This window comes from Camellia sinensis, chromosome 15 (genome assembly GCF_055761805.1).
Source record: "Camellia sinensis isolate YWXY chromosome 15, ASM5576180v1, whole genome shotgun sequence".
Classification (NCBI taxonomy): Eukaryota; Viridiplantae; Streptophyta; class Magnoliopsida; order Ericales; family Theaceae; genus Camellia; species Camellia sinensis.
Window position 1 is genome coordinate 118,754,268 of NC_138975.1, and position 72,089 is coordinate 118,826,356.

At 34.2% G+C, this 72,089-nt stretch overlaps 2 protein-coding genes across 2 annotated transcripts; one reads left to right on the top strand and one right to left on the bottom strand.

Annotated features, from left to right (window-relative positions):
- The first annotated feature begins 11,382 nt into the window (after positions 1 to 11,382).
- On the top strand, positions 11,383 to 26,913 carry LOC114269964 (putative receptor-like protein kinase At5g61350). Its single transcript, XM_082908522.1, has 19 exons — positions 11,383 to 11,795; positions 11,922 to 12,023; positions 12,707 to 12,789; positions 12,934 to 13,018; positions 13,116 to 13,202; positions 14,414 to 14,475; positions 14,619 to 14,800; positions 14,905 to 14,965; positions 15,399 to 15,576; positions 16,862 to 16,900; positions 17,010 to 17,071; positions 17,171 to 17,207; positions 19,469 to 19,518; positions 19,643 to 19,712; positions 20,586 to 20,667; positions 21,671 to 21,750; positions 21,835 to 21,903; positions 22,685 to 22,735; positions 24,164 to 26,913. The coding sequence occupies exons 1-19, from the start codon at positions 11,727 to 11,729 to the stop codon at positions 26,771 to 26,773; spliced, it is 4,059 nt and encodes a 1,352-aa protein (XP_082764648.1). The 5' UTR covers positions 11,383 to 11,726; the 3' UTR covers positions 26,774 to 26,913.
- Positions 26,914 to 28,963: 2,050 nt separating this feature from the next.
- On the bottom strand, positions 28,964 to 44,783 carry LOC114269929 (SNF1-related protein kinase catalytic subunit alpha KIN10). Its single transcript, XM_028211299.2, has 11 exons — positions 44,524 to 44,783; positions 37,100 to 37,290; positions 36,696 to 36,880; positions 36,356 to 36,538; positions 36,086 to 36,217; positions 35,715 to 35,900; positions 33,948 to 34,037; positions 33,780 to 33,863; positions 32,274 to 32,399; positions 30,859 to 31,092; positions 28,964 to 29,348 (listed from the first exon to the last, which is right to left on the bottom strand). Exons 2-11 carry the CDS (start codon positions 37,284 to 37,286, stop codon positions 29,232 to 29,234), a joined length of 1,524 nt encoding a protein of 507 aa, XP_028067100.2. The 5' UTR covers positions 37,287 to 37,290; positions 44,524 to 44,783; the 3' UTR covers positions 28,964 to 29,231.
- Positions 44,784 to 72,089: the final 27,306 nt, after the last annotated feature.

Here is a 72,089-nt window from a genome sequence, read left to right on the forward strand (position 1 = left end):
TTATTACCTCTGCCTTGTTCCAGCCCCTCTTTCCTTGACTTATTGGTGGCCAGGACCATAGAGACTACTGAAGATGCTCTACCAATTTCTCCTATCTCTATGCAGTTCTTTGTGCCTTCCACCACAGCTCTCTCTGCGCCCCTCATGTCTATGGATGAGGTAAATATCTTCGAAGCAAGACTAGCCAGTCTATTCGACATACCCTCTACCTCTCCAATAGCCAATGATGAAGCTGAGCCATTAGTCTTGGCTAACTCCTTGCTAGAAATTCTTGAAAGCTCCTCTTCCTCTAGTAGCAAGCCTTCTGAACCCCTAATGGACTTAGACACCTGCCTAGATTTATTAATCTCTTTTTCGAGGATCCCTTTTGAGGCATTACAAAGGCCTATAATAAGAAATGAGTTCCTTCAGTGCTGCAAAGTTGCTGAGCAGTCCGGCATGAATGTCCCGAATTATCTATCTCAGGCAGTAGCTACCATCTACTTCTACATCAACATTTGCCATGCTGCCAAGGCTGTAGATGAGAAATTAGTGAAAGATCAGAGCTTTATTTCCACAGTACATGCTGAAGTCTCAGGGCTAAAGGAACAACATTCCTCTGTCTCCCATTTTTGAACTCAACTACTGGAGAGGAAAGCTCAACTTGAGAAGGAGCTATCTGCAGTGAACCAGGCCTTAATCCGAACTGACACCAAACTGCAAATCACCAACCAAGGATTGGCCGATCGAAAGGAGGAAATGACTGCAGCTATTCAGTTGTTTTCATCATTTAACAATAGAAAATCTATTATAAAAGAACAATTAAGACATTGTAATGATTTTTGGGCCAATTTATGACAAAATGTACTCAACTCCTTATGAAAACAAATTCTGATTTATCATTTAAGTACTCTTGTGTTCTTTTACTTGACATTTATTCTATTCCTTGTGTTTCCCAAATAGTTGGAAAATAAGGCTTCAAATATCTGCCATTAATCTTTTGGGGATGTATGTATCCATTCAAATTTCTCAAATAGCATGCTCCGAAAGGTAAGACTCTATGAATTTGATATGGTCCTTCCCAGTTAGGTGACCATTTACCAAACTTATGGCTTTTAATTCCTATTGGGAGTATTGTCTTCCATACCAAATCACCTTCATCGAAGCCAATGTGTTTGACTTTCTTATTGTAATTTTTGGTTACTTTCTTCTTTTGAAAGAGAATGCTATTTAATGCCAGAATTCTGGCTTCATCTATTCATTCTAATTCCAAGCACATACTCTGATGGTATTGCTCAAGATCTAGTTGGTCTTGGCATCTTTCCCTCAAAGACTTAATATTAATTTCCACAGACAGCACAGCATCATGCCCATACACCAAAGCATAAGGATTAACTCTTGTGCTTGACCTTGGAAAAATTCTATAAGCCCACAATACATCCAACAATAAGTTATGTCAATCCCTAGGATTGTCTTCCACAATCTTTTGTATTCCTTTCTTCAAGGACTTATTGGATGATTCAGCTTGGCCGTTGGCTTGTGCATAATAAGGGGTGGAATTAACAAGGCTAATTCCAAACTCTGCCACAAAAGACTTCACCATTTTCCCATCGAACACAGTCCCATTATCAACAGTTATAGTTTGTGGGATGCCAAACCTATGGATTAAATCCTTGATGAATCCAATGACCTCAGTTTGGTCTACAGCCTTGTATGGCTTAGCTTCGACCCACTTGGTGAAGTAATCAGTAGCTACTAAAATGAAACAATGATGCTTTGAAGAGGGTGGGTGTATTTTCCCCATCATATCCATGGCTCATCCTCTGAATGGCCAAGGCTTTACTACTGCATGTAGGTCAGTTATGGGCACATGCCTTATTGTGCCATGCTTTTGACATGCCTAGCAACCCTTTGCATATTCTATGCAGTCTTTAAGGATAGTTGGCCAGTAGTAGGAATGTCTTCGAAGCAACCATCTCATTTTCACACCAGGCTGATGAGCACTGCAGATGCCTTCATGAACCTCAGCCATAGCTGTTAATGCTTCTTTTGGGCCTAAACATTCCAGCAATAAACCATCTCCCCCCCTTTTGTAGAGAGCATTGCTATATATGATGTATTACAGAGATTACAATTTAATTTTTCTGCTGGCCTTCGAGGATGGGCCAGCCAAGTACTGCATTATTGGATGCCTCCAATCTTGTTCCTGTAAGTCATTATGATTGACTTCTAGGACCACATTCCTTTTATTTAAGGGTGGTATAGATTTCTGGTATGTTGTTTGGCTTATGTCCCTTTGAATATTATCCCTCCTCTTGAAATTCGAAACTTTCTGAGTCACATCATTAGCTCTATTATTCAAGAATTTTGGGACATGAGTTACATTTGCTATTTGAAATTAAGAAAGCAGATGTAATGCAATAACATAGTATGGCAACATGCTTATACTTTGACATTTGAAAATCCCTTTTACTTGGTTAATCACCAATTGAGAATCTCCAAATATGTCAACTGCATGAACTTGTAATCCAATAAGAATTTCCAATCCCACTATTAAGGTTTCATATTCAGTTTGATTATTAGAATAAGTAATTTCACCCACTCTGAAACCATGTGTGGTTTCTATTCCTTGTGGTGACTTAATCACTATACCAATTCCAGTTAGGCTATTAGTTTTCGATCCATCAAACCACATTTGTCATGGCTTAACACTAGCCATACCAAGTTCCATTATCTCTTGGTTCTCTATTTGAGATGGATGGTCTGCCAAAAAATTGGCTAAAACTTGTCCTTTCACTGCCTTTTGGGGAACATATTGTAAATAAAATTTTGACAAGGCTAATACCCATTTGCCAATTCTTCCCCTCAACATAGGTCTAGATAACATATACTTAACCAAATCTGTGATTGCAATTACCAAGACAGTTGTAGGTAAAAGATAATATCTTAATTTCATTGCAGCAAAATACAATGCAAGGCACAACTTTTCTATAGCTGAATATTTACATTTACAAGAATTTAAAAACCTACTAAGGTAATAAACAGCTTGCTCATTGCCTTCTTCATTGTCATGGGCTAAGAAAGCTCCCAATGAATCTTCTGCTGTAGCTATGTACAACTTCAAGGGCTTATCACCCTTTGGTGGCATTAGCACTAGAGGGTTGGCCAAGTAGGCTTTGATTTCTTTGAAAGCAATTTGATGCTCTACTGTCCATACAAATTCCTCTTCATCTCTTAACCTTAACAAGGAAGAAAATTCTTTAGTTTTCCCTGCAGTGTTAGAAATGAATCTTCGAAGAAAATTAACCTGTCCAAGGAACTTTTATAATTCCTTCTTACTTGATGGGGGTCTAGCTTCAATGATGGCTTTGGCTTTATTCTGGTCAATCTGTATTCCTTTCTTGTGTACTACATAGCCTAAAAAATTTCCAGATGATACGCCAAAAGCACACTTAAGAGGATTGAGTTTCAACTTGAACTTTCTCATTCTTTCGAAAGCTGCTTCTAAGTGAAACAGATGCTCCTCCATGGATTGAGATTTAACTACAATATCATCAATATAACACTCTAAATATCCTCCAATGAGGTCGTGAAAAATAGTGTTCATAGCCCTCTGATATGTAGCCCTAGCATTTTTCAGACCGAATGGCATTTTAACCCATTCAAAGATGCCAATATTTTCAGGACATCTGAATGCTGTTTTGTGATCATCCTCCTCTGCAATGCAGATTTGGTTATAACCAGAGTGCCTATCCATCATTGATAAAATTTGATGCCCTGCTGAACTATTTACCAGCAAATCTACTATAGGCATAGGATACTCATCTTTTGGAGTTGCTAGATTTAAATTTCTAAAATCAATGCATACCCTCATTTTATCATTCTTTTTAACTACAAGCACAATATTAGATAGCCATTCAACATACCTGGCTTTCCTAACAAAGCCTGCCTTGAGTAGTCTAAGAATTTTCTCTTTAACTTTCTGAATCACTTCTGGACCCATTCTTCTTGATTTTTGCTTGTATGGCTGAAGTTAGGCTTCATAGGGAGCCTATGTTCCACTAATGACCTATCCAATCCTGGTAGTTCATTATAAGACCATGCAAAACAATCTTTATATCTCCTCAGAATAACCAACAACCGGTCTCTGTCAAGAGCATTCAACCAAGCACTTATATAAATGGGTTGTTGTACAGATCCTTCCCCTAAATTTATTTCTTCTAAAGGGTTTTGTATCTGAGAACTTACTGAAGCTCCTTCTTTGATTCCTTCTGGCTTTGAAGCAATCTCCTTGCTATGTTCTGTTCCTAGGTTCTTTGATTCAGCCTCTTTACCTTCTTCCTCATAGACAAAGTCTGTCCACAAGGCTTCTTCTTCCTGTATTTCCTGAACTTTTGTTTCAATGTCCAATGTACAGTATTTATCAAGGGCCAAAACTCTGGCTTGTTGCTGCTCCTGCTTGTAGCCAATTATCATGGCTTCTTTCTCTTACTCCTGCACTTTCTGGACTATTGACTTTACATCCAATATTGAAAACTTAATTAGAGCCAAAGACTTGGCTTCTGGTGCTTCATCTCTTTGCCTACAAGCAGGCATCATTGTCATCTTTAACGATAACCTCTTCATCAGCACTCTCTTGGACTAAGTGCTTCAGGTGTGTCACTTCCTTATCAACCGTCACTTCGGCTGAGCCATCAGATTTCCTTAGTATACTAAGTAGCGTCACTCCCTCAATATACAACTTGGCCTCTGTGAAGTTTGCGTAGGCTATGAAAGGTTGAGGATCTGCATCAATTTCCTCTGTCTCTCCATTGCCCAAGGCCATCATTATTTTCTGATGCAAAGAGGAAGGCACACATTTGTTAGTGTGGATCCAATCTCTACCAAGTAAAACATTGTACTTAGCATTACTGTCGATCACGAAGAACGCCGTCATGCAGTCCCTGGTTCCAACACTCAGGTTAATGGGTAGAATTCCCTGAGCCATCTGTTTGTCTCCAGCGAAACCAGCAATGGTTGTACTGGTTGGGATTAACCTGGGATTCCTTTTCCCTAATTTCTTCAAGGAAGATTTCAGTAGTAAGTTCACCACTGCCCCATTATCCACCAAAACTCGGTTCAATTGTATCCCATTGAAAAAGGCCTTGATATACAAAGACTTGACATGCTGTGTCATAGAATTTGAGGGATACTCAAAAGGATATGAGAGGTTAATACTTACCACCCCTTCACTCTCATATTCAGTTTCCATTGGGGTAACCATTCCGGAATTATCTTGCACCACACTCGCTTGTGAGTCTTCGCTAGAGATTGGAATTGGGTCAATTTCTTGCCCCTCTTGATTCTCATCTCCAGCTTGGAATTCATGCGGTAGTATGTGTACCATGTTCACTGACACTGAACCAAATTGGATGGCTGGCTGTGTCTGTTTCTTCTTTTGGCCACCTTACTCAGTTACTCCAGAAGCATCCTCCATGCTGCTCTCTGGCACTTCATCATTCGAATGGTCTGTCACGACTGGTTTTTCAACCAAAAATATTTGTTCAGCCATGAAGGCTTCGAACATTTCTTCCTCAACCATTTTTTTCTTTTGGCCCAAGCCAACCTCTTTTTCCGTCTCGTTGTCACTCTCCATCAATGCCTTCTCCAATCCCGCTAAACTGGACTTCTCTCTGGCTTTTAGTTCAGAGTGAACTTTAGCCAACTGTTCTCTGCTGCAACCCATTTTGCCTTGTAGAGTTGGTTTTGGAGTATGGTCTGACTTTGGATTCTTCTTTCCTTCTATCTGTACCAATGAAGAACTCTCTCCATTCTCTTTTAGGTCTTGCTGGTACTGAGTGTACCTACGTTGAATTTTTCTCCTTTGTGATCTAGAAATTACGGGGACCATATCTGGTTTCTTTGTTTTTGGGTGCTTAAGCAACACCCAATTGTTTGGAGCCACCAAAGGAGGCTTAACCATCCTGCCTTGGTTTCCAATTACATCTCTTTGGGTAAACACTTCCCTAGGTTTATTCTGAATCACAAACCAATCTGGGACCCCAGGTACCCACGAACCTACTGACCCTGCCGTTGAACTGCTTCTTTCCTCCTTTGAAGCCATCTTCGAAGCTAGCTGTGAAGGCCACTGCTTGGTCCTGACTTCATGCTTTAGGCCTAACTCAGGCCTTCGATAAAGGTGTCCACTTTCTGTCTTGCGTGAGGCTGGTCTAGAAGGCCAATCTCTGGCTTTGATCCCATAAACTGAACCTCTCTCCAATCTACTCTCAGAATGACTGCTCTCCATTCTGTAATAATTAGGCGTCCTGGATTCATGTAAAAGCCTCTTGCCTTTGGAATGCATCCTATCAGCTGTTGGTTCAACCCTCAATGGCTGCTGCCTGACACCAGATGAATATGGCCTTTTATTGTAAGCATTGGTTAGTTTAGGACGGCTCTGCACATCCTTGTAGTATTGCTTCCCATCAATTGGAAGTCCTTTTAACCACTTGTAGCTTAGTCTGCACCTAGGACACATCCTCTGCATTATAGCTGCTTCTAAGGAAACGTCATCCAGTGCTTCTTCCTCAGAGTCTTCCCTCTGGTGTGAGAAACCTTGTCCAACAGCTAGTAGATTTCCAGTGTCTTTCTTGATAGTTGTCTGGTTGGTCACATGCATCTACACATTGAATTCTTCCAATTCTTTTAAAGACAGGTTCTGAAAATTCGGCATAATGACATTGGTTGCCACCTCTCCAATTTCTGGAAATGGATTACTGTCGATCCCCATGGCCTTTTCAGCTTTGGCTGGAAATTTCAAACTTCCTTTCCAAATTTGTTCTTGGATCTTGTCTCGAAAAATAATACAGTTCTTAGTCGAGTGAGACCAAGAATTATGCCATTTACAATATACTTTTCCTTTAAGTTCATCAAGAGATGAAATTTTAACCCCTTTTGGTAACTTAAGGAAGTTGGCCGCAAGCAAATGATCAAAAATGTCATCTGCCTTAGTTAAATCAAAAGAGTATTTCCTGTGAAGGTCCTTCTTTTTAAACTGCTGGTCAATTGTTGTATCCTTATGAATTAATGCTTCACAGATCACAGGTTCTTTCCCCACAATCTCTGCTACATCAATCTCATAGTTAGGATCTTTGTAGTATGTCTTGTATGATGCATTATTTCGATCTTGTTCCTCTTCTAGTAATGCTTCATACCTAGATACTTTATAAGTCAGTTCCACTAAGTCCCTGAACTCTGTTGAGTCAAACTTCTTTCGAAGCCTAAACTCTAAGCCATTTTGAGCCAATCTTACGAATTTTGACTCTGGCAAGATGACTCTACATTTATTTCGAGCCCTTTTAAATCTAGCAATAAACTGAGTAGCCTTCTCTTCAAGCCTTTGACTCAACCTTGCCAAGTCTGCCATGGAAACCTCTGGCTCCGATTGGAAGAATTGGGCATGAAATGCCTCTTCCATTTGTTGCCAAGTTTGGATTGAGCTAGGTGTAAGGTTAATATACCATACAAATGCTCCCCCAGTTAGAGAGTTTGGGAACAGTCTCAGCTTCATATAGTCATTATTAGTAAATTCACCGCATTGAGCGGCAAACCTAGCAATATGCTCTATTGTTGATTGGTTTCCATTCCCATAAAAAAAGGCGAAATCTGGTATCCTGAAACCTCTTGGGTATTCATGTACCCTATCTACCCATTCTGGGTATGTTTTCTGTACATAGGAGTCTGGACCCCCCGAGCCATCGGTCCACACATCTCCCTAACGATATCAGCAATTTGGTCCCTAGGAACCATATTTTGTGCCTGCTGAACCACTATTGGAGGAACAAACACATGATTTGGTGGGTAAACTTGTGCCTGTGGTCCTCTTGGTCCATAAGGTGGTATATTTGGGACTGGTTGCCCCTGCTGTGCAGGTTGCTGTTGAGGGTGTGGGTAACCCTTTTGAGCCTGTCCTGCGAAAGGTGCTGGAACTGGTGTTGTGTCCCTTCCATTTGTAAGAAAACCTTCCAACCCCCCGGGTATAAATTCGAATAAGGGATTAGTGAAACCCCTTGTGCCAGGTATGGCTTCGAACATGGGATTTGGAACAATTCTTATGCCATTTTCTTATACTGGGCCAGATTCACCAAATTGCATGGCTTCACTGTTAAGTACTGAGGCATTTTAACTTGCTATAGGCCTCGGAATAGGCTCGTACCAAGATTGAGGTGATGGTCTTTCACAGTTCTGATTACTAGTTTGATCATTAGAATGTCCATTAACTTGCATAGACTGTTTATCTCTAGCCAATCTTGGCTAAGGGACATTCGAAACTTCCTCCATGTGTCTTATGTTTGTTACTTGGTGGTTATTCATTCGATCCAAAAAGGATGTTGCCCACCTTTCCATTGTGTTCATTAATTGCTATCCTATTGCATCTATTAAACCACCCCATGGATTTATTGGCTAAGTAGATGGGACAGTGGATGGTCCAATTCCTTGGTATCATCCAACATTACGAACATGTGGTACTTGTTCTGAAGTACTGGTCTGTTCGACCATAGGTTCTGATAAAATGAGAGTTTCCACAGGATGTGTTATCACATTATCCTCTGGATTAAGTATCTCTACCTCTCCTTCCACACCTTCTTCCAAGCGTTCATTTTCTCCTTATTTCCTACGTCTAGCCATTTCAATTAGTTCCACCGGGCGTGCCAAAAATATATGTTGACTTTTTAGCTTTCGAAGGATATTATTGTAATTACGAGCGTGCCAGCAAGGATCAATCAGTCCTTACAGAAAATTAATTGTCAACCAATTATCAGACGATTGCGTTTTAGTTCTTTCAGTCTCAATGAAGAGGACTTTTACTGATGGCTTGATTTAGGAGAATTAAGCAAAATAATAATTAAATGAAGAACAGTTGAAGTATTTCATTAACATGAAAAAACTTATAATGATTCAAACTCAGTCTCGTAGAGGTTTACAGCAACAATCTACTTGAAACTACTCCTATGAACGAAGTGCAGTGCAGGAATTTAAAATACAAAAAATGTAAGACTGAAATAAGTATAATAAGACTAGTTTTTTGAATCTGAGTCTGGGGGGTTTTTCTAGGGCCTTCTCAATTATTTATATTGCTCAAGGATGACCATCGAACTGCATCTCTAACCGTCGAACTGCTCCTCCATGATCGCTGATCATGTTGCCTCAAGATTAGCTCAATTACCCTATTACTTGCAGTTATGCTTCCCTCTTCAATTTGAATTTGAAATGTGAGTAACTGTTGAAGCCACATCACATTGCATCTCTTTGTTGATCCACTGCTACTCAGATCTCGTAATAACCAATACTAATTGCCATGTGTACAATCAGGATCGAAGACTTGAATAGGCTTCCCATATTATCCTTATTTTGTCACGCGTTGAATTGTAATTGACTTGTACAAAATATATAGCCAACATATATATAAAACAGTTGAAAATTGAAATTTATTTTCTACATCATGTGTTTTTATGTAGATTAGTAATACTACATCAGCGATATTATTATTATATTAAATTTTTATTCAATAAATCCATATTAACGATTGGTGGAGATTAAGACACGTGTACCCTTGCACTACCTAATAATTTTTGATTCGGTGATCCTCTCCGCAGATAAGAACACCCACTATCACTTTAGTCACTACTCTCGACTCGCATTCCTTGTAATTCACACACTATCCTCATTGCGTTACCTGCCGTCTAAGTCAAGACAAATTGATATCAGTCTCTCTGTTGATCTTCCACCTGTCAATTACACCCACGTGTATCCATCTGATCCCTCCAAAACAACACGTGCAAATCCAACGGCACACCAACCACCTACACAACAACAACGATGTTACTACTTATTTTTGACTAGTTACAGTAGAAATAAAAAAAAAAAAAAACATTAGTTTATTTAATTATATTTTTATTTATATATTATTGTTTTACTCAATCATACATATATTATTTAATGAGTTTCTAAAATTCTCTAAATATAATTAATTTGAAAATATTTTGTTAAAATAATTAACGTAATAGCTAGTTTATTAGAGAAAGTAAAATGGAAAATTTTATTATATACACTTTCACATTATATGCAACTTTAGTTAGGACTAATTTTTGTTTTTAGATATGACTAATTTTTTTTTAATTATGATATTATTTTGCGATTTTAATTGTGATTATTTATTTATTTTTTTGTGTTTAGTTATATTTTTTTTTAGTTTTGACTATTTCTTTTTTTTGGTGTTTGGTTATTATTTTTAAAACTCAAAACTAATTTTCTTCTTTTATTTTTTTCAATTATGAAATTATATCATTTTCTTTGTAGTTATAAAATACATATAATACACACTTTTTGAAAGATGTGTACCATAGACTTTCGCAAGTAAAACAAAATGAGACTAAAAATATTTTAAAAAATATTATTTTAGTAACTTTTTAACCTTTTATATGTAAAAAATTAAAAAAAAAAATGAATCAAAACAAGATAAAAACACAAAAAGTAAACTACTTTAGTAGCATCCCAAACAAACCCCTAATATAATAACCAACTGGTCTCTTTTGAGAAACTCATTAGAGATGCGAATGTCAAACATTCCAAACTTTGGATTACTAAAAGTTTGTCCGATTGTTAACTTTAGAGTATCTAAGGTCTTGTTAGGGAAGAGAGTTGCGTTAAAATAGTTTACTGAAAGACAAAATAAATTAAAATAGTCAATATATTAAAATGTCATATTCAATCCATAATCATTTTATTTTTTCTGTCACAATTATTAAATCAACTAAAAAAAGCTAATCAACCTCCCAAATACAATTATTTTAGCCAAATTAAAATAGTCATAACCAATTAAAATAATAAACTTCTCAAATAAAATCTAAGTTAGTTGAGATGCTAGGTAGGAAGCTGATTCTACAATTTTTTAAATAAAAAAAAATTAAATAAGTCTTCGTTTGGGAAGTGGGTTGGCTTTTTAACTTTTTGATTTTTTTTGCCATTTTAGCCTGGGCTAAAAAGCTTAGTTTGAGAAGGACTTTTTGACTTTTTTTTGTGAGAGAAGAGTGTAATGATTATGGGTTGGATGTGATGTTTTATTTTTTATGGCTAAGATAATCTATTTTATCTTTTGTGACTAAAATAGCCAAAAAAACCCACTTTAGTTCTTCTCAAACGGACTTTAAATAAACTTTGGACTACAGTAAGCTACGCGGAGACAATCGCTAGATATATGTAAGGACGGCAATGTTAGGTATCTCAAAATTTTGTGGCTTAAATGGCTTAAATCTGTCAAAACGATATTGTTTGACAAATTTTAAATGTAAAATGATATCGTTTTAACAAATTTAAACCATTTAAGTCACAAAATTTTAAGGTATCAAACATTTTCCATATAAGGGGGCGGACACTCTTCGGCTAAACTTCCTTGCAAGACCACCGTAAAATCGGGCATGAGGCTGAGATCGAAAGCTCTCAAACAGTAAAAACGCCATATAGAGATAGAGAACTGGCGCTTGGAAAAAAGCTTTAAGAGAGAGAAAAGTATTGGATACAGAGAGAGAGAGAGAACACGTAGACGAATATGGTCCGTGTATGCAATGAAGGATACAGGGACGAAAACGAGCCTTCTCTCTCCATTTAGCCTCCTTCTCTTCCATTCTCATCCTCTATTCACTCTCTCTTCTTCTTCTTCTTCTTAGTCGATTCACTCTCTCTCTCTCTCTCTCTCTCTCTCTCACTAAATGATAAGCGAGTCTTCATCATCGGGATTGAGCTTGGAAGGACTCGAAGATGTCGAAGAGTTCGCCGGGGTGAGTTTTTCTCTCCAACTTTCTTTCCTTTGTTTGGTTGCTGAGAAAATGTAGCTGTATTAACGAAATCAAAAGTTTTATTAAAAACTTTATTTTGATTGGGAGAATATGAATTGAAATGCGCAGACTAGCGAAGGAGACTCGTCAATGTCGTTGGAACGATTTTGTCATGTTTCTGATCTCATGCAGATGGGGAACCAAGCATTCCGAGAGAATCGCTTCGAAGAGGTGAAGTCTTCTCTCCCTCTGCTCCAGTTTGAGTTACGTTTTTGGGCGTATTTGTGGTTTCTTTGAATTGTACTTGAAAAAAATGGTAATTCAAGAGCAGACTTGTAATTCAGTAGTCGCAGCCAAATTACTGTGCAGAATGAATAATCTTGTGATGTGTTTCAAAGAATCCTCAAAAATGAATTTGGGAAGTATGATGGTCATGTGTGAACTGACAAGCAAACTAGTGATATTGACGTTTGAGGGTTGTTGGTTTTGGAGCCTCTGTCTCTATGCCTTTTGTTTTCATTTCCAAATCTTTGGAATGAATGATGAGGTTTGTAGTAACATAATGTTCTTTGATGTGCTGACTATGGTCAGGGATGTGGTGATTTGAGGGTCTTATAGGGGTAGGAAGTGGAGCTGGCAACAATTTTTTGTGATGTTTATTCTTTTAAGAGGTAATTCCATAATAGTCCCATGAAATTTTTCCTTCAACTTAATAGAAGTTTTATGATTACACGACACCCCTAAAAATACACTCCTCCATTTCATCCATCCCGCTCTAATTCTATGGGCCACATCATCCTCAATGCCTCCATCTTTATGAATAACTGATCCAAGATCCATAAATACATATATATATATTTTTTTTACGTATCAAATTTTCTTATCTCACTGAAATCTATCGATTTCTTGTGTAGGCAATCAATTGTTACTCAAGAGCTAATAATATTAAACCGAGTGATCCTGTCATTCTCAGCAACCGATGTGCAGCTTATCTCAGGTTAAATGTTGTTTCATGATTATGTTTCCATTATTAGTTTTTGTTCCACTGACATAATTCAGATGAATCTTAATTATGGAACTTTTTACTATTGTAATAGATTTGTGTACTGATAACAATTTTTTGGTTTTGAACTTCAACTAGGATTTGTCAATTTCTGAAACACAGATCTCCATTAGCTTCTGAACACAACCCATTGAGTGGACTGGATCCTACAACACATGCTGAAGTATGTCTTGTTGATTTTTTTTGTGAAAAATTGATTTTTCCTCCCCATATCATGACTATTGCACTCATTATTAAAATGCATTTAATCATCATTTCAGCTTGCTTTAAAGGATGCTGAGAAGGTGATGAACTTTCGAAGTGATTCAATAAAGTCACACATTTTGAAGGCCAATGCACTCATTTTGGTAAGAGCACCATATTGTATTTTAAATCCCACATTTCTAGAGGTTGATCTATGCAAGCATGCAAAGCTTTCGGCAGTTAAGATTTTAAACATCATGATGTCTAAAATCCTTCTGAACCAAATAACCCAACCAAGGGATTGTACTTTGACTTCTTCCCTTTCCAGAGCAAATTCAACAGATTGCTTCATGAAATCTGTTTCTTAAACTCATATAGGACTTTATTTGCACACAGTATGTTAAGGGGCAAAACTTAAGTGCTTGCAAGGAGAGGAGGTGATAATCTAACAACTAACTACTAACTTTTGCTGATCAAGAAAAAAAGAATGGGGCTTTGTTTGCAGGCTGCATTGCCTCCAGCTGTACTCGTGTAGAAGTCCATAGCAAAAGCTGACTGGTTGGGTAAAGAAGGTGCTCAAGTTTTTTGTTGCATGGAATTCTGTATCATATTAAAATACTGAAAGTAAAAGCTGGCTCATTTTGAAAGAAGGTGCTGAGTAATTTATATCGTAGCGTATTTTGTTTATAGGGTCCAATTTCTTTGTGGTGAGAATCATCATAAGATGCAGTGCCTTTTAGGGAAGTGAACAACACTCTTGACCTGTGTTACACGGACTTGGGTATGGTCCGTATGAGAGTCGGGTGTGGGTATGTGTCTAAAGGACATGTGGACACATAAAGGTATTTTATTTCTAAATATCCAATAACATAAATTGATCCAAGCTACGAACATCAAATAAAACTAAACCTGAGTAAAAAAAATTAACTAAATCTTACGAAAGATTTATCAGGCATGCCTGCAGTAGATGTTACACAAACAATCTGGAATTTTTTCATTACTTTCAATCAGTTGTTTGTTTGATTCTTATGTTCTGCCAAAGAAGTTCTAAGTTTCGTGATTAACAGATACTTTTTTCCATCCCATTTTATGTGTCGTAATTGACCTCGCATACAGTTTAAGGGAAGTCAAGAATCATAGAAGATTTCCAAAATTACCGTCACATTAACTTTTTTCAGGAATTGAGATTGCATTTTTTTTAATAACTGGGAATTGAGATAGAATTTATAGTTGATTAGAAGTTTTGAATTTTCCAACTAAGACGGTACTTCAAAAGTAGAAAGTGAGGCACCCAATGGGATGGAGTAGTTTATAAGATACTTGCTGGGTGGATATTATCTTTCATAACTAATACCAGCTTTATATGAATTGACAGTTAGAAAGATATGAGCTGGCCCGGGATGTCATTCTTTCAGGTCTTCAGGTTGATCCTATGAGGTAATAGTCTAGTGTGTAATTGGGTTCTCCCATGTTTTTCATATTGAAAATTAAGTCTGTGTTTTTACTTCTTTTACCATCCATTGGACATTTAGTGTTCCACATAATAATTTTTTATGGTGTTTGTTTCTGGTGATCTGTAGCATCCCTCTTAAGGTTTTGGAGAGAACAACTGCCAGCACAATTGGGAGGAGAGGCCAAAAGAAAGCTGAGCGCACTGATGACTTTGATTGCACTCTTTGCCTGAAGTTACTATATGAACCTGTTACAACTCCTTGTGGACATTCCTTTTGCCGCTCATGCCTGTTTCAAGCAATGGATAGAGGTATGCAGTTATATTTATATATGTGTGTTCACATATATTCATATATATTTATTGAAATTATTATGTCAACCTTTTCATTCTGACCCTTGAATAAATAATGCTAGGTAACAGATGTCCACTGTGCCGAACAGTTCTGTTTATTAGTCCCAGAACATGTGCAATCAGGTTAGTTAATTTAATTCATGCTTAATTGGAACACTTGCCTAAGCAATGTGACATAAGAGACAGCTTTGCTGTTCTCCGCATGCTTTTTGCATTTAGCATGTGTAGTTGATTCGGTAGGAGTCATTTATCCCACATGATAAAATTTTAGTCAGTAGAACCTCATTCGTCCATATTTTAATTTGACCATAGGAAGAAACATAAAATAGATGGAAAGGCACATGAGATTACTGAAATAATTTTGGGAAGGCTGACTGGAGATTTGGATCCATGTAGCCGATCCAAGGTAGTTGGAATTAAGTCTTCATGATTTTATTTGAGTTAATTTGGGTTGTACATTCTAACCTTACTCTTTGGCCTATTTTCTTGTTAATATTTCATTACCTTCAATCTTCTTCATGTTGTCTATTGTATAACACTTGCTGGGCTTCGACAGTGTCACGCTAAACAACATAATAGAAAAGAACTTTCCTGAGGAATATGCTGAAAGGAAGTTGGAGTATGATAGTTTGACAAACTCTGGTGCTGATTTGATGCCTCTTTTTGTCATGGATGTTGTCCTACCATGCCAGAAGTTTCACCTCAATATATTTGAACCACGCTATAGACTTATGGTGAGCTGGTCAATTGATTGCTCTTTCTCACACATTTGGCTGCTATGTATTGGTTTACTGAACTTGAGCAACATGGGTTTCAGCGTAACTTGCAGTCTTACTGTACACATTGGTTATAGTTAAGCAGTAACATGACACAAAATTACTCTCTGTGGTGAAGCATAAAACTTATGTTCTAGTCTGTTATCTAATACTGAGTGAAATCTAAAGCAACCAGGTCAACTCACACCAGAATTGCCACTTGGCAAACGAGATTTCCTTATGTTTGGATCTTGTATTTGATGTGGGAACGAAAAGAAAAGGGAAATGAAAATGATATTATTTGTGCTCATTCATTTTTCAATGGGTAACCAAATGAAAAAATGGATTTCAAAGAAATGCCTATTCATTTTCTTCTCATTTTTCCAGCCCAACCAAACAAAAGAGAGAAATTTGGGTTCTGTCATTTCATTTTTATTTTCTTTTTTCTTTTTGTCCTTTTTCCTTTTTCCTTTTTCCTTTTTCCTTTTTCCTTTTTCTTTCCCTTCAAAAATCAAAGAACCAAACATTAGTATTTTTTTTCCATGTTAAACAAAGCCAAGTCTTTTCCACCTTCTATTTGAGTTCAAAGAAATGCCTATTCATTTTCTTCTCATTTTTCCAGCCCAACCAAACAAAAGAGAGAAATTTGGGTTCTGTCATTTCATTTTTATTTTCTTTTTTCTTTTTGTCCTTTTTCCTTTTTCCTTTTTCCTTTTTCGTTTTTCCTTTTTCCTTTTTCTTTCCCTTCAAAAATCAAAGAACCAAACATTAGTATTTTTTTTCCATGTTAAACAAAGCCAAGTCTTTTCCACCTTCTATTTGAGCTTTCTTGCTTGAGGCTGTTTTTATTACCCCAGATATGAGCCACCCTCATTGGAGCCATTTTCTACCCAACAGTACTTCATATCCTCCTTGCTCTGTCTAAGATTGCACTAGAGGTAATGAACCAGGTGTCCTTTGTTTCTTGGTTTTTATTTGGCTAAGAACTCCATAGGTTGTACACCAACCATAAGTAGCTTGAACTGTGATGGTCACCCCGTTAAACTATTTCCAATCCCCAAGATGCCTTTGGTTGGATGTTCATACATGATCCACCGTCTGCACTTCCTACATTCTCTCCCAACAATTGGTGATAACTGGAATGTCTCAGACTCGGTTAATTTATGTTTCACATAATTTATATTTCTTTGACTTTGTGATATAGAAAATAGTAGTCTCATTTTATGTATCATTATTTTTATTTTCTTAAATACTTTGATGACAGGTTAGGAGAATAATGGAAGGGAATCACCGTATGGGAATGGTAGATTTTTGTGACTGGTCCTTTCTTTCCCATTTCTTCTTTAAGGTATATTGGATGGTCCTGCATTCCCTCACTATTACTGGCTTTGGTCTGTCTATTAATGATGTAGGTTATCACTGATCCTACAACAGGATCCGTAGCTGATGTTGCTTGTGAAGTGGAGATTACTGAGTAGGTGTTATTGCTTTACAGAATCAGTATTAATTTTTATTTTTTAATTACATTTCATTCTTTTATATCCAATGAGTAATTTTCTGTTCTTTCCTACAGGTGTGAGCCACTTCCAGATGGACGTTTCTTTCTAGAGGTGAAATATCAACACATCTTAATGCTTATATCCCTTGTTATCCCTTTGCTTCCCTGCCTCACACAATGTTTTATCCTACCTGCGACAAAGCCTGAATCTCTTTGCTGCTGTTTTGAAAATCTTGTGTTTCTTGTCTATCCTAATTGGAACGTCCTGTCTTTTTTTCCTCCTTTATAATTGAAGAGCCCTCCAATTTTTTTTTACATAAGGGGAAGGAGCTTCTTGGTGGTGGATAACTTTGTGTTTGAACGTGGTTATTATCTTCTTTACATCTTTTCAATTCTCAACAAGCCATCACACATGACGTTACTTTTTGAAGTCTCTTGTTTTATTTTGTCTGTTAGTGGGAATGCAGACTTCCTGTTAAATTCTTATATCCAGAAATGCCTCCGTGCTGTGAGTTTTAGAGTTCACACTGTTAGTCGAGTCCACATAGTCAGTGGCTTAGGAACTACAAGTCTCAGGTTACTCTTCATGCACTTACTGTTCGCATGTGGTTTACGGGTGTAGTGCGCATTGATGGGAATTTGTTTCTACTCAAAAATGAGTTGGAGAAACCTAGTGTAACAAAAACAAAGAATTCCTTCAGTTTGTTTGTTTGTTTTTTTTTTTTTTAATTTTTTAAATTTTTTTATTGGCAGCAAGATATTTATTTAGAATAGGAAAAGAAAGATACAAAATGTCGACGGAGGACAAGAAGTCCACCAACGAAAGTTTAAAACAAAAACTACATCTCACACACTGCTCTCCAATCTCTAGACATTAAAAGGACCTTTTTTGATGCTTGTTGACGTGGAGAAATCTAGTGTAACAAAAACAAAGTATTCTCTTAGGTTGAAGCATGCTTTTGTTTCTTATATAGAGAGAAAATACCACTTTGCTTGTTGAGCATTTGCATGTGGTTTAACTGTTCTTTTTTATGATTAAGAAAAACTAGGGAATAGTAGTTCCAGTAAACTTTGGAGGTGGTGTTTTAGTAAATTAAATTGATACTTCATTTATTGCAAATCCAAAAATGGTCATGGTGAACCAAAGAAGGGTTCATTTGGGATGGGGGTTGGCCTTTTGACTTTTTGACTATTTTAGCCTAGGGCTAAAAAGTCTTGTTTGGGATAGAGTTTTGGCTTTTTTGACTTTTGTGAGATAAAAAATGAAATGATTATGGTTTGGATGCGATGTTTTGTCTTATTGGGCTAAAAAATTTATTTTGTTTTTTTGTGGCTAAAAAAGCCCAAAAGTCAAAAAGCTTGGCATGTCAAACGAAGGCGAAGCATCATTTCAATATACACATCTATACAAAATGCGCATATTCAGGTTGGGAAACTGCTTCTAATAGGTTTATGCAGTGTGATTATTCATTCAGTTGGTAGTAGAAGTACGTTTTTCCTAGGCTAATAGATAGTTTTGTAAAGCTAAATATTGAAAAACATCACATTATGAAATTTTTACTTTTTCTTCAAACCTTTTCAGTTACTGTCCAAATTAATTGAGCTATGTATGTTTTAAGTTGCTCACTCAAGCATTCCGGTCAACAATTATTAATGGAAAGGACTTCAATATCATTGTCTTAAGAGGTTGGATTTGTAATGAATGATTAGTGATGAACCTAGAAATTTTGCTAAGATATTTTCTTAGACTTTGAGGCCAAAATATATTGTCATAAATACTCCCGAAATAGTTTTTAGGGCCTAAGTGAAATTTGAAAAATTAGGGAGCCAGGTCAAATTTCTTAGAATTTAAGGGAGCCAAATACTATTTTGTGTCATAATATCCACAAAAACTATAAAACTTAAGTGAAATTCTTAGAAGTTTGGAGGGCTATGTAAAAATACTTAGATGCATCATGCATTAAGGTGGCACTTAGACATTTAGGCTGTTTTTGGATCTTGGATTTGTGGAGGGGGGGGGGGGGGGGAAGAAGGAAAGGGAAAAGATAGGAAAAGAGAACGAAGTGAAGAATCTATTTCTCTCTTTTTTGGTTGGATAGGAAAATGAGAAAAAAATGAATAGATATTTATCAAAAAAATCTTTCTTTTTTTTCTTTTTTTTTAAGGTTTAGTTACCCATAAAAATGAATATGTAAATGTAATTTCACTTGGCATGGACAAAATTCATGATCCAAACATAGCATTTATGATAGGAGAGACACTCCAGGGACACTTCATTTGCCAAGTTTTTATTTTTTATTTTTTTCAAGTTTCATTTTGTAGTTTGTACATTTATCAACTTTGATTGTCTAACAAGGGTTCAATGTCATGCAGCTTGAAAGCTGCAGGAGATTCCGCATCCTACGTACTTGGAATCAAGATGGGTTAGTTTAATCACCACTTAGTGTCAAATATATGTTATGGTTGCTCTTCATATAATTGACATTTGATTCATTTGTCTGATTTATAAATTTGGCCTTTTGTTTTGGTCCCCCATGATATATGAAGGTATCGAGTGGCTGAAATTGAATGGATACATGATATATATCCATCAGAAGGAACAAGAGAGAAAGCAGATGTAAGTGTTACTGCAATTTTGGATTACATCTTTCATTTGATTTATTAAAGATCAATGGAAATGCTAAAGGCATATTAATCTGTAGGACTTTTTTAAGGCTTTCCTGAAGTTAAGATGGTTCTAAAATGCCTCAAGGCTTACAAAACCAAGCAAGGGTTTTATTGAGCATATAACTAAAGCCAAGCTGGGACGCTAGGTGCAGCTTTTGTGGTTTTCTTTCCGTCGGTTCATGAAACCTACATGTCATGACTGAGTTTTTAGATTTTTTTTTCTTTAATTTTCGAGTGACCAACATTAATCATTGGTTACTTTTGAATTCAACAAGAAGTTATTATTTTTTATTTTTATTGTTTTGTTTTATTTTATTAAAATATCCCTATTTGTGCAAATCGATTTACCATTTAAAAATAAAATTAGTTATTGATGGAATTTGCATTAAAAAAATGATAGAATATTAGTGTTTTTCTTTGTTAACTTTTCTAGCATGCTGTTGAGTTTTTAAAACCTGTTTTGTTTTATTATTATTTTTCTATCTTTTATTTTGTTTCTTTTTTTTTTATTCTCACACATTATATACACATAATATTATGAAAGCATGCATAAATAAAAGTTAAACAACCAAAAGGCGCAGGCCATCTGTTTCAAGAGGGTTATGCCATGTTTTTTAGGGAGTCTAAATGGCTTGCAAAATGCTTTAGCTTTTGAAAGCATTGAACCTGCCATTAAAAGTTTCATTCCTTTTAATGCCATTGTCTAAAAAGATTCTAATGTGGAAGGTGGAAGTTGAATGATATCGATCGCCCCTTAATTTTTTGTTTTTATTTATTTATTTTGTTTAAATGGTACCTTTGATTAATTTCTGGAAGCTCACAGTTACAGGAATTGACAAATAATGCATCTGGACTTGCTCTATCATGGATGAGGAGGGCACGACAGGCAGCAGAACAACGACGAGGTAAAAATTGAAGAAAAGGATGATAAACTGAGTCTACTTTAAAATGTTTTGTTTCTTTTTGCTTTTCTAATATCAATTGAACCACCAAGGTCTCAACTTGCTATTCATGAGACATTATAGTCAATCAGATCTTCCATCTGTATTATATATATTACAATTTACAATTACTAGTTTCCAAATAAAAAAAGCAGACTCCCTTAAATACAAAGATAACTACTACTAGAATTTTAGTAGTTATTTCCAAATAAAAAATTGCCCCCTTTAAATCCAGGGATAACTACTACCAGAATTTTAGTAATTACTCTCTCCATAATTAAATTTATGGTAATGACAAAAGTATTTCCTACATGACAAAATTCTCAATCTTAACATTTCATAATTTTGAGTAAATGACTCCTAGTTAGGTTTTAGGATGCTCAATGTAATACATACAAGTTGATGACAATAACAACTATGATTAACACTTCTTTTGGAGGGGGCACTTTGCGTGGGTCATGAGATTAGTTGAGTTGCACATAAGCTGGCCTAGACACCCAATTATAAAAATAAAAAAGAAGTTTCTTTGAGAAACCTTTTTCATGTGAAGATAATTCTTTGGAAAATTGGCCTATAGTTCTCAAATCTTGCAAACAAATATTTCATAACTTTTATTTCACATCTAGAGACATTGATTTATTGAAAAAGTACTATACTATTATATATAATATATGTATAGAAATGGTAGACAATTTTTTACTCTAAAATTGGTTGTAGTAAGTTTTCTTTTTTCATAAACATGTTACATGAGTATACTCTCTGCATCTCCAAGGAAAATTTCTTACTCCAACCCCCCCCCTTATTTTTGTTCATTATGTTGATCCTACTTTATGTTCATTTGAAACTAAAAATAATTTTTTCCAATTATGTTTGGTATCTTTTTCTTATCCCATTCTTATTTGCAACAAGAGGATACTTTCACCTCTCTTTTCCTTAATGCAACACTATGTCTTGAATTTGTGTGCAGATAGAATTAGACTTCTGGAACTTGATAAAGCGGAATCAATGATGCCCACAACACGTGATCCTGAGCGCTACAGTTTTTGGGTATATCCATATTTATAATTTACTTTCTCTACTACCTGAAATATGGTTTTTATATTCTCATGTCCGGTATATGTTTGATTGCAGCTTGCTACTCTAACAAACCGGAGGCCATCAGAAAGATTACAACTCCTTCGCATGAGAGATACAAATGAGGTATTTATTGGATCCTTGTAACAAATCCTATGTTACCTGTTCCATGCTAGGCTGATTTTAACAATTTTGACCATATTCGTTTACTAGAGTTACTAATCCAAATAATCTGACCTATGAAGCACTGACACTTCAAAGTGGGTGCCATATCTGTGTCAAACACGTATAGGACACCGACATGCCGGTGACACTTGTGTTCATGTTTCAGACATGCCACATGACATGTCAATATTTTTAATTGTTATTTTTTTCCAAGACACTTTGAGGACACTTCACAGATACTTGTCCCGTTTTTGGACATGCCTTAAAACATTTTTATAAGTTTCTTTTCTATAAATTTTAGTAAGATGATTTGGAGTCCCAAGTAAAATACATGAAAACCAAAAAGGAGGAAAGTGAAAAAAAAAAAAAATTAAAAAAAAATTCATCACATATACATTGATAACTCTTGTATCTTTCTGCCTTAAATTCATATCAAATATGTATAGCAAATAAAATAAAATATTTTTTGTTTTACTGAATCATTGCCGTGTTTGTATAGTAATTTTTAAGAATCGCCATGTCATGTGTTCCCATGTCTATGTTTATGTCCGTGTCCATGTTTTTTAAATCTGACCATGGGATGATAATTGCAGTTGCATACTCGCATTGTGTTTCCTATATGTCATGATTCAATTTGTTTCCTCAACTGAAAACAATTTTTAAAACTCATTTGCAATAATTATTAATTAGTTTACCTTTTTTGCTTTTTCCTTTTTTCTTTTTGTGGGAATTTCCCCTGCAGAGGATAGGCAGGTCACTGGTTTACATGGGAGCAGAAGAACAAGGATATAGAGTGCAATAAAATAAAGTGTAACATATTTCATTACCTAAAAATTTTATTGCATATTTTAAGTTTATATACAGGCTATATTCAATATTCTTTGATCCACATGATAAAGATAGTGGATCTTCATTTCTTATTGTAAAAAAAAAATTAAACCCAAATTGAATTAATTTGAACCACCACAATTTTGCCTCTGCTTTAGCTCCCTGTCTTGGATATGTGATCTTCTGTTTCTGAAAATAATAAAAGTCGGAAAATGTTTTTTTGAATATATCGATGTATACCATAGTTTTGCTAATGTCACCTCTACCTTTGTCGTCATCGCCGCCAACACCACAATCGATGTCTCTGCCACTATCACCACCACCAATTTATCACCAACACCACAATCGATGTCTCTGGCACTATCACCACCACCAATTTATCACCAACGTTGCCACCGCACCCACCACCACCATTAACCACCAACTACATTATTTTCAAAGTTACAATACATTATTAAATGTAATTGGTTGGCATAAAGCTCAAACCTAGAAGAAGTCCAAGATTAGGGAAGCCCAAGTAATGTTACAAAGAATGACTTGAATTTTTTATATTCCTTCTTATGTTGACTAAGACCCAGTTAATTCTATCCATCAGATCAGGATCAGAGAGACATTATTCATTTCTGGGTCCCATATCCCATGATATATGGATGAAATCATGGAATAAGGAAATGATACATGACCTTACCCTACCCATAGAGGGCAAAACCTCTTGAAAGAGGGTCCATTGCTAATTACACTGGGTAAAGGCCCCCTAGCTCATCCCAGCTGGATACGCGGCTTTGACTTGTTCGGTTGGTTAGTTAAATCAATATAACAACATTAGCTTTTGAGCACCTAAAGAATATACAGGGCAATCATTCACCTGTCTCGGAGTCTCAGACTATCATGTGATATTATTTTATGGTACTTTTTAAATAAAATTAAAAATTTTACAGATGAAATATGATTTATTAACCTTTGTTAAGTAACTAGGAAATGAAGAATAATTTATTTAGTATGTGTTACAGTTTTTCGTTGATAGAAAATATCATGCAAACAATACTCCATTGGAGCATCTAGTAATATTCGTCTAACACATGCATTACTCTCTAATTGAATTTAAAATATTTTTTCTCACCGAAAAAAGTCTGTCTTATTATTAGACTTTTATCACCGTCTCTCTTTCATACGAGGTTGCACGTCCTTCCCCTTACATGTCCCCAACATTCTCTCTCTCTCTCTCTCTCTCCATACAAAAACATCACTACCTTAACAAACTCTTTCCCATTCTACTCCCATGGAGGAGTTGCTTATGGCTTACCCACAATGTCTACTCCACCACCACCTCCTCCACCGCTGCCACCGCCCTGCCTAGCTCAACACCACCACTAACACTTGCCAATAACCACAACACAAAATGGGAGCCAAGGAGGAGAAACATGGGGTGTCAAACCCTCTCCCTGCACTCCTCTGCTCCCTTCGCCCTCTTTTCCTCTGTTTCGTCTTCTTCACCTCCATAAACCCCTGCATTGCTCAAGGGGATGTTTCTTCCTTCTCTCCTCCAATGTCAAAATACACACCACCTGATAACTACCTCATCAACTGTGGTTCACCTGAAAACACCCTCCTCTACGATGGTCGAACCTTCATATCTGATCCCCAATCGGCTTCTTTCCTCTCCACCGACGAAAACATACTAACTTCTGTCAATTCCCTTCCCAACACCATCTCTCCTTTATATCTTACTGCAAGAATTTTTGATGATGAATCAATGTATAGATTCCCCATCTTCAAACAAGGCCGCCATTGGCTCCGCCTTTACTTCTATCCACTTCCACACCCGACGTACAATCTCACAACCGCTATCTTCACTGTCACCACCGACACCACTGTGCTCTTACACAGGTTTTCAGTGAAAAACAACACTACAGTGGTATTCAAAGAATACCTCATTAACATCACCTCTTCGGGATTCTCCCTCAAATTCTCCCCGATGAAGAACTCATTCACGTTCATCAACGCTATAGAGCTTGTCTCTGCTCCTGACAACCTTATTTCAGATTCCGCGTCTGCAATTTCCCCGGTTGGTGATTTCAATGGCTTGTCAAACTACGCGCTTGAAGTGTCTCATCGGTTGAATGTGGGAGGACCGGTTATAACTCCTGGAAACGATACGTTGGGGAGGACATGGCTAAATGATGGCCAATTCATGACATTTTCACAAGGGGCTAAAGTTGTGTCTGTTACTCCTGATGTTGTCAAATACCCGGAAGGTGGGGCAACGCCTTTGATTGCCCCGAATTGGGTATATGCCACAGCCGATGAGATGGTGGACTCTGGTGTGGCCAACACCAATTTCAACCTCACTTGGGTCATAGCTGTTGATCCAACTTTTTCTTACTTGATTAGAATGCATTTTTGTGACATTGTGAGTTTAGGCCTTAATGAACTCTACTTCAATGTCTATGTCAATGGTATGTTGGGTGTATCAAATCTCGACCTCTCAACCCTCACCTCCGGCCTCGCAGTCCCTTACTACAAAGATTTTGTGATCAACGCCTCCACAATTGCCAACGGGTCCATCATGGTTCAAGTTGGCCCTGCTTCCACCGCTCTATCAAGCCTCCCAAATGCTATTCTCAATGGCCTTGAGGTCATGAAAATGAGCAACTCGGCTGGAAGCCTAGACGGGTTGTTTGCATCCAATGGTGTGTTCAAAGGTCCCAAGTCAGGACCGACTTCAATTCAAATCGCTGCAGCGATTGGATTGGCAATGGGGGTAACAGCAATGTTGTTGCTTGTACTTGGCATGGCTCGGTGGCGAAGGAGGCCTCGGGATTGGAATCAAAAGTGGGGCAGCTTTTCGTCGTGGCTCCTTCCTCTCAATGCCAGCCAATGTAGCTTCTTGTCTTGCAAGAGCAAGAGTAGCTACTCTAGTATCATGTCTTCTGGAATTGGATTAGGCCGGTTCTTCACTTTCAGTGAATTGCGGGAAGCGACAAGAAATTTTGATGAAAATGCAGTGATTGGTGTTGGAGGGTTTGGGAAAGTGTACATTGGGGAATTAGACGATGGGACAACGCTTGCGATAAAGCGTGGGAACCCGAGTTCAGCACAAGGAATTAACGAGTTCCAAACAGAGATTCAAATGCTTTCCAAGCTCCGTCATCGCCACCTCGTTTCGCTCATTGGGTACTGCGATGAACAGTCAGAAATGATCCTCATATACGAGTACATGTCTAATGGCCCACTTCGCGACCACCTCTATGGCTCCAAGTCAGATCTACCTTCCTTACCATGGAGACAACGCCTTGAAATTTGCATTGGTGCAGCTCGTGGGTTGCACTACCTCCACACCGGTGCAGCCCAAGGCATAATCCACCGCGATGTCAAAACAACAAACATACTCCTAGACGAGAATTTTGTTGCCAAAGTCTCTGATTTCGGGTTATCTAAAGCTGGACCATCATTAGAACAAACCCATGTGAGCACTGCGGTGAAGGGTAGTTTTGGCTATCTAGACCCAGAGTACTTTCGAAGGCAACAGTTGACAGAGAAATCCGATGTGTACTCATTTGGAGTAGTCCTTTTCGAGGTTTTGTGTGCAAGGCCGGCCTTAGACCCTTCATTGCCAAGGGAACAAGTGAATTTAGCTGAGTGGGCATTACAACAACACAGAAAGGGCTTGGTTGAGAAGATTGTCGATCCTCGTCTTGTTGGAAGCGTCAGCTCAGAATCGCTAACCAAGTACGTGGAAGCCGCAGAGAAGTGCTTGGCAGAGTATGGTGTTGATAGGCCTTCAATGGGAGATGTGTTGTGGAACTTGGAGTTTGCTTTGCAGCTTCAAGAGGCATCATCAAAGCTTGATCCTATTGCAGATGATGATAATGAAGAACTCATTGCTTTGAATCAAATATCAAGCAAACAAAACAATAAAGGAGAGTTGGCTATTGATGTGAGTGATGATTCAGGAGTAGTAGTTGGTTCTCCTTTGTTTTTGCACGATTTCCATGGAAGGTAAAAAGGGCATTTACAAGAAGAATTCAATTGCCCAAGGGTGTGTTTGGATGGAGTTGTTAGTAGATTGTATTTATGAAGAACTAATCTTCTTCATTTTGTTTGTTGTTTTAAAAAAAATTCTTGAATTTTTTTTTGGTTAAATCAAAGTTTGTTGTTTAATGATTAACCTTGAAAGTACTTAGTATGTTTTTTCTTTTATTCTATTTTATTTTATTTTGATTGATACATCGAAGGCTATTGCTAGAAGAAAGAAAATTCGAACCTTGACCTCTAAATGTGATGTGTTACTTTTGCAATCTACTTTAGAAATCCATCATATTAGCTATTCATCAATAAATCTCAACTCCCTTCATATTTGTTTGTCATGTTTGATTCGCAAATTAGATTGTGTGATAAGTTTTCCAAACAAATAATTATGGGAAGGGCATTTTGGTCATTTGGAGTAGAAAATAATATTTGGGATAAATTATTCCACATTCCAATAAAACAAAATAATTCCGCATATATAAGATAAAAGAATCTCTCAAAGTTTAGTTATTCTGGGCCAATTTGAAATTTATTTTATCCTAAGATTAGTTAATCAAATTCCACCTCTTATTTGCAAATTAAACATGGCTTCAGAATATTCAAAGCTTATTTGCGCTTTGAGGCTGTTTGGTATAATTTACCTGATCTGTTTATAATTTTTTATGTTTTATTTATTCTAAAAGTCTGTATCAAACTATTTATTGTAACTTCTGTTTACAATTTATTAAATAAAAATAATTTAAATAAACTAAAAATAATACTTATCTAAAAATTAAAAGAGGAGTACTTTTACTTTTAACTTTCTAATTATTAATTTTTTAATTTAACGCTGCACCAAACAAGCTCATGTGTCGAGTCAAAAATCTGCAATGACTTAAATTGAGACACTGATAAGCTCATCAGGCGGATCTTTGAGCCACTCTTTGCACAATGTCTGGGTGCTTGAAAATGATGCCCTAGACCTCAAGTTAATATAGACAAACAACCCAAAATAGAGGAACATAAATCAAGATGTTTCCAAACATTGCTAATAATTTATGTTTTCTTCTTGAAGTAACTACTAGAATACTACTCCCGCAATGCAGATCTTAACCCTTGTTTGGTTTTCATTTTGAGACTAAAAAATCATGAAAGTCTAAATAAATTACGTAAGTTAATAAGATAAAATGTCACATCCAAACCATAATCATTACATTTTTTCTCTCAAAAGAGTCAAAAAATCCAAACCAAACAAGGCTAAAAAAATTCCAACACAAAAAAATTGATTATATTAACCAATGCTAAACGAAGCTTTAATTAACTTTGCGGCTTTGTTTGGTTGTGGAGAAATTTGTTAAGGGAAGAAGAAATAAAAAAGATAGTTACCAGCTCATTCTGTGAATTATATATTTTAAAAAAAAAATACAATTCAACTATTTAAACTTTTCAAATCATATTTCAATACAAACTAACACAAATAAATTAAATTAAAATAAATCAAAACTTACAAACAAAGTCAAAATGTCCCAATATCACGTTGATAAATTTATCAATATCATTACTAGTCACAAATTACTATTCCACAAACTCAAAACACATGTAAAATTTTTCACAATTTTCTCATTATCCACATGAGAAACAAATACATAAATAAATATTCACTCTATCTTATGAGTAAATAAATCCAATTAATAAAACTGTCAGTAATTATTCCTAGAAAAGAGTGAATAAACAAATAAAAATACCTTCGGCTTCATTCACTTTTTTCTTTTTTGACTATTTTCTTTACAAATTCCTTTACAAATCCAAAATCCAAACACAACATTAAAAGTTCATTTTGGTTGTGCAAATTGATCTTTTTTTTCCTTTGCAAAATGTAAAAACTTCATTTTAAAGGTGGAAAATCATATAGAATTTCTGTATACAGAAAAACTACAAATAATCAAATATCACAACACAAGCAATACCAAGAGAAACAATCCAACCATAAAAAGACTAGTGCCTTTGATAAGCAAACAATCCAACCGTCCCAAAACTAGGTATACCAAAGCATTAGAGATAGTAGTGCAAATTAAATTGTTTTATTTGAATCAATAAATTTGTATAAAAAAAAAATCACAATAAAACTATCTAACTTGAGCGCGCACGCGAGAAAGAGAGAGAGAGACAGAGAGAGAGAGAGAGATTTGGACAAAATTCCATTCCAATTTGAATTACACAAGATCTATCTCTAGCAATGAGACCAGCCTCTTTGGCTGGCTCTACAAACTCAAAGTTCAACCTATAACCATAATGCACAAGTAATATGAACAAAATTAAATTTATTTATAACAAAAAACAAGAAAGGGAGAAAACAAAAATAAAATTAAAAACACAACTCTGCATGTGCAAAAAAGAGACATTTACAAACAAGAAATGCCAAGTTTTCTGCCTCTTCTTCTCCTGAAGCCTTTTTAATTAAGAACCCCGAGCTGCATGAGGAAAGCAGCGCAAAGATCCAGGAAGAGGAACTGTGGACCGCTCACTCTCTGCAGATCAAGCAGATAATTCTCCTCCCGAGTCTTGTACAGCTGCAATATATAAATCGATAGATCCATATCAGCATCAACCGGTTGATCATTTGATGTCAAAATAAACCACACTAAAGTAAAAACATTTCCCAAATGACAACTAAATGGCAATCTTTCACACGATGGCTAGGGCTGCAAACAAAACGAGTAGAGCTGAGCTTTGCAAGGCTCAGAGCTCAATAATAAAGAAAAAGTTCAGGTTATTCCATATCAATGCATATATAACTCAGTTTATATTGTAACATGAATAATTTATTTATCCTATTATTTAAAGAAAAAGTTCAGCTGAACTTGGCTCATTTAATAAAGAAAACGAATTGAATCGAACTGAACTGAGCCCAACTCATGAACAACTTGGTTCATTACATTTGCGGGCCTAAATGATGGTGGTAAAGGTACATGGAGGGGTGGACCTGGGGGTTCAGCTTTTGCTATTGACAACTCATTCAAAAAGAAAACCCCATCAAATAAATGTTTCAGATCAAAAGGAGATCTTTTTTGGACTATGGAACTCAAAAATACACAAAATTTTAACAGAATCTCAAAATTGGATGCATGAATATCAAAGTTAAAGCTAAAATGTAAAAGCATGCATTGCCCGTTTCTTTCAAGGATAACTGAGCGTTAAAAGACCAGAATGACTCATAGGAAGATTCTAATTGCTCGATACAACTTGATTCTTTTCTAGTAATAATCAGAAAGTCAATCCGAAATTCACTTGATGTCAAGAAAATGGACCAAAAGTCAAGGAAATACACTCCTATTAGCTTAAACTTGTCATGGTGGTGATGGTATTCACTACTTTTTTACTGAAGTTCATAAGACCAGCCTTCAAATCTGAGACATTTAAACAGTTAAAAAGCGCATGATTCAGTTATAATGGTTTCATCATGTTTTGGTTTTTAGTTCTGTATGTTTAAAAAGTTTGGAAAATTGGGAACAAAAATTCGCTGGGGAACTTATTTTAAAAAATGGCAACAATTTTCAAAATTTGAGGAATAAAAAAAAACAAAAAACTAGTATTTCCACTTGTTTTCAAAACAAGTTTTTATTCTTGCCTGCCTCCCCCACCCCTACGGCCACCCCCATCCACAACCTCCGACAACTCACAAAATACATATTTTTGTTTTTGTTTCTATATATTTTAAAAACATGTGTAACAAACATATTTTTTGTTTTTAACCCAAAAACAAAATAAAAATAATAAAAAAATTTGTTTCCAAAAAACAAGGAACTTGCAACGTTACCAAACGGCACCTATCAATCATTTTAAGATTACAATGATAAAATGAATTAGAATCATCAAATATTACTTAGATATTCATGATGGAAAATACATACACAAAAAGTGTAGGTTTCAAATTAAATGTTCTAAATTGTCTGATCATGACAAGTTCAGGAATGGGTAACCTCCTAAGCAAAACAATCTAGCGATGCAATTATGCAATATGATATTTTTCAGAAAGTATCAAGACAATGCATAGAAGAAACAGATGGAAAAACAAAATACCTGCAATTCAAACTTCACAATGCTTTGAGCACGAAGATCATTATGAATAATGGCAGATTCATCACTGATATAATGGTTATCATGATCATGATTACTACTCATGCCTCCAGGATTATGCAAGTCATGAAACCACCGGCACTTAATGTTATAGTGGCCAATCTTTTTCCAACGCACATTCAGTTCTTTCAGAGCCAAGAGAACCTGTGTCATTATCTCACGAGGATGGGCTGGAGACTGACCAATTAATAAAACCAGAATCAGCAACAATTATTGTAGTTCAATAATTTGTTGCTGACAAGATCATTACGGCTAGTAATGGAAGGAAAAAAAATAATGGAGGACATTTAGGCCTACATGGTACTACTTTCATTTATTCTCACTTCCGTTTTCAATTCTCATTTCTGTATTTTCAAATATAAAAGCAATGGAAAGTTTAAAAACATAATTGCATCTGTATCAATTCCACTTTCTGTGAAGTCGAATTTTTTTGACAACACAGAAAAATTGTCATCTTTGGATTTTATTTTATATTTTGAACAACGTTCAAAAACATTTTCAGCCAAATAATTCATTTTCTGTATTGTTTTTTTCATTTTTGTTTTCAAGAACTATTAACAGTCCTCCAGAACAGAAGTAACGAAAGAAAAGAACAATTGTGGACATTGAGGCCCGCAAGATACCATTTTCTTTTATTCTCATTGTGGTTTTCACTTTTCATTTTCTGTCTTATTTGAATATAAAAAGATGGAAATTTTGAACATAATTGCAGTGCATCATTCATACATTCTGCAAACCTATGAAGAACGGACACGTCAAAAATAGGTGCCATACTGTAGCGGTGTCAGACATAGGGACACGCATGTCCAAATATGGATGATTTATTAATTTGTTTAAATGTAGTGGTTTATATATGTATTTATATTGAATTAATGTTAGTTTTTATTAATTTTGATTGTTTGGTAACATAATATTAATCTACATAACAAATATATATATAATAAAATAAGTAAAAATTTGCCGTGTCCCCCACCGTGTCCATGTCCCCATTTTTTTGAAATTACCATGTCCCGTGTCTGTATCCGTGCTTCATAGCTGCAAACTCAATTTTTTTGAGAACTCAGAAAATGGTCAGTCTTCAATATTAGTATAAAAAATTTCTGCCAAATGCATTTTCTGTATCGGTTTTTTGTTTGTTTCCAAGAACTATTAACAGTTCTCCAGAACGATCACAAGCAGGTCCTCAACCTCTAGTGTTCTTTTTGAAAGTCAAGAAACATAATAGATGGTTCAGAAAAAAATAAAATAAAATTAATGAGTTACTAAGTTGTGTTGGTGGAGCTCCTGAACTACACTAGGGAATATCTTGTTCATATTTATGCATCATGATATGAAGTCTAAAAGCAAGTAACTTGAACCTGCAGTCCAAGAATCCACTTTCTCTCACTTGGCAAGTGGGACCTCAAACCAGAATCTTGAAGAAAGTGGGGTCCAACTGCTAAATTTAAAGCATCATCTGCATGCATGCCAGCAGAACCACTCTCCTGAAAAGTACAAAATCAAATTCCAAGATAAGGCGTCTACATCTAAAATGCATATTTACATACACAACATATACATGTATAAAACCAATGCCATTTGGACAAATCTCCAGGGTTGGCCCATTTATGGACATTCTGCATATACATTAAGTGTTAAACGCAACATTCATGTTTAGAAGCAGAAAAAGATAGAAGCAGACAAAAGTAACTACCTGTAAGGTGAGACATAATACCTAACACATTTAATTATTTTTATGAAAATCATGAAATATTATTTCTTTTGACTTTTCATTGAAAATTCTGCAAGGTTTTATTGTAAAGTTCACAGCTTAAAGAAGCATTTTACATAACAATCTTTGCAAGGTTATTGGCAATATTTAGACAGAAGTAGCAGATCTTAACCATCCTAAATAGGAAGGCTATTACTCTTCTATACATAATAAATAAAATATGACTCTGGAAACAGTTTATTGAAGAGATGACATCAATAGACATGCTGTATCAATGGGAAGAAGAGATGACTTCCAACTAGCTTTTTCCCTAAACCTAACCAATGAATGATAGGCTGACTTACGATAATAGAAAACAATTCAATCAAAGACAGGTCGGGGGCCGGCGGGCATGCCCAGCCTTAGGCATGAGCATGCATTGATATAATTTAGGCTCAAGATCATATAACATATCGATGGCATAGCACAACCTTTTACTACAGAATGAGCCTCAGAGCTTTTCAAAAACTCAAGATCTGATAAAAAAAAAGGTCTCGAAGAGTTGGTTCACATAAAAATAAAAAATTGAGACTGGTGGCTCGTGATTTCCTCATGTTGAAGGCATAAATTAAGCAGGCTTGAGTCTGTAAAGATCATCTCTCAAAGCATTTCTCATGAGCAATGCCTCCTAGCATAAACCTAAAACATTTTCTTTTGTTTTGTAAAAAACAGGGAGAAATTCTATTTTCTCTTCTATTTACTATGACGACAAAGAATCAAATTATCACTATATTTATTCGTTTATCCACTTCTTCCTCCAAGTGCAGGATAACCCCAAGGTGTTTTCTCATGAGCAATACCTCCTAGAATAAACTTAACACATTATTGTGATCCCATTTAACGAGATACATTGGATATAACATGGTTCTAGAATAAAAGGGTAACCCAATTGAGGATAATTATCAAAGTCTAGCAGCTAGTGTTAAAAGTGCCTCAAGGGAAAGTTACCAGAAACCAAAATGATGATAACTTCTAAAGTATGATCACATATATGAGAAATATAAGACATGCGACTCCACAACAATACGTTTCCACATTAAAAAAACTAGAAATAGTATTAAAGTAGACCAGAAATTAACAATTTCACACACCAAAAAAAAAAAAAAAACAGCACCATGGATTCCTGAAACTCAGCTCCTAGATAGCCACTGGAAACAGGAGACCGATTGTCAAACAGCAAGTAATATGCAACAGTTGCCTGAAATAAACTGTAGTAAGATATACAACCAAACTGATAAACAAACTAAACATGCAAATCATATAAGAATCAGATGAGGTATACATCATTTTGTATTCTGTTTCGAAGAGATTCAACCAAATGGTTCTTGTCCAATCCCATCTTAAGCACTTCTTGAAGAACATCCTCATCAATCTGCACCACAGTAAGTAACCCAGTTCATTTAATCACATAAAACAAGTACAATAAATACATATTTTGAGCAGCCTCATTAAAATTTTAATCTCAAGTTCCTACACTTTTCCCCCATTAATTCAAATTTTTCAGGTACTCACAATGTAAAATCTATAAACATAAATGCAACAACTGAAACTAAGATCTCTCTCCCAAGTTCCAAGCATTTGGTAATTTCCTGGAAACAACTATGACGTCTGGAATCAGTTATTGGTTACTGAAATCCACTTTACTTTCCTTTCCCGTTAGGACTTCCAACTTACTGTTTTCTTTTATCTACTGATACGTTAGGACTTGATTGCCTTATGGTCTATTGCCTTTGATGGTTTCTAACAAAATAATCTCCATCTTGACTGACTTCTAGAAATGTCTTAAATTGTTTTGTGCTTTTAACTAATCTAATTCAAATAAGTTTCCGTCAAGCATGAAAAATATCAACCAAAAAAAAAAAACACCAAAGTCAATGAACCTAATTTTAGAAAGTCCTTTTTCTTTTTCTTTTTTCCCTAGGGTTTTGGACCACTTTGCTCACGATTCATGATTGATGCATAAAATTGGATTATGACACTAGTCTTCTTGAAAATTATATTTTTATGGAAAATGAAATACATAACCCTATTGTTAACCCTACTTTCTCACCTCTAGACAAAGAGTGAGGGGCTCCCCCCTGCATTTATTAATGTGGGTGTTCCTTGTGTCTAGGAGTGAGAAAATGGGTTTTGCATAGCAAACTCAATTTTTTAAAGACAAACAAATAAGTGCCCCTCTTTCTTTAGGCTATACTTGGAAGGTAGGAATGGAGAAGCAGAAGGGAAATGTAACTTTAGGTCTTCTTTATTCCATAGTTTAGGCGTGTCTTAGACATGTTATTCCAATTTCCAAGTGTTACCAATTCAATGCAGCATGAGATAGCCAAAATAAGTGGGAAACTCCACAACCCCCCTATCAATATTTCACATTCCTAGACTATCAAAATGAACAAGGAAGGGTAGCCCACAATATTAAAAATTCTATTATTTTCCTTTATGAGATTCGTGACTTGACTCAAATGCATAATGACATAGACATAAAAATGTCATGTCTAGTAATGCAACTCCTGGTAATAACATTCCCAATCTTGATCTTTTATTCCTCCCATCCAAATGGGGGTCCTAGGTTTTGCCATTATCTTTCAAGATTTGATTGTTCTTCAAATCAAAGTGTTTTGTTCTTTGTCTATGCTAATGTTCTAATGTTTCATGTGAACAGTAAAATTTAAAAAGATCCTAAAATATATTGTTATTATCTATGCTATTTCAAATTTGTCTTTATGGAAATATTTATTAGAGAATTAAGTCTCACATAGCAGACCAAAAATACTGTAATTTCTTGGTGAATTTTTCTAAACTTCAAATTTTCATTTCTATTCTTTCTTAATACGTATTAATTGCATGTTACATGGATATTTTCCTTTGTGTGATTCCTGTTGAAGCATAGACTAAGGGGGTGGGCGCAAGGCAGATGGTTTTAAAACAGACTCCCCATTCATTAGAAAACAGTAACATTAAGTAGGCAGCAAATAGTTCTCTAGCTATGATACATGGTAACTCTTAACATCCTCGTTAGCATTTGCAAACAAATGAATAGCCATGAACATACCTTTTTTATAAGCTGCACTGGATCTGGTGGCGGAACAGCTAAATAGCGAGGAAGATGAGTTTTGAACCAATAATGCTGACGGATTTCAGGAATGGATATTCTCTTCATTGGGTCAACCACAAGCATCCTCGGAATCAAGTTCCTTGCTCCAGGTGACAAATGGCTAGGAAGAGTATAAATTCCAGCCTGAATAACAGAATCAGAATTAACTGAATGATCAACACCCAAGGTGACTAGTTTTAGGTTACATCAACTGATTTGCAAGTTTGATCTTAAGGCATGAGACCAAGTTTCCCTACAATCCACAACGTAATTGTATATCTAAACAAAATTATATATTATCTGACTTCAAATTAGATCATAAGAAATACCTTTATTTTCTTGAAGAGGTTTGGAATATTTTCATCATCAAAAGGAAGAGTGCCACAAAGAAGAGCATACAAGATAACACCACAACTCCAAACATCTATCTCGGGCCCAGCATATAGCTTACCTGAAACGACCTGCGCAAAAAAATCATGTGGTAAAACTTCATAAGTCCAACCGCTAGCCTTGTATTGCATGTTATAACTCTTTTATTTTTATTTTTGATAAATACATGTTATAACTCTTTTTTTATGACAGATAGCATTAGTTTAAACCTCGGGAGCGGCATAATTTGGGCTTCCACAACTTGTCTTTAGAAAATGGCCATCCCGCATAACATTGCTCAAGCCAAAATCAGCTATCTTCACATTGCCTCTGGAATCTAGAAGAAGGTTCTCAGGCTTAAGGTCTCTATGAACCACCATGTTTCTGTGGCAGTACTCCACACCAGAAATAATCTACAAGAGAAATAATCATAATAACATTACGATCAACACCAAGAATAAAAATCTCAATTGGCCGCTGATATAACAAATGCAGTAGCGAAACATCTCACCTACAGTGGAGAAGACAAAAAAATAATAATAACACAAAAAGAAACATAGAAATTCCTACCTGTTGGAAAAAACTCCTAGCTTCATCCTCCTGTAATCTACCCTTCTCTACAATGTAATCAAATAGCTCCCCAGACTTTACATACTCCATAACCACATATATGTCTGTCGGTGTCTCTATCACCTCATAGAGTCGTATAATATGTGGATGCACAAATAACCTACATATTTTGATTTCTCTTCTCACTGCATAAGGTCCAGTATATTTTTTTCAAAATCTCATATTTCATCTTCAACAGAACACAAAAATAAAATTGAACAAAACTAAACAGATAAAAAGCATCAACTCAGATGAAATTAACATCAGCTGTTGCTGGATCATAATCCAAAAAATGGTGCTAGAGAAAATCCATCATATATAACTTCATAAAAAAGTGAATTAACCACATAAACATAAGGTCATACCTTTTTCCTCCATTTCAGGGCTCTTCATTTTCCTACGGTTAAGGATTTTGATAGCCACTTTGTACCCTGTCAATAGATGCTCTGCGATTTTCACTTTACCAAATGAACCATGGCCAAGAGTTTTTCCAAGCCTGTAGTTTCGTAGAAGCATATCGGTAGCAGTGCCTCTTCCTGGTGCTCCATCCATATTCCTGTCATAAAACCAAAGCAACAAATTCAAGAACAAGCATATTCGTAGAAAACAAGCAAACAAGAAACATTTTGACCAAAATTCATGTGCATGCTACTTGAGGTTTGTCCTAACACTTGATGGATCACAGAGATTCTAGTTTGCATGGCAGTAGTAATCAAGCATGCAGATGCATATTGAACTTCATTATAGGCAGCCAATATTTCTTCCTTCAAATCTGGCAGCAGGAACAATTCACATTGAACAAGAATTTCCCAATCTGGTCATATTCATCTGCCCTGCTCATCTCCTAGATTAAACCCATTGTTTGCCACATGTACCAATGTATGTGACATGCACTGTTTATCATATGTACCAATGAGCATGTTGAGTTGTGGTTAGGGAGGAAGTGATGGGATGATGGATTACTTCTTCAGGCATGGAGAATTTGAAAAGAGTTTAAATGTCTCTTTTATTACTTTGATCCCAAAGAAAAGTAGCAAATAAGATATTAGGGATTTTAGGCCTATTAGCTTATTGAGGGGAGCATATAAGTTGCTTGCTAAAGTATTAGCATTTAGGTTTAAAAGCATGGAAGGAGGATCATTTGTGGAGGGAAGACAAATCTTGGTGGTGGTGCTAGTGGCAAATGAGACTATTGCCTCAAGGCTAAGGAGTGGGGTCCTTGGAGTGGTGTGAAAGCCTAACATCGATAACGCATACAATCACGTGTGCTAGGACTTCCTCATTTATGTGATGGAGAGGATGGGGTTCGGAATGAAATGGATGGAAAGCTTTAAGGAGAGTTGTGCAAATGGCTCCTTGGTAGTGACATCTCATTTTTTGTTTGCAAATGATAATATTATATTATGTGGAGTAGGCATGACACAATGAGGATATTTGAGGTGTGTTCTTTTATGTTTTGAAGCAATGTCAAGCTTTAAGGTGAATCTAGGGAATTCAAAAGCTCAGAGCTAGTACTAGTGGGGGAGGTTCCCAACATTGATTTGTTAGCTTCCCATCTTGGGATACAGAGGGTTGTTTTTTCCACTTCCTCTTTTAAAGCTTAGTTAGTTTCGCATCTGATGGTGGAGCACCCCAACTAGGGAAGGAGACACGGGTATAAGGACATTAGAGATTGTCAATAATGCCTTACTGGGGAAATGACATTGGAGGTTTGCTTGCGAGCGTGATAGGTAGTGGAGTGGTTGAGGGGAACGGACATCTTTAGAAGTTGAAATGTCTTGTGGCCTTGGGATCTAGAAGGGGATTAGGAAAAGTTTATGAGGAGTTTGAGAAGCATACTTTTGGTGGGGAATGGAAAGATACTGAGGTTTTGGCTGCATAGATGGAGGAGAGATGAGAGATTGACCATGCTTTCCCCTTAGTTTTTCATGTCGCAGATAATGAGGAAGCTATAGTAGAGGAATTTTGAAAGACAACGTTAACAAGTTTTTAGGACATCGATCTACGGAGAGGGCTACAAGAGTGGAAGTTGGATAAATTTATAGAGCTTCTACAGAGGTTGTATGGCATATCTACCATTGAGACGGGAAAGGATTCCTTGAGATAGAGAGGTTGACAAGATTGGGGTGCTTCTAGGTGAAGGTTTTTTATGAAGTTTTAGTCTGTTTATTCCTTAGAGAGCCATTTGGCACTAGGGCCCCTCTCAAGGTGGCTGTTTTTGGTGTGTTGGGCATGAATTAATTTCGCTAATAAATAAACAAACAAATACAATTAGGCTATGTTTGAATTAAGTATCAGTAGATTTAAAAGAGAGAGACAATTTAGGAACTAAAATATCCATCAGAATATTCTTATTTATGACGTTAACTATAAAACTTCCTTTAAAGGAAAACAATTTCATAAATTTAAGATCCCGTCCACTCTATATAAGGATCTAGCCTCATTAGGGGGAACCCTCGGACATCAATTTCTAGTCCATTATATACATCCTCCTCATCCATTCAATCTAATAATTCAGGACACGTGGGGGATAAGCATGAAATATATAATTTTATATATTTATTATATGTTATATATATGAATATATAATTCAAAGATAATAAAAAATGCAATATGACACTAATCCCTATAAATTAATATTGGTTTTATTTTATTATTATATCTTAAACTGTTTTGTTCAAACTTATAATTAGTTTCACATGTCTAATCGATAGACACGTGTGTTTAAGAGATACACACGCGTGTCCTCCAAATGTGCAAAGAGCAAGGTTCTGAAAATCGATTGCAGTCACCGTAACGGTGGCGGTGGCGGTGGCGGTGGCGGTGGCGGTGGCGCGGTTGCGGTTGCGGGATATAAAGGCCGTAGCGTAACGGTTGCGGTAACTGGAACCGTGAATTTTTTTATTTTTCACACAATTTAAAAAAAAACTTACTGATACGCATATTTTTTTTCCATAATCATATTTATTGGGTTTTAAAATAAATATTGATCAATTTTTATAAATTTTTAAATATGATCTAATATATTTCATATTTTTAAATCACTATAAACTGAGTTTTTTACATTTTATTTTAATAATTAATAACTTTATATGTCATAAATTCATATTATTATTGTGACAACCAAAAAAAATTATTGGATTTAGATGTATAAAATTATTTTTTTAATTATTATACTTGTGAAAGCATATGTAACTTTTAATTTGAATAGTTTTAAAAAATAAATTATACATGCTAATGTAGTCATATAAAAATTAAAAAATAAATTATAAAGAAATTTTTTTTGTTTAGGTTTGGATCACTTGAATATTCATTCTCTTTTTGGATAACTAGTAAATAAAAATAAAATAAATTAATCAAAAAAAATTGACATGTATAAAAAATGTATTAATAATAATTATAGGTGTTATGTTTTCTAGATATTTTACAAAAATATCAATCACTAAACAATGATAAAAGTAAAAGAATAAATAATAGCCTAAATATATATATAAACAGATAATAATCGCACTTATTATTATTATTATTATTATTATTATTATTATTATTATTATTAAACAATATATAGATAGACGGACACAAACAAAATGGTTAAATGATAGCAGCTGAATAGAATAGCATAGATCTTACAGTTTTAACAAATCAATAATATGTTCTTCATCTTCTCTCTTCTCTCTCTATCTCTTACTCCTCCATCTTCCTTTTTCATCTTCCCTCTTCTCTCTCTATCCGTCTTCCCCCATTTTTAGTTTTTTTTTTTTTTTTTTTTTTTGAAAGAAACAGTTTAGAACCGTTACGTAACGGTGCGTAACAGGCTATTACCGCACCGTTACAACACTACAGCAGCCGCTACGGCCAACACACTTGTGAATCTCAATCACACTGTAAAACCGGCCGTAATGGGTGGCGGTAACCACGAAAACCGTTACGTAACGATTGCGGCCGCTTTTTAAAACCTTGCCAAAGAGTGTCCAAGTCTTTGAAAAATATTAAAAAATAAGACACGCTTTGCAGAGTGTCAGACACATGTTGGGGAAGTGTCCAAAGAGTGTCGGTGTCCGACATGGACACAACAAGGATACATCACCTTCTTAGAAGTGTCCGTACTTTTTAGGTTGTAATGGTGTGGTAAGCACTAGATTAACTCTCTTGTAATTATGAACCAAATTTTCAATGGAAAGCTTCACAAATTCACATTCATAAGTGGCATTCTTCAAATCTCTATTGTTTGATGGTGCTAGTAGGAATGGCAACGGGCCGGGGCCGGGGCCGGGGATCACACTCCCCGTCCCCGATCCCCGATCGTGAAAATTCTCTCGGCCCCGGCCCCGATCCCCGACGAGGAACCTATTACCACCCCGGCCCTGCCCCCTAACGGGGATCGGGTTTCCCCGACCGCGACAATTCCCCGGCCAAAAAAAAAAACAATTCTAAAAAATACAGAATTCATCAACATCATCAACAACAACAATATTTTCAACAGATCTAATAGATCTGAGCTCAAAAAACATCTAACAAATAAAACAAATTCTGAGCTCTTACAGATTTAACAAATCAAAAAAATCATCATTTTCATCAACAGCAGATCTTCATCAACAACATCTTCATCTTCATCATTTTCCAAATCTGAAGAGAAAAAACAAAAAACAAAGAGAGAGAGAGAGAGAGAGAGAGAAACTATAGAGAAGGAGATACCGTGAGAGAGAGACGAAGAGATACCGTAAGAGGGAGAGGAAGAGCCGCTGCCAGTGAAAGAGAGAAGGAGGAGTTGCCACCGTGACACCGTGAGGGAGAAGGCCGGTGAGAAAGAGAAGAGGAGCCGCCACCAACTAAACCGTGAGGCGGGGAGAGAGAGAAAGAGAGAGGATCCTTTGAAAATCGGCGGTGAAGGAGGCGTCGGTGAGGGAGGAGCGGCTATGAGGGAGGCGGTCGACGGTCGTGCGTGAGAGAAAGAGAGAGAGCGGGGGGGCTTGGGTCTTGTGTTTGTATGAGTGAGAGAGAGAGAGGGGTAGGCCATATGTTGTTAATCAACCAAATACTAAACACTGAGCACACAGATATATCATCTATATATATATATAAATAGGATCGGGGGCAAAACGGGGCGGGGGCAGGGGCGGGGCGGGCCGGGGTTGGAAAATATAACCCCGTCCCCGGCCCGAATATCATCAGGCATTTATTTTTGAATACCATCCCCGGCCCGTCGGGGGTATTTTTCGGGGAAAAATCACTCAATTCGGGGTCGGGGGATTGGGTCCCCGTCGGGCCAGGTTCAAATTGCCATCCCTAGGTGCCAGACCTATAGAAGCAGATCTGACCATAGTTTTTCAACACAATCCTCCTCCCAAACACTTCCTCATCCAACCTTTCCCAACAACACTCCACTACCACATGTTCTAAAACCTATTTGTGACAAACTTCTATGATCCCCCTTCATTTATGTATTTATATTTTAATTGATAATTAAGTTTGGTCCAATGTGTTATCATGTCAATTCCAATTTGTTCTTGTTCTTCACTGGGATAACAGCAGGTGCCAGGGTTAAGTCATTCTTATATTGCCCAGTCTCACGCCTACTGATATCATATTGGATTACAGTTCTCAGATTAAAACTTAAGTTTTAATTACTAGGCTAGGCAACAAAGAGATCAATGTCTTAGCTAGATAGTTGATTCTGTTATGTCTTGGATCAAGTAACAATGCATAGCACTTCCTTTGAAGTTTAAGGTGTACACGCTTCAAAGCATTTATTTTCTTTATGGTCCTGCAAACAAATTTAACTACCAAAACTGTCTGTTTTCTATATCAGAATACCAAGAAAAGACAGAAAAATTAACAAATAAATTGCCTCGGTAATCCAAGAAGTTCCTAATCCAGGTTTTGTTCTTGCTAGACACAAACTCAAGTGCAATCTCTTGGCATCTCTGTCTCTACTGAATTTAAAAGTCTGAGAGATGCTTATTCCATAGCATGCTTTTTGTGTCTCACAAGCTACTGACGATGGTTCATATCCAAAGACAGAGAAATGCTATATAGATATATAGTTATATAAAGAAAGAAGAAGATCAAAAACATCATTCAAGTCAAAGCAAAGTTCACAACATATGGCCTTACTAAAACAAGAGGGGGAAAGGAGAAACAAAAGAACCAACAAATTTCACAGCACTCATATTAGACTACATCATCTCTATGCCCATAGCTATACCTTCTGACCACTTTCTTCTTCCTCAAACACTATCTTCTGCACTATCTTCTACTCTATCTCCATAACAGTTACTATCTCCATCTCCATACGATCTTTTTGGATGTAAATGGGTTTTTTTCTCAAATCTAACAAAGGTGAAACCACAGAGAGATCAAAAGCCCCTTTTTTCCCCATAATATTAACCCCCTACCCAAAACACACACACACACACCCCACAGGTTATTGTGGAATACAACACAGCACCACACTATTAATACAAGGTAATGAATGAGGATAATCAATGCATAATCTGGACGAGAAAATTTTCCTGCAGGGCAATGCATGAGACAGTCTAAATGGCTCAGGCAGCAGCTACCATTATAAACCTGGCCTTTTATATTGTTTGTTGTTTCATTAAGCTTTTAACATCTGAAGCACCCTCCACGCATATTGTCACAAAGTAACACTTGAATGAGGCTTCTATAGGGCTGACCCTGACACTTGCCATATTTATTCATCAGTCATGAGCAGATGTGCCAGATGTACAACACTAATAAACTCCCAACACCTAGTGTGGAGCTTCATGTCTACCAATCTTAATGACCACATCATTATCAACGTTACACATGCAGGGAAACTCCAGATTCAAAGCAAAACTAAAAACTTATCTTGTAACAATGAATCAAGCAATCAACTTCATGATGACTACATCTTTAATCAAACAATTGTTCCCACCGATTCAAATATCATAAGGTGTCCTAACCCACTTACACATTTATACTACTATAAAATGTCTTCTCTATTAGAGTAAAAAATAACATAGACCCTCAATACCTCCAAGAGATTGCTACAAACAAAAATTAAAAATATTCCGAATAATCGTTATTACCATTGATGATACCTCATTATAATAAGAATATATAATGTAATTCAATCTCATATTATTGAACCCCAAATCCTTCTAATTGGGTCTAGCATTGCCTCTTTCACTTTCAATTACAACAATCATGTGGGAGTCCTCCTCAATCTCATGCTGCTAGTTTCTCAAGATCTATTCTTTGCTCAAACAATTTAAAACATTGGACTATCAAACAAACCAGAGAATAAACTTTGTGCTACCCACAACCAACCATAAAATCAGTAAAAAAGAAATAAAATCAAACACAACCAAGACTAATTTTATTTTTTTTTTCTATATTTTCTTGGATTAGTCTAGAAAAAATATATATAATTCATCAGCTTTGCTACCCATGTTCTTAAATTGTTCATAAACTTTGAAATGTCGTACCAAAGAAAGAAATTTTCCACAAACTGATTACTAGCTATCAGCTGCATAAAACAAAATTAAAAAGAACAATCTAAATCTATGAATCACAAGAAAGTAATAAATTACCAATATGTCTAATTCTAACAAGATCAACAATTTTGAATTAAAACCCTAAAATTATAATCTTTCAAATTTCGCAGAAACGCAAACAAATATGCTAGAAAGAACAGTCGATGAAACAGAGAATCTGAGATCGTAAATGCAACACAATATACTTAACCTAAAAAAAATTGTGAATACAATATATATCAAAATTTATAGAAATACATTGAAACAACCTTTATATATATACGGAGACAGAGCTGATAGAAGGGTAGTGATCGCGGAACAATTGAAACGTAGAGTTTGGTATTTTTTGATTCCTCGCTAGCAATACTGTTTGTTTGTTGTTGTCGATATTGATTGTATATTAGGAACAATTGTTCATCATTACACGCTACTGGGTCGAACCGTATATGAACGGCTCAAGTGAACCTTCTTTCTTTGGTCCGAAACGGCTCAATCGGAGGCCTTGGAAAGAAAACTGGCCGTGTTTGGTCGTGATTTTAAAATGTGATTCAATGGGGTAGTTTGTGTTTGGTCGTGATTTTAAAATGTGATTCAATGGGGTAGTTTAAGTATGGTGTTTGGATGGAGTTGTGGAATTAATTTTTTACAGCTCTGCAAAATGCTTTATCTGTTCTGTCAAAATTGAATGCGTGTTTCAATTTTTTTTTTTAAAACGGGACGTCCGGGCGGTTGATCGGAATAGTGATTTTTTTTTTTGCAATTGATATATAATCGAAAAAAATATTTTCTGAAATTTTTAAAATTTTTTATGTGCTTTAAAATAATTTTGAGTTGTATGAATTGTAAATTTTTGTATCAAATTTTAAATGTCACATCAACAATTCCCTAATCAAAACTCTTTACCAAACAAATTTTCTACACTCAAATTATAATTCCACAACACACAAACTCAAAATACAACTCATACTCTCAAATCACATTTACAAAACTCTACCAAACGCTACCCTAGTTTCTACCTGTTAAAAAAGCGTTAGGATCCTCTAGAGTGAATTGCTAGATCACATTTACAAAACTCTACCAAACGCTACCCTAGTTTCTACCTGTTAAAAAAGCGTTGGGATCCTCTAGAGTGAATTGCTAAAGTGATCTCCTACAGTGATCCATGGATAGCCGACACGTGTTGCACTCAATTGCCAATGGTGGAGATTCAGCCGGAGTAATTTTGAAAAAAAAAATTCAAAATTCAAATTTCTGGGTTTCAGAGAGTTAGAGAGAGAGAGAAGGGCTGAGAGAATGAGAGAAGAGGATTGCCGGCCCGCCCCGCCCCGCCCCCGACGCGCCGCCACCAATGCCCTGCCCCCCATACTCCAAAGAATCACAATCTTCCCTCTCATCTTCTTCATTCTCCCTTCAGTCCTCTTTCTCTTTTTGATAGATATGAGAAAGCTGACACAATAATACGCTTGATTTGATCCACATGACAAGGTTTCTTAATGGATGGATCGATTTTGTGTTGTTTAATTGGGACAGAGTTTTGAGGTCTGGTAGGCTTCTGTCCAAAGATTGATAAAGATGACAAAGAGGTTTTCTTCTCATATATATATATATATATATATCCTAGATCTGGACACAAACAAAACATAGGATTTTTGTGTCCCTCAAGGTCGGTTTTCTTGGATTTGGGCTAAAAAAGGTTGATTTATTTACAAACCTCTTTTGATCCTTTGGTATTTGAACAAATCTCCCCCAAAAAGAAATTTATTGTAGTTATTTTTCTGGGATTTCCTTGTTTTCTATAAAATTTTGATTTGTTCTTTGGTTTTGGTTAAGAAACAGGTTGATTCTCTTGTTTTAGGTTCTTTGTAAATTTTTGGGTTGATTTTAAGTTGATCTTCTTCTTTGTTTTAGGTTGATTTTCTTACCATTTCAGTTAGATTCAAAAGAGAAGAAGAAGAAGGGAAGGGGAGGAACGACGTCGTTCTGGGAGGGATTGATCTCAACCCTTGATTCGATGGGACAGGTGTCACGCTCTCATAAATTCACTTTACCAGATCACTCTAGGAATTCACTCTAGAGGATCCCAATGCGTAAAAAAAGGGGATTATCGCTCAGAATGAAAAAAAAAATCACAAAATATTTTTTGGGAAATTTACAAAAACAATTCAGGGTTTCGCGTGTTTTTCAAATTAAATCTCATAGTTTCAATTTTAACAAATTAAATTCTAGAGTTTCTTCAGTGTTTCAATGTGAACCCTCCGTCTATATCCGTTTGATTGAACTAACAGAATCTGGACAAAATTCTCAGATTCAAGCACATATGTTCAAATACTTATAGCTCCCTAGTTGTAATTCCGTTTCGTCTTATTTTTGCATCATTGGATTCACCTCATTGCCTAGTTTTCATTCCATCCCTCATACGCCTTGTTCCATCTTTTTTTGTGTGCCCTTGGAACTCTGAAAGTTGGCCAAAAATAAGATTTTTTTTTTCGTTTATCTTATATCTCCATACTTTTTCCTTCCTCCTTCATTTCCACAATTATTCTCTCTTTTCCTCTTCCTTCATGACCCTTTCCCCACTCTTATGTTTCTTTCTGTTCTTGTAACTCATATACATTCATACTCAACGACACTGTTGCCGTCGGAGGTTCGATGGCCACCACGAGCTCGGTGGAAGGGCCATGAAAGAAAAGGAAAAAAAGAGAATAATTGTGAAAAGAAAGTATGAAGGAAAAAGCATGGAGATAGAAAATAGAGGAGGAAAAAAAAATTATTTTTTGCCAACTTTTGGAGCTTTGATGACATAAAAAGAGGTGGAATAAGGTGCATGAGGGGTGAAATGAAAACTAGGCCATAAGGTGAATCCAACAAAGCAAAAATGAAGCGAAACGGAGTTACGATGAGGAAGATACAAGTGCTTGAATATGTGGGTTCGAATATGAAAACTTTGCCCAAAGAAAGAAAAATCTTATTTTTGGCCAACTTTCGGAGCTCCGACAGTATGTACAAAGAGGTGGAACAAGGTTTATGAGGGGTGGAACGAAAACAAGGCCATGAGGTAAATCCAAAGAAACAAAAATGAGACAAAACGGAGTTACGACGAAGGAGATACAAGTGCTTAAACATGTGTGTTTGAATCTAAAAATTTTGCCGAAAGAGAGAAAAATCTTATTTTTTTCCAACTTTCAGAGTTCCAACGGCACACAAAAAGAGGCGGAACAAGGTGTATGAAGGATAAAATGAAAACTAGGCAATAAGATGAATCCAATGACGCAAAAATAAAGCGAAACGGAGTTACGACGAGAGAGATACAAGTGTTTGAATATGTGTGCTTGAATCTGAAAATTTTGCCCAGATTCCGTTAGTTCAATCAAACGGATATAGACGGAGGGTTCACATTGAAACACGGAAGAAACTCCAGGGTTTAATTTATCAAAATTGAAACTATGGGGTTTAATTTGAAAAACATGAGAAATTCTAGGATTTTTTTTTGTAATTTCCCCCTTTTTTTTATAAAAGCGTTTTCTAATGTTTAGTTGTGTTTTAAAATTCACTAGTGCTTGGGGCTCGAATTGTCGAGGCTGTTATCATTTTTATTTTTTTTAATTATTTGTTGGCTTATGTTTTTTTTTACTTATTTGTTGGGTTGTGTTGATTTGGTTTTCTTTTTTTTTTGGAAGGGTGGACATCCCGCACCAACTCAGCCGTTGGACTGATTGGGTGATAAAATTGACTGATCAGTTAGGCTAGTTAAAATTTGTTAATTTCATATAATTTTTTACGAGTCCCTATTATATTTTTATTCATAACTGATCAATCAATTTTATCATCCAACCAATTCAACCCAACTCACTCCCCTTATCACATAGGTTGAGTGAGTGCGGGATATCTAGCTTTTTGACACACCCTTACATATAACCACTCTTCTCTAAAATAAAAAAATAAAAACAACCACCCAACAGAGCCCAACAAATAAAATAAAATAAAATAATAAAAAACACAACACATCCCAACAAATAATAATAAATAAAAAATAAAAAGAGAAATTCGAGGTATTCGAGCCTCAACCATTCGAGGCCCCAAACATTTCCTTTTTAAAATTGATGTATTAATAGTTGCTTTAGTAGTGATGATAGTAGTAGTGGTAAGATGAAAGTGGGAATGGTGGCAGCGATAGTGGTGCAGCAACAGCAATAGTGACGATAACGGCGATAGTAGTTGTGCGGCGGCGGTGGCAGTGGTGGTGGTGGTAATAAGATAGAGAGAGTAGTGTTGGTAGCTGTGAGGCGTTAGAGGTGGTGGCAGGGACAATGGTGAATATGGTTGTGACCATGATGGTGGTAGAGGTGATGATGGTAGTGGTGGTAATGTGATGGCATTAATAAAACTTTAGTTTGAAAAATAGTTTCTGCTTTTTAAGAGTGAATTTTTTTTTTTTGTTGCCAAAATAGACTTCTTTTCCATTATTTTCCATTAAAAAAATTGACTACAAAAAATGTTTTCCATTAAGATTTTTGTCTTCCCTTGTAGCAAAAGATAGAAAATATGAAAACTATTTTCTACTCAAACAAACGAATATAATTAAAACAAAGGTAAAATAGGAATTTCAGGCAAAAAAACTAAAATATCACCCTTGTATTGACTCACAAGTATAAATAAATGAAAGAAGAAAAGAAAATGAGAAATATAAAAATAAAACATTGTTGTCAATGTAAATAACAATATGGGGACAACAAATTGTATAATGCTTTATTTTATATTTAGTGTATTAGTAATGTAATGCTTCATACTATTTACAAATGAACATTCGAATAATTTGTTCCATTATTTTCCATCAATCAATTTTTGTGATTACGTGATAATTTATCAGTAAGACCGACTTGTGATTACGTGTTGGGAAGTTAAAATAAGTTTTTTTTTTTAACTAAAATTTATAAAAAGATAAAATAAGTTAAAATAATTAATAAAATAAAATATTACATTAAATTCATAATTATTTTATTTTTTCTCTTACAAATATCACATCCAATTATAAAAAAAATTTAATCATATTTCCAAACACATATATTTTAACCTATTAAAATAATTTAAAATTAAAATTGTCTTTTAAAATCGCCAATTTTCTAAACGAGGTCATAGTCAATGTGAAAGTACTACTTAGCCAATATATAAATCACTGATATTTTCTATTTCATTAATATTCAAAATGTAGTTTGTATATCTAATTTATTCTTAACATAGTGTTTGATTGGAGGATTTGAGAAGGAATTTAAAAAGAAAAAGAAAAAAAGAAGGTAAAATGTAAATAAAATATATTTATATTTCATCTAATTTTACACAATTTTTTTTTTCTTTCTAAATTTTTTTTAAAAAAAAATTTCTAACCAAACACAGCATAAAAACATGAGAAACGAAAGTTGCTAAGACACCGTGCGAGTGAACCTACAACTGATAGCACATAACAACTGATGAAACCCTCCTACCCTACCTCAGCTCTGATGAGATTTGAACCTCCAACCTCTCTCATTCTCTCATTGAGTTTTCTCAGTTTGGATGGCAGTTGATCCAAATCAAACCATGCTTAAAAGGCCTTGGCCCAATGGTAACAAAGCCCAAAATCTTTCCATGATTCTAGACCCTCCAAGCCAGCCAAAACTTTGTTTATGTTTTCAAAAGCATCCACAGTTTTAATATGGTTTTCATTTTTGTGCCAAAATAATTTTAAAATTTTGAAAGCCACTTTCTAACATTTTTTTTTAAGAAGTATATATATATATATTTTTTTAAATCCTAAAAATAGTTATAGAAAACAGTTCATATCAGATAAGATTTATGTATTTTTCAAACAATGCATAATGAAACAAAATTGTAGCAATAATTAAGATGAAATTAGACATTAGTGGCCTTTATGTCTTTCACAATCATGTGACATACAACTTTATCTTGTTGGCAAGATCTGATCTGAGCCATGATCTCTGCTCTAATCTAAGCCTATTAATAAACTAGCATATTGAAAAATCTCAGTCTATTCAATTAATAATCTTTCCACTCTCTAGTCATTGTTTCTTGGATATATGTGAGAAACTTTTATATTCTAGCCTCATACAATTCTGCATGAACTAGAATTAAATTTTAAAAAACATGCAATCATATTTTTAACTGTTTCCTATTCAAATATTGTCTTGTATATCCAAAGTCTTCAATGAAATTGCTCCCTACTTTAATCTTTGGCTCCACAAGTTCTAAATAAATTAATGAAAATTAAAAGAAATTTTTTAAAAATAATAATAAATATAATTAAATCAACAACTAAACTTCAAATATTTCACGCTTTGGTAGTTTTTTTTTTCTTCTTCTTCCCATTATAAGAAAACATGCGGGCACTCAAATCTTAAATTTGATTTTAAAACGTTTGGAGTAATAGTCCTAAGCTCTAATCTTTTGGAACTATAAGGCAATAATAATTTGAAAGACTATATTAGACTATATTATCCTTACTTGTATGTCTATCGATTCACGTGTCACTTATTTGTCTAGTGTCACCTATCTATTTATCTACCTTACTTACGACCAACAGTTTAGCTACTGTGGTTAAAAAATAAAAAAATAAATAAATTATCCTTCAAAACAATTATTCATTCTCACTAAACAATTTCATTAATCATGCCGTTACAACCAAAACAACACAGTCATTTGACCTAATGTCATACAACCCTTAGAATTTCTCAACAATTTTTCCAAAGTATATTCTACTTTTGATAATTTTCTCCTAAATTATATGTTTATTAAATTCACTTATCGTGTACGTGCATGATGGTGGTTACCTATATATATTCAAGTTTTTTGATGAAAATTGTTTGTTTTCTCGTTAGGAGATTGTCGGCAGATCACATCTCACTGATCTGTAAACTCATATAATTAAGTCATCTTATGCTTCAATAAGTATTTGGATATATACAAGTTTTGTTCCCTAGATATTATTATTATTGTCATTTGCTTACAAATTTGGATTTGACAACAATAAACATATTGAATAAGATATCATATCTTATACTTTTAATTTAATAACAATGGGGATAATTATATTCCCTCACTGATTGTTTATATATTAAAAAAATCTTGTAATGATTCCACGCAACATTAAGTTTTAAAGCTACATTTATCCAACTAAAAATGATTGATGACTGCGAATATATACTAAACAGATATGTAGAAAAATTTAATAAATGCAACATAATAATTGAGTATGATAAAATATACCAACTAGAATTTGGTTTGGTCAGCAAATGTCCAGTATTATTTTGTGGATGTAGATTTTAAATTAGGAATGCAACTTGGCGGGCTAACTCGAACAACCTGAGTCTAATTCCAGAAATTATAAGGCTTGTTAGCTGTATAATTTCAAATTTGATTAGGACTACTTAAAATTTGTCAGCCGAAATTAAAATTGGACAAAGCTTGGGTGGAATTTTTCACAAACTGAGTTACCCGAATAACTCAAATTCCATTGTTAATATATATTAATTATATATAATAAACATAAAATATTATTAATTACAAATTATTTTGTCACCGTTTGGATTAAATCATATTGTTTGGTGCACATTACTCAAACTAATTTTCTTATTATGGTTCATGTTTCTATTTTTTGAGAACTTTTTCTTTTTATCTTCAAAAATTGCAATACATTAGTTTAGGATAACTGAAGATAATTTTTGTGTGTTTGAATTTGAGCAACTCCAAACCAAGCTCAAATTATTTAAGTTAAACTTGGGCTCAAGCTTGGGTGAAAATTTTGGGCAAAAGTCGAGCTCGGGCTATCAGGTTTGGAAAAATCCTAAATACTTTGGGTTGACTTTGGACAAACCGTTAATGTACTCGAACCCACCAAAGTTGCAAACTTATTTTAAACTCTTTTTGGTAGAACTAATTTGAAGTAATTTATCAATCCAAGTTGCATAAAGACCTATAAAATAAACTAATTTGACTTGTGTTTTGATTCAATAAAAATACATTTTAAATAATTATGTAAATAACTCAAACTTGATTATATTTTGAAAATTTATTAATTTTTGAGATTGGTTCAATAAACTTATATTCATTCTACAAAAAATCAAATTTTTTGAATTTAAAACTAATAATTAATCTTAATTTAATGCTCGTTTAAGATTAATTTAAAAAAACAAATAAACTAATTATGAACATATTTGGAAGATTGTTAAAATTTTAATTAAGTTTAGACAACTTGACTTATTATACGTAACTACTCAATTGAATAGAAAGCTTGATCATGATGAATCATGGTCAAAATGAAATAAAGAAAATTAGAATGAAACAGGTTGACTTTTCTTGTTATCTTGTTTCTTTTCGTAGTTCCATTGAAATTTAAATGCTTCGTTACAATTTAAAATTTTTCTAAACACACAGAATTTTTATGCAATTGTTTTTATTGACATTTAAAAAATGAATAAATAATAATATTAAAAAAAACTAAAGTATAAGCCATCATAATGGTCATTTATTTTAAGTGGCAAAACCAAAACGGCATTACATCATATAAAATTCTATACAATCTTTCATACCTATCGTATATATATATATAGGGAAATTTACGATCAAGTCTTATTTTAACAAATAATAGTAGTTAGATCTTACTTGCAAATCTTTAAATCCATAAGTCTTCTGTTAGTTTTATATGACCAATTTATCCTTACAAATTCAAAAATATACAACACCCTCTCTCTCTCTCTTCGTTCCTCTCTCCATCTCACAAATTTTAGATTTTTCAACTTTTTTGTTCATAAATTCTGAGTAAACATCAATATCAGTTAAAAACATTCTCAGATTCGAAGTCATTTCTTTCTCTTTATCTCCACAAATTTCAAAATTTTCTACTTTTTCATTTACAAATTTCAGAACAACAACGTTAGAAGATCATTTACTATCATCAAACATCGATTCAATTGGAACATTCTCAGTTTCGAAGAAGCGAAATAGTGAAAATAAGAACTCTCATTGCAAGTAGTTTTCTACAAGCTCTTGAAGATCACTTCGTTTCTTGATACCCTGAGGTTTGCAAAACTGTGATCGACAACATTATAGGTCTGTTCAACGATTCGAGAGTTTTTAAATTCAAATATCTTAAACTCTAATTTTTGAAGGATTTTTTTTCTATTTCGAAACTCTTGTTTTTTAGTTTGATATCAATTTCAACATTGATTTTGGTTTCATTGTTCTCAAATATAGACTTCATGAGAATGAAATCATCTATTTAATCTCATGTTCTTTTGTCCCCCCTCATTGTTCTTAGTTTTAAAATTAGGAAAAACTGCTAACATTTTCAGTTTTACTAAATAGTCAAATCAAATCAAAAAGCAGAGGGCAAAAACATTTAATTTCATGCTCTGTTTTTTTTTTTTTTTTTCCTCCCCTCAGTTTGCATATACGTCTTTTGTCGGCCAATACACACAAACTTTTTGGGACTTTTTCCAAACTAAGCCTCTTTTGCATCCTATTTCCCGAATTAGGTCTAGTTTGGATGGAATTCCCAAACTAAGCTAAAGCGTTATTACAAATCACGCTTTCACTGTTTGGAGTCCAAAATTTGATGAATAGTGAAAGCGCTATTGTAAAACGCACTTTTAATTAATAAATCGCTGTTTTAAATCGCGCTTTTAACATAAAAAATTTTTTCTAAAGAAAACGCTATTTGAAATAACGTTTTCACTGTACATATAATTTTTTTTTTTTTTTTTAGAAAACGTTATTTCAAATAACGTTTTTACTGTTGAAACATCCACCAAAACCAACCCACCTCTGACACACGCACACACCCACACACACCCAACCCACACTAAGCATTGCTTTTAATATAATTTTTATATATAATAATAAATTATATAATTTTTATAATTTTATAATTTTCGTAAATATAAATCATTTTTAGGTTATGGATGGTTTGATTTATAACACGTATGTAAAGGTAAAAAATTTTGTAATCAAAAATAATTTTTACAATTTTTATAATAAAAAATAATTTATAAATTACCAAAAATAATTTATAATATATATGTATTTACTTTAAATAAATTATATATAATCCGTATGTATTATATATATAATTTTTATATATTTACTTTAAATAAATTATTTTTGATACGTATGTATTATATATATACTTTAAATAAATTATTAATAAATATATAATAGTTATTTTATAAAATAAATTATTAATAAAATTTTATAACACATATGTATTATAAAATTTTTTATAATAATTTATAATACGTATGTATTATTTAAATCTTTACATTTTTTATTTAAAACTTTTTACAGTAAACCCATCTTCACATTTTATAATACGTATGTATTATTCAAAAATAATTTATAAAAATTTATAATTAATACGTATGTAAATAATTTAATACGTATCTTCACATTTACATTTTCAGTAAACCCATCTTCACATTTACATACGTATGGTTTAAGGGTAAAGTTTTTTATAAATGATAAATCAAACCATCCATAATTTTTATAAAGTAATCAATTTATTTTACAATCAATAATTTTTATTAATAATTTATTTTATAAAATAATTATTATATATTTATTAATAATTTATTTAAAGTATATATATAATACATACGTATCAAAAATAATTTATTTAAAGTAAATATATAAAAATTATAATACGTATGTATTTAAAAAATTTTATAATAAAAAATAATCAAATAGCGTATGTATTATATATAATTTATAATCAAATAGCGTATGCAATTTTTATAATCAAAAATAATTTATAAATTACCAAAAATAATTTATAATACGTATGTATTATAAAAAAATTTATAATAATTTACAATACGTATGTATTTACTTTAAATAAACTATATATAATACGTATGTATTATATATATAATTTTTATATATTTACTTTAAATAAATTATTTTTGATACGCATGTATTATATATATAAATTATTTACTTTAAATAAATTATTAATAAATATATAATAATTATTTTAGGTTATGGATGGTTTGATTTATCATTTATCAAAATTTTTACCCTTAAACCACACGTATGTAAATGTGAAGATGGGTTTACTGTAAATGTAAATGTGAAGATACGTATTAAATTATTTACATATGTATTAATTATAAATTTTTATAAATTATTTTTGAATAATATATACGTATTATAAAATGTGAAGATGGGTTTACTGTAAAAAATTTTAAATAAAAAATGTAAAGATTTAAATAATACATACGTATTATAAATTATTATAAAAATTTTTTATAATACATACGTATTATAAATTATTTTTGGTAATTTATAAATTATTTTTTATTATAAAAATTGCAAAAATTATTTTTGATTACAAAATTTTTTACCCTTACATACGTGTTATAAATCAAACCATACATAACCTAAAAATGATTTATATTTACGAAAATTATAAAAATTATATAATTTATTATTATATATAAAAATTATATTAAAAGCAATGCTTAGTGTGGGTTGGGTGTGTGTAGGTGTGTGCGTGTGTCAGAGGTGGGTTGGTTTTGGTGAATGTTTCAACAGTAAAAACGTTATTTGAAATAACGTTTTCTAAAAAAAAAAAAAAAAATTATATGTACAGTGAAAGTGCTATTTCAAATAGCGTTTTCTTTATAAAAAAATTTTTATGTTAAAAGCGTGATTTAAAACAGCGATTTATTAATTAAAAGCGCGTTTTACAATAGCGCTTTCACTATTCATCAAATTTTGAGCTCCAAACAGTGAAAGCGCGATTTGTAATAGCGCTTTAGCTTAGTTTGAGAATTCCGTCCAAACTAGGCCTAGTTTGACAAATAAGATGCAAAAGAGGCTTAGTTTGGGAAAAGCCCCCAAACTTTTTAGTTCACTTTCATAGGATATCTAAGTGATCTAATAATTGTGACATTTCTGCTCCAAAATGGTCTGATCTATATCTCTCTTTCTTTCTTTGGGAAAGAAGTTAAATTAGATGCAATTCATTTGTCCAAATATAAATTATCTTTGACACTTTTATATCTATTGTGATATATTACTTAACTCATTACTCATGTGCATAAAGTTATGATATTTTCAGACTTATTATAATGTTAAGGCTATATTTGTTTGGGTGGACATGAGTTTGGGATTGGACTAATAGTCCAATAAAATTATTAATCCGATATTTGGTTAAACAATTGAAGTACGGACTAATTACTTTAAACTTGACTATTAGTTAAGATAGGATACATAATCCAACGGATTGGTAGTCATAGGACTATTAGTCATGGGAATGCTAATCCAGTCCGTCCAAACAAACATGATGTAAGAGTAGTAATATAATGAAAAAATAGACCATTTTCTTATTAATTTAATATTATTGGATGTGGTTTGGCTGTATCATTTAATTATCACTATCCATCTAGCTCTTAAATTATTATTTAGTTAGGATGTCACCAAATATATTGACCCTTTACCAAGAGGTGCAATTGACCTGCTCTCATATTTCCTTCCAACCTAAACTACCCCCACACCGAGAGAGAGAGAGAGAGAGAGAGTCCAACTACTAGGCACTGGTACCAACCGCATCGTAGCTCATCATTCTTGCCCATGGGTTAGTTTTATCCTATAGCTTGGTTAGACTTTTGAGTTTCCATGTGGTTACATTTTTTAGCCTCCGTTTGGGAAGTGGGTTGACTTTTTAGCTTTTTGATTTTTTTGGCTATTTTAGCCTGGGCTTAAAAGCTTGGTTTGGGAAGGGCTTTTTGGCTTTTTGGCTTTTGTGAGTTTTTTTGTGAGAGAAGAATGTAATGATTATGGGTTGGATGTGATGTTTTGTTTGTTATGGCTAAAATAGCCTATTTTGTTTTTTATGACTAAAATAGCTAAAAAAACCTACAAACCCACTTGCCAAACACATGCTTAGTCAGTTATTTTTTATTTGGGTAAATTACAAAAACCTGTTGGACTTTTCTAGAGAATTGGAGGGGATTCTACTTGCACTTAAAATATTATTTAGTATGCTTAATTTTTTAATATTTTTTATTAAATTATTTCAATACACTTTATATATATATTTTAAATTAATCTTCAAGATAAAATCATAATTTATAATATACCTAAATAATAAACTCTAAATTGCATCACTTTAAAAAACCCTTTCAATAACTCTTAAACAAATTTTGTTCACAATTGACACACCAAATTCTCACATAATTTCAACATTGGGTAGTACACAAACTTGAAGATCATAATACATATTATAACAATTGCCATCGTGTTTGCTTCTACAGAATCACTATTTTATAATATGTTTTTGCTTCCACTGGTGAAGATGATAGTTGAAAAATTAGATATCATTATTTATATTTTACTTTTTTGTTGTTATAGGAGTATGTTCCTCGCCATGAATGAGTTGCCTCGAAGTTGAGCTGGGAGACAGAGCAACTTGGTTACCCCCAAACACATGAAATTTCTAGATGAAAATGGATCTTGCTTCTTAGAGAATCTTTTTGAGAGGAAACCCACACGAGTTTATGACCATGGGAGTGTTTGTTTGGGTTTTTTTTTGTGTAACTTATAGTTTTTAACTTTTGAAAAGTTATTTTAGACTCTTTGGTTAAATTTATTTTAAATAGTTTCTGATTTTAACAAATTATTCTAACTCAAAAAAATTGATTCTGAGAAGTTGCTCACCCTTTGCTTTTGATTAGCTTTTGTTGTGGACATGTTAATTTACGGTTATATCCTTAGATTTTTTTATTTTATATTTTTTTTAAAAAAGAAAAAGACCCAAATAGACTATAGATTATTATTATTATTTTTTATGAGAAATGTAGACAAGTAATGAATAACAAAAAATAAAAGTTAATTGAAAAAGCTACTTCACAGCTTATTTAACAAATACTACTCAGCAACTTAAATCATAATCTAACAGTTGCACCAAACATATTAACAGCTTCTGACTAAAGTCATAATTTATTATCTGTTAAGTTATAATTTATTTTAACAGTTACATCAAACAGGACTAATAAGTCACTGTAAATGAGTGTTGATTTAGAGTTGCTGCTGATGATGAAAAAGGGTAGATTCGAATGAAATAAAAATTGTGGTGGGTTGCTAAAGAAACTCTAGCAACAATAAATCTTATATGGTGCAAAGTTTTGTAGAATTAAACAAGGCATTGATTGAAATTTTAGCCAAAAGTGAAGAGACTTACCTGTTAGTTTTGAAATTTCTTAGCCCTAAAACCCAATTATTCTACGAATCCTAAAACCCTAAATTGATTAGGTATAAGTGAATAGGGTATATCATGAAGAAAAAATAATATTTTATTTTAGGATTTGATGTGTATTATCAAACTTAGTATTTTATTAGTAAATTTATATTACAACAATGCTAGATAGTTCAAAATTTTGTGGCTCAAATGGCTCAAATCACTCAAAACGACGTCGTTTTGAGTGTAAATAGTATAAAACGACGTCGTTTTGACAGATTTGAGCTATTTGAGTCACAAAATTTTGAGCTACTAAACATTTTCCTTTATATTAAGGTATAATAGGAATTAAAATTTTAAAATTTTATTTGAACGTGCTTAGTTACTATTTAGGTGTGAATAGAATCTGTCGAAATTGAAAAATCTATAAGACCCACCACAAGCCCTGTTTCGATTATTTGAACAATTCATTTTATAGGGTTGTCAATATGTATCATTTACAAAAAAAAATTAGTTTAATTCCATAATTGTAACATTTTCGTTTTATCTCATTTGTCTCTGAAAAAATGAATGACAAATATATATTTGAAAATAGACTATTTATTTTTTTAGAGATGAACGATAAAATGAAATGTTATGATTATCAGATCAACTTAATTTTTTTTCATGAATTATATACATAGAGGGTTCTGCAAAATAAATAGTTCAAATTATCGAAACGGGACTAATAGGATCACAGGTCCCTCAAGTTCTCTTAAGTCAAGATGTGAATATAAGAGAAATCAAATCCCAAATAGAAACATGTCATAAGGTTTGCTTAAAATACAAATTATCCTCTATGATTATGAAAATTACAAATATCCCATTATCAAAATTTGTCATTTAATAGAGTTGACAAAAAAAGAAGAAAAAAAAAATCTAAGCTCTTATACAACAATGAAGTTACCAGACCTATCGATTGAAATATATTACTGATATCATTAAAAATTATTAATTAATGATTGATTAATGAAAATAATTATTTGTTATGCAATTAAAATTTTTAAGATATGAGATGTAAATTTAAAACTACAAGAAACAATTAGTATTTTAAATAAATCTTAGATATTATATTTTTAATTTTTTTTTCAAAATTCTAACTGCCATTGTTCTTTAATTAAAAAATAAAAAAATAAACAAATAAAATATTGTTCTTTGCTTCTTATGTAGCCATCCACTTGGCATAGTAAACTCATTTATTTTACACAAACTCATTTATTTTCCTCCATCGTGTACATATATTCCCCCCCCCCCCCCCCCAAGGAGCGATAGGAATCATTAAAAATGTATTTTAAATATTTACCATTGAATCTATGTAGGAGATGAAAAAGAATATAGCAATACATTGTCGGACAAATATTATAGTAACTTATATTAATTTTTTTTAATTTGAAAAATATATAATAAATTTTATAAATTTGATATAGTTAAATCTCTTAATATTTTAATTTATATTACACTAAATGTCATTTTTATTAGTAATTTTTTAGTTATACAAATAAAAAAAATATATCATATCTTTTACATTAAAATTTATGTTTTACTCTATTTATTTTTACATCTTTACATTATTTATACTAACAAACACAAGTAAGTATAATTATATTAAAATTTATTGAGTTTAATGTATTTACATAAAACCACTAACAGGATCAGTATGGCCTTTGTTTAAGGCTTCGTTTGGGAATAATGGGTTTGGTGGGTTTGGGACTATTTTAGTCATAAAAAGATAAAAATATATTTTTTAGTCAATAAGATAAAATATTACATTCAACTTATAATCATTACATTTTTTTCTCACAAAAAGTCAAAAAAATCAAAAAGTCGTTCTCAAACGAGACTTTTTATTCCCATACTAAAATAGCCAAAAAAACTAAAAAGCCAAAAATTCAACCTACTTCCCAAACGAATCCATAGTCTATCTTAATTATAATTTTCCTTTTATTTTATTTAGGTCTGGTTTGTTTTCAGAGGTAGAATGGAGGGGATTGATAGTGAGGGAATTAGCAAAATTGTGTTTGTTTTGTTAGTGAGGGAATTGATAGTGAGGAGATTGTTAAATTATTTTTATATAAAATAAATATAAAATAATAAAACAAAAAAAATTATGATTTTTACTTAACAAAAAATATAAAAAACATTAAACATTAATGTTTAAAAAAAAATATCCAACAAGTAAAAAAAAAAAAAAAATCAATTGACCGGTTGACCGGCAAGTTGACCAGCCGGATGTTTGGCTCACTAAGCCAACGAACTATTTTTATAATACCACATCTTCGCCTGGACTATCAATCCGTTCGCTCAAGACCCATCTTAGTCCGAATAAAATATCAATCTAAAGGTCACAAACAAAACAAACATAAGTTATACGCACGATTTATTCATCACAGTTCACTCCAGACTGTGATGGCGCTCAAACAAATGGAGCCTTAGATCACATGTAACGTAAATGAGCGAACACATGTGAAACTTTTTATGGGTCCCACCTATCACATGGTTAAGGCATGATGAAAGCTTGGACGGTTAGGATGATCTTGTCGCAATTCATTGATGGGCATTTAGCAAGAGGTAGGGTCAACATGAAATCAAAGCTTTGTTTGGCATTTGATTTTTGACTAAAAAAATATAAAAAGATAAAATTAATTATATAAGTTAATAAGATAAAATATGACATTTAAATCATAATCATTACAGTTTTTCACTCGCAAAAATCAAAAAAGTCAAAAAATCTAAATCAAACAAGGCTAAAAAAATTCCAACACAAAAAAACTAATTAAAAAATTCAATGCCAAACGATGACTAAAGCCAAGCACCATAGAAGTTTTTTTTTTTTTTAATACATAAGTTTTAATTTACGAACTTATACTTCATTAAATTTTAATTAAGATTTTTTTGAATCTTCAAGTCCTATTAAATTTTTAATAGTTAGAATTGTCTTTCAAATAATGATTGTTCATCATTTATGATTATCTATAAATGAACATGATAATTTGACATTTATTTTAATTTTTAAAATTTTAAAATATCAACTTTTAAATTGAAAAAAGTAATTTTTTTTTATGTCATTTGAAAAAATTGAATTTTTTTTTTTGTGCAAAACTGAAAATTTTGTGTCTATAAAAGAGTATGATGATGGAACATTGATATGCAAAATTAAATAAAAAAACTTTAAAAATGAAAGACTGATAATGTTATCAGTTTTAAAACTAAAAAAAAATATAAATATTTTCGATTTTATTAGATAGTTGAATTAAACTAATAAATAAAAGGATAAAAACGTTTAATCTTATGCTCTATCAGTTAGTGAAACAATTATCTGAAACATTATTATGTAAAATTGATAATGTTCTTAATTTTAAAAATTGAGAAAAACTAATAATATTCTTAATTTTACTAAATAAGACTTATTGGTTCAAAAAATCTTAAATAGTATCGAAACTATCATAATATTTATAAATAGGACTTTTAGGTAATTATATATATATTTTTCAATTTTGTGAGTTGGGGAGAATTATAAAATATGTTTCTTGGAAGCTAAGAATTATCCACTTGTTGCGTAAGCAAAAGAAGAGATTCATTGGCAACAATCACCAAATCTGAAAATGTAATTTTATATATTTTTGATATTATTTTCACTTTTTTGTTTTTATTTTAAAAAATTTCGCATGTTTTGTATTCTACTCCCAAGTCTAAAGCAAATTGTTCACAATGTATTTTTTTTGTTTTTGTGAATAATTGATCATGAAGTTACGATCTTCTAAACATACAATACAAGGACAATTCTATTAAGAGTTAATGCTAAAAATTTTAAATAATTTATTAAATCTCTCACATAGATATGAAACCCACATATATGTGAATTTGTGTGAATTTCACATTTTATGAGAGATTTGATAAAAAATTTGATAAATTATTCAGAATTTATAACATTTTTCTTCTATTAAAGATATTAAAATGCACTATTTAAATACGGGAATGTGACATGAATGAATTTAACTTCATACATTAAAAAAGTATAACGTTTAATTTAATATAACATTCTAGATATGGGTTTCAATATTCTAGATATGGATTTCAATGTAGATTTGAGTGTTTTAGATTAATAGATTTTGAAATAATTAAGTAAATATGATTATGTAGAATCTTTTAATGAATTATTTAACAATTTTTATTTTATTGTTTTTTCTAATCTCTATGCATATATTACTTTAGAATTATCGATCTATATAAATTAGTCCACTTTCTCACAATTTTATAAAGTTAAACATCAAATCAATTCATTTCAAATGCCAGTGGAATCTAACATCACATCTATTTTCATCCGGAGTGATTATTCTTGGAGAAGACTATAATACAGCATCTTTAAAGTATGTGTATTAGAGCATCTCTAATGATATTAGGCATTTTACCTATCTAAATATTACTATAAAGTATACATTTTATTTTGCCTATCAACGATTTCATGTTTCTGCCCCAACCATGCTCTTTATTTTAGCTATTCATCCAAATACTATTAACTTTATAGAATGCCACGTCAGCAACAAAGATGGAGGGAAATAATCTTAATGATTAAATACATTTTGCCTAGCCTTGAAGGCTAGCTACATGTAGCTAGTGAATGTGAGCTGAGCCAAAATGCCTAAGCATATGCCTAGTGCATTGGAGTTGAAAAAAGTGAGTCACATTAGGCATTTTGACTAACAAGCATCATATGCCTAGTGGGTTGGAGATGCTCTTATACATATCAACGCTGCTAAATACTCCAGTGGCGTCAACCGCCAGTGACGTGGTGGACTTTCATTCGCTGAAAAAAAAAAAAAAAAAAAGTTTTCTTTTGGGCTCTACACGCACGATTCAGTGACCCCAACTGAGCCTCTGTATAGGAAGTGGGTTAGTTTTTTGACTTTTTAATTTTTTTAACTATTTTAATTTGGGCTTAAAAGTTTGATTTGTGAAGGATTTTTTGGCTTTTTAACTTTTTTGAGTTTTTTTGTGAGAGAAGAATGTAATGATTATGGATTGGATGTGATGTTTTGTTTGTTATGGCTAAAATAGTCTATTTTGTTTTTTGTGGCTAAAATAGCCAAAAAAAACCTGCAAACTCACTTGCCAAACACAGGCTGAGAGTCTTAGGCATTTTTCTATATATATATTTTATAATTAAAAAAAATAAAATAAGTTTGTTTACGTTGGATAGAGTTTTATAAAATATGATTTGAGAGTATGAGTTGTATTTTGAGTTTATGAGTTGTTGAATTATGATTTGAGTGTAGAAAATTTATTTGGTTATGGTTTTTAAATAGAGTTTTGAATTGAGTGTGGAATTGAGTTTTGAAAGTTTAATTTGACATGTGAAGTAAGAAAATTTGTTTGGTTATGAGTTTTGGAAAGAGTTTTCAAGACTTAATTCAAATTGTTATAACTCATAACAAAATACACTACTTTCACACTATTAAAAATTCTAATCAACACCCATAACCAACTCTATTTAAAATTTAATTAAAAAAATATATTATTAACAGAAAATAACATTAATCAATTTCTTAATTGAAAATACTACAAAGGAAATAATTTTTTTCCAAAATAAATATTCAAAAAATTTAAATCATAAAAATTTAAATAATTTAAATAATCTAAAAAATATAATAAGTAAAAAATTAAAATAAATATTCAAAAAATTTAAATCATAAAAATTTAAATAATTTAAATATTCAAAAAATTTAAATAATTTAAAATGTTAATATTTTAAATTTAAAAACAACTTTACACTCAAATCGTAACCAAACACATAAAACAAAATTCAATTAAGAAATTATTTTTAAAATTCATAACTAAACACATAACTCGAAACTCCATACTACTTTCACAACTCTACACTCAAATTGTAACCAAAAACATAACAAAAAAATTAAAATATTTAAAAATATTTTTATAAAATAGAGTTTGAATTTATTTTTATAAAATAATTTAAAATTTAAAAAATTAAAATCGTAATATTTTGATATTAAAATATTTAAAAATATTCAAAAATATTCAAAAATAGTAACATATTTAAATATTAAAATATTTGAAATCTTAACAAAATTAAAATATTGATTTGAATTGAGTTTTGAAAAGAGTTTTGAATTATGTGTTTGGTTATGAATTTTGAAAAGTAATGATTATGTTTTGAATTGAGTTTTGAGAAATGAGTGTAGAATTATAATTTGAAAGCTCAAAACAAACAACACACTCAAATCAATGGATGAAACTATAATTTGAGAGTTGTGCCAAACAGAGCCTTATTTCATAAGTCATAATTAAAAAATTAAAAAAAAATTATAACCAAATAACACGTAAGATATAATTAAAATTTTTATGAGTTATAACTAAATTAAGATCATAATTAAAGAAAAAATTGATTATACTTAAAAAAAAATGACATAATTTAAGAATGCATATGATAGAGAGTGTGTATAGTGAAATTTCTAATTATTTTTACCGATAATATTATATAAACAAAATCAATGTATAGAAATTCCATACTATAACCTTTTATGATTATTTTTTTTAGTCAAAATATCAACCGTTTTGACTCATAGTAACAAGTATTTTACCAGTGGCCTACTCAAGAAATTAAATCAGACGGGACACTTATTAATTATAATATTAAATTTTTTTATAAAAATATTTTACATAAATTTTTACCATTAACTTCAAGAAAGATAAAAAAAAAATAATCAGTTTGTTTGGTTTTAGTTTTCTGAATTCAGTTTTTTGAAAACTAAGCTTTTTATTTTTTATATTTTTTTGGTTTTAGTGAATATTTTTTTAATTTTAAACAAATTTTTTACTTTTTTAGATACACATTACTTGAATATGTATCTAAATAGTAAAATATTTGTGAAAAAATATTTAAAAAATTAATAAATACACAAAAATACTAAAGTGTATTGAATTTTCATATTATTTTTATATTTTTTGGTATTTAGTGTTTTTTTTAAAGATTTTTTTCACAAATATTATACTTTGTAGGTATATTTATATTAGGTGTGTCTAAAAATTAAAAAAAAAAATTGCTTAAAATATAAAAAAAAATTATTGAAAACATTAAAATACGGAAAATAAAAATATAAAATTTTTTGAAAATTGTTTTCTGAAAATTAGAACCAAATAAGTAAACTGCCAATAGGTCTCAATAGTTAGACTTAATTCCCATCAAGTTCTATTGAAAATAAGTTTTGGTAAAATTGTCGCTAAAAATAAATTTTTTGTGACAATTTTTTTTTTTTGTATCTCGCTAAAAATTGACAATTAGTGACTTTTTTGGGTTATGATTTTCATGAATTGTCGCTAAAACTTACAGTTAGTGACGTTTTTCCATGATAAATTTTTCTTATATGACCTATTAGACAATAAGTCTGCTTATTAGGATCTACACGTAAGTATCCCAAATATTATTTGTAATTAGTGTATCATGGACAATATTAAAAAAAGTCATGGATATAAAGTTTTAAAATAAATCATATAATGATAAAATAATTTTTTATATAAAATATCCGTAAAAATTCAATATAACAGTTATACCACGTCATCATTAACATGTGATATCACCAACCAATAGTAAAGAAACACATGGAGAATGAACGCAACATGTCAAATGTAACCAACAATTCAATAAATTATATATTTTCATTGAGATTAATTATGTTTACATATTAATAGTGACAGACATAACCATTTTATTGGAATTTTCATAGATAATAATATCGTAATCGCTTTATTTTCAATCAAAATAACTATTATTATTCTTATTATTTTAAAAATATCATTGACATTTAAAATAATATTTTTATAAATTTTTTTAAATAAAATATTTTTTTATGTTTGCTTTAAAAAATTTAAGAAAAAAAAAATTTCAAAGCCCAGGGGCACATGACCCCCTTGGGCCCTTGCTAGCTCCGCCCCTGTATGTTACTGCAACATTTTTTTCTAGGGCCTGGCTTTGGTCCAGTTGGACCGTGCTTTTGGGCCCGTGGGGGCCCACCACGGGTCCCGTTTTGAAAATCTAAACCGTTGAATGTGTAGAACTCGTCGAGTACTATATGCCTGTGAAAAATTACGTTGATCGGATATCGATAACTATGTGATCAAAACATTTTTTTTATCAACCGTTAATTTATTCATCGTCCATTTTTTTTTTTATACAAAACTGATTTGATCACATAGCTATCGATATCCGATCAACGTGATTTTTCACAAGCATATAGTACTCGACGAGTTTTACACATTGAACGGTTCAGATTTTGAAAACGGGACCTGTGGTGGACTCCCACGTGCCCAACAGCACGGTCCAGTCCGATGGCGGACTGAACCAAAGCCAGACCCTTTTTCTATATATATTATTTATATACAAATTCTATTTGTGCATCAATTTTCTATTCTCATTAAATTTCTCTTTACACTTATTAAATGCATTGTAAATTTATACTTTATGGAGAAACTCTGGTACTTAAAAACAAGTTAATTATATTTGTCATCTTGTATTTTCACTAAAAGCTTACTTTTTTTATTATATATTGTACGGGGAGCAAATATTTCGACGAGCCCGTACTCCTTTCTTCCAAGCTCCCTATCTGTCTGATTGACCTGCGAACATAACGGCGGTGAGCTACCCGGCGGTGTGTGGTCGAAAAATCCCTCCGACGGTCAAGTTAGCACACACTCAGGAATAGAGAGAGAGAGGAGAGAGTTGAATGTCTAAGTGTATCTCACCAAATGATCATCTCCCCAAGCATGGGGAGCGCAGACACGCTTATATACCTTCTGCGCTCCAAATCTACTCCCATTAGTCTCTTGACACGTGGTGCTGCTATCTCATCTGTCAGCACAAATCTAGCAATCACCACCTAACCAAACTGTCAGGATATCTTGGCAGAGCCCGGCAGACCGGCGGAATCACCTCAACCTCACACGGCCGTGCTGCGCCGCATGCCCGAATGCTCTCTAGCCGAGCTCTATACCGACCGAGCTCACTTGCATTCCGGCAGAGCCAAGCTCGAAAGAGGTCACGCGAGTAAAACAAAGGCCTTCCTGCCGAGCTAAAGGTGCGAGCTTTCCTGCCGAGTCAAAGGCGCAAGCCTTCCTGCCGAGCAACGCAAGTAGCACGGTTCCTACCTGTGCAAGTTCAAGTAGCTCGGTCTTGGGATTTAGCCGACCAGCCCCATCTCCGTGCAAGCCCAAAGTTATCCTGGCCCAAACACGCTCGGCCTTCAACTTGCCCAGCCCTTACTATGGCCCATTTCCAGCTCATAAAATCTCCCTCTCAATTGCCCTTTAATTCCGTCCGCAAAAGCGTGATCGGGATTACATGATCTGACTGGGGTAGACCCTTCCTCGGTCTGTTGTTTGCAAGACGTCAACCGCACTAATTCTAGTGCTCGGTTCCTCAATTTGCTCGGCCGACGTCCCATCTCGCCTTCCTATCTCTTCAACTTTGACGCCGCCATTAATTGGGACACGCGTCGCTCGTTTGTTGGCCTCGAGCAGCTAACCATCACGTCCCTTTCACGTTCAAAATTTTTGGCGGTCTCTCTCTTTTATTTATACGTCTCTTCCCCTTCACTTTTCGTTCTTACTGACTCTTCTTCATTTTTGTCGATCCAGAGCTCCAGTGCACCTAGCAGCTCCCACTCTTGTCCTCCTTCTGCGTTCGTGCCTGAAGGATCTGCATTCGCCTCTACTGGTAAGCTCTTCGAATCTTTTTGTGGCTGTTTCATTTGATATTTATTGTTTTAGGGCACTAAAACCATAGATTTTAGGGTATAGCTCCCCAGAACTCTCCCCTGCCCCTTGTTCTCCTTGCTGTTCTTCAGCTTCACTGATGAACACCTGAAGACCTGGGGTGGACCGGGCTCCAGGTCCTCTTTTGATACCAAAAAATGTTAAGACCGAGCAAATTACAAGTTTTCCAAAACCTTAGTAGAAACCGAGGTAGGCAGAGGACTTGGCCGCTCGACCGGGCTGACATCTGGTCCGCTTGAGCGATTGAGCTCTTTGGTTTGCCTTCACGACCGAGGTGGTTTCGCACTCTTCCTGACCGAGCTAAAGTCAAGCTCATTTTGCGCGACCGTGCTTCCACTTACAATTACCCTCCTTTTCCTGCAGAGTCCAAGGGGACCACTGACCAATATTGAGGCTCTCAAAGACCGAACAGCCATCAAACACCAGTCTGTGCCAAACTACCTTAGCCGAGCTAAACTAGCCGGCTACAGATGGGGCGCTACCGCTTCCTTGTCGACACTCCGGTTGCCCTGGCCGCGTTCTAGGAAGAGTACGGTATCTCGACCGACGTTCATTTAGAGCTCGACGTTGAGGACACAACCCCATGGGGCAGATTAGACCAGTGTCCCTTCACCGTGCTATCCATTATAGAAGGGGGCCTCCACTTCCCGGTTAACTTGCTGATCTGCGAATTCTTGCGGTGCATCAAGCTAGCTCCAACCCAGGTCTCAACCAACACTTACCGAATAATCAACGGGATCCACAAACTGAACAACCGGCTAGGAACCAACCTAGGACTAGCCGAGATACTGTGCCAGTATACCCTCGGGCATACAGGCGATGGCCTTGCCTACTATTTAAAAATCAGACCGGGCAAGGAGAAGATAGTGACCGGCACCCCTGGCAAGGACTTGCACAACGATGACTTTTTCTGGGTGTCTGGTAACTACGAAACAGCCGACGTACCGGGCTGGTGTATCAGCAAGAATTTCGGCGAGACATGTAAGCCGTGCTAACTTCTCGGTCAATTTATCTTTCTTTACTATTTTGTACTTGACATTTTTTCTGCTTTCCTTTGCAACAATCGAAGCCCTGCAAGCCCACTATCATTATCCCAACGAAGTAGCCATCAGAACCGTGCTCCGCTACCACAACTGGGATTGCCACAAGCTCCTCGGTTACACACCGACATACAGATATTCAGCTCCACGCCGGAGTAAAGTCATAGACTTTCTTCGCGTTCTATCTCTACCTCTCGATCCCAGATTACTGGACGTGCCATTCATCCGGTTGACCGAGGCAGAAGAGATGGCCAAAAGAAGCCGCATCAAGAACCTCATCACCGCCACCTCTACCGAGATACCGAGCATCCCGACTCGCTCTCTTGCTGTCGGGCAATCCAGCGGGACCGTGGTTGCACTGGCGTCTCCCGCCGCCGGGCAAGCCAGCAATGACAACCGCCGGGTTGGAAAAAGGCCACGTGCAGACCCTTCCGCCGAGCTAGTTGCGGAGCTCAACACCAAGAAACCTGCTGTGATAACTGACCCAACTCCGCCGTGGAGGCCCCAACTCAAGCACTGGGGTAAAGAGATCCCAGCGACAGCTTCTATCAAAGGCGACGAGGAGCATCTGCTCGCTTTTGACCTCACCAAAGCCTTGCTGCTACCTAGCGACATGGTCGGCAGCGACCATGTGTCGGACACCCGGCTGGTGAAATTCTCGATCAAGTCTATGACCAGGGTAAGAACTTTGCACATTTTGCCAAAAAAATTTCCAAGTGTTTGCTCGGTTTTCTTTCTAATCGAACCTTCTTTTTGCAGGCTATCCAGAAAACAACACTTGGTCATGGGGCGCATTCACCGACTCCGGCAGAAGGCCATCGACTCTGTCAACCAGGTGGAACGCCTTCTTGCCGAGCTCGGCCGGTCCAAAGCATCACTGCAGATGGCGAATTCTGACAATTCAAAGTTGCTCGGCCAGCTTGGTGTTGCCAAGCAAGAGAGGAATGCGCTCAAGACCGAGCTGGAGAGGTTGAAGCAATTGAGAAAGGAGGAGCTGGGGGATGCAAACAATGCCGGCTTCAAGGAGGCCAAGGAGAACTACAATAAGCAGGTCTATGCCACCCAAGACATCTTCTTCAAGGCGGGCTAGAAGGCTGCTTGTGAACAGCTCGGCCAAGGACCTGATACCGACGTGTTTGCCTCTCCTCCAGCTGCCTTCCTACCGACCTATCTCGTGCGCTATGCCAACGACGTCTTCAGCGCGCTGTAAACTGAGGCCGAGGAAGAAGAAGCTGAAGACGCCGAGGAGAACGCGGAGGGTGACAACCGCCCAAATCAGGCCGGCCAGGAGAAGACCGGCGCCCAGGAGAAGACCGACGTCCAGGGGGCCACAACCACGGTCGACCTGGAGGTCGCGACCGGGGATGAATTCATAGACCTTTCCCCCCTAGATTAGTTTTCTTTGTCTTTCTTTTTGTTTGAACATGTAACCGGGCTATCTGCCCCTCCTCTTATAATTATTTTGCACATCAATGAAAAAGTTCAATTTTCATCAAGTGTTTGCACGGTCTTCAAGCTAAATAACTTCAGCCGGACAAAATACTTAGGCAAAACATACCATCTTGTTTAACTTATTTAACCGGAAAAGACATCTCGGTTTGAATCATAAAGTTGAGTAAATCATCAACTCAATCAATTGGAGTAAAGCATCTCGGTTGAAGTTTCACGAAAGTTGAATAAATCTTCAACTTAGTCAACCGGAGTAAAACATCTCGGTTGAAGTTCAAAGAAGTTGAGTAAATCATCAACTTAGTCAACCGGAATAAAACATCTCGGTTGAAAACCTCAAAATTGGGCAAATCATCAACTTAGTTAATCGGAATAAAACATCTCGGTTGACATTCATAAAAGTTTGAGTAAATCATCAACTCAGTCAACCGGAATAAAACATCTGGGTTGAAATCCTCAAAGTTGAGCAAATCATCAACTTAGTCAACCGGAATAAAACATCTCGGTTGACATTCACAAAAGTTTGAGTAAATCATCAACTCAGTCAACCGGAATAAAACATCTCGGTTGAAATCTCAAAGTTGAGTAAATCATTAACTTAATTAACCAGAGTAAAACATCTCGATTGGAATCTCAAAGTAAAAAAAAACAATCTGAATGCTAAAGCAAAGATGAGACACTTTTATTATATTGACAAAAAGAATATTACATTCTGAAGTGTGAGGCAAAAAATTTCTTTGCATAAAAAGAACACAAAAGCTAAAAATAGTACAGTTTGAGGTTGGCCGCATTCCATGGCTGGGGTATTCCTCTTCCCTTCAAGTCCTCCAAGTGGTATGCCCCCTTGCCCGCCAGACCGGTTATCTTGTAAGGTCCTTCCCAGTTTGCCCCTAGTTTGCCTTCACCGGGCACCAGGGTGTTGCCCATGACCTTCCTCAAAACCCAGTCGCCGACTTTGAATGGTCTGGGGTGCACTGTTTTGTTGTATTTTCTCGAAAGCTCTTATCGGTAGGCGGCCACATGGATGGGAGCCTTTTCCCGGGGTTCTTCCACTAGGTCCAATTTCAGGGCAATGGCTTCGGCGTTCAGCTCGGGCTCAAAACTTTCACTGCAGAGGGTGGACATATCGACTTCTAAAGGGATGACCGTCTCCATGCCATATGCCAAGGAAAAAGGAGTTTTCCCGGTGGATCGTCGTGGGGTCGTTCGGTATGCCCAAAGAACGCTTGGGAGTCCTCGGTCCATTTTTCTTTGGCTTTCTTAAGCCTTTTCTTCAACCCATCAAGAATGGTCTTATTTG

Coding starts and splice junctions, on each gene's coding strand:
- LOC114269964 (XM_082908522.1), top strand. CDS start 11,727: ATGATAAGCGAGTCTTCATCATCGGGATTGAGCTTGGAAGGACTCGAA. Junction 14,801..14,904: donor GTTTCAAGCAATGGATAGAG/GTATGCAGTTAT, acceptor AAATAATGCTAG/GTAACAGATGTCCACTGTGC. Junction 14,966..15,398: donor CCCAGAACATGTGCAATCAG/GTTAGTTAATTT, acceptor GGGCTTCGACAG/TGTCACGCTAAACAACATAA.
- LOC114269929 (XM_028211299.2), bottom strand. CDS start 37,286: ATGGATGGAGCACCAGGAAGAGGCACTGCTACCGATATGCTTCTACGA. Junction 36,539..36,695: donor CTAGGAGTTTTTTCCAACAG/GTAGGAATTTCT, acceptor TTTCTCTTGTAG/ATTATTTCTGGTGTGGAGTA. Junction 31,093..32,273: donor AGTGGATTCTTGGACTGCAG/GTTCAAGTTACT, acceptor TTAATTGGTCAG/TCTCCAGCCCATCCTCGTGA.